General features: G+C 52.7%; 2 protein-coding genes across 2 annotated transcripts; both read left to right on the forward strand.

Moving 5' to 3' along the window:
* The first annotated feature begins 742 nt into the window (after window positions 1-742).
* Window positions 743-22,315, forward strand: Laptm5 (lysosomal protein transmembrane 5). The gene is made up of 8 exons (XM_075945723.1): window positions 743-944; window positions 13,722-13,815; window positions 14,222-14,298; window positions 16,203-16,331; window positions 17,030-17,152; window positions 18,266-18,361; window positions 19,238-19,330; window positions 20,973-22,315. Exons 1-8 carry the CDS (start codon window positions 858-860, stop codon window positions 21,060-21,062), a joined length of 789 nt encoding a protein of 262 aa, XP_075801838.1. The 5' UTR covers window positions 743-857; the 3' UTR covers window positions 21,063-22,315.
* A 7,451-nt stretch (window positions 22,316-29,766) lies between these two features.
* Matn1 (matrilin 1) lies at window positions 29,767-43,357 on the forward strand. The gene is made up of 10 exons (XM_075944619.1): window positions 29,767-29,874; window positions 30,091-30,328; window positions 31,646-31,992; window positions 33,994-34,216; window positions 35,411-35,536; window positions 35,985-36,401; window positions 37,218-37,370; window positions 38,604-38,714; window positions 42,352-42,410; window positions 43,175-43,357. The coding sequence occupies exons 1-10, from the start codon at window positions 29,767-29,769 to the stop codon at window positions 43,355-43,357; spliced, it is 1,965 nt and encodes a 654-aa protein (XP_075800734.1).
* Window positions 43,358-69,946: the final 26,589 nt, after the last annotated feature.

Here is a 69,946-nt window from a genome sequence, read left to right on the forward strand (position 1 = left end):
GAGAAGTCAGGGAAGAGCCCCGAGTTTATTAATTCCAACGTTTCCCAGGAAGAATATGCAATCCCAGTTTTCTGTTTCAGAGATCTCACAAAGCAGGTTCGGCCAGGGGTCTCCCAAATCACCTCCAGGGGTTACAGATTGCAAAAGGGGGATCCTATTACAGGGCCCAGCCCGTGCTCAAAACCATGTCTTTGCTTGGTGACAATTCTTCTCTCCTTCAGAGTCCAGGTTGAGGGGGAGGTGGAAATGAGCGAGGATCTCATCTCCAGGGGTGGCTTCTAGAGCCCCCCTGGCTTCTGTTCCAATCCTCATTCCTTTTTAGACTAGCTGGGCAACAGCAAGCGAGTAATGAGCTCACCCTGTGCCTCAGTTTTCCCTTCTGTAGAATGGGGATAAGACTAGCACCTCCCTGGAACAGCCCAGGTGAGGAGCAAAGACAGTTGCTGTTTTTGTAGCTAGGCAGATCTGGGTTTGAATTCTGCTATCAGAAATACTGTTTCATTGGGGGCAAAGTCTTGACTTCTCTGGTTGGCAGATACTTTTTCTAGAAATGCGCTTCTAAGGGTGGTGTTTAGCATCCAGGAAGCGGTGTGTATGAATGCTTAGCCCAGCCCCAGAACACTGGTGCCCCTGGGAGTGGTAGATGCCTCAGTCGGGCTCCCTGAGGTCGGATGTGACCCTCCCCGCTTCCCCCCCACTGCAGCTGTTTTACCCCAGACATACAGACTTGGCCCCCACTGTCTGAGGGCAAGGCGGAAGTGAGGCGGGCAGCCGGCAGCTTCCTCTTTTTTTTTTTGCCCTGCTGTGAGCCCAGGACTCCTTGTTGCTCAGAGTCTCAGAACAGGGAACCCTGCACCATGGCCTCCCGCACGGCACCGGTCCGGCAGACATGCTGTTGCTTCAACGTCCGAGTCACCACCACCGCCCTGGCCATCTACCACATAGTGAGTACTGGGGTGTCTGGGGTGTTGTATGTATGGGCATGTATGTGCATGTGTCAATGTGTGATGACCCACTGAGACCTTCCAACGGGTGGATTACTACTTATCAGTTGTCTGTGGGACTCTGGACAAGCCTTGTGCTGCCCTGGGCTCAGCAGCCCTTTGTCAGATGGAATGAGAACAGTGCCCTTAAGGCTGTTGGTGTGCAAAGAGATGGGCAGGCTGGGATGGTTCCAGGATGTGGGTCCCACGCAAGGCTGAATGCAGGGCTTTCTGGGCCCTATCCTAGGGCTGGGATCTGGGGTCACACCTACTGCGCTTCCAGTAGATTCAGGGGACCCTGTTCCTCTCAGCTCACAGCTCAGTCAAACCATTGGCTTCTCCCTTCCAGGGCAGCTCAAGTTCTAAGCTTTGGGGAACTGCTTGGTGCATCCAGCATGACTCAGTGACTCCAGGCTTGCCACATCATGACCCTGGGCAAGTCACAGTCCCCAGGGAAAAGTCTCTCTGGATTGGCCCAAGGTTGGGGTCTCTGTTCTGTTCTGCTTGGATCTACATCGTCCCCCAGCCCCTGGCCACACGCAGCTCCCAGAGGCCCAAAGTCAGGTCTCTGTTCTATTCTCCTCAGATCTACACCCCCTCACCCCCTACCCCTCTACCCCCAGCCCCTGGCCACAAGCAGCTCCCTGAGGCCCAGGCATCTTCCTGCTTCACTGACTCAGACTGAGCCTGTGGCTAGCAACTCTCCTGGGCCTGGAAGTGCTTCCTCAAAATCAACCTAAATCTGTAGGCTGCTGAGCCTGGTAACATCTGCTTCCGGCCACAGGCAGGGTGGCTGGGCAGTGGTAAGAGCCTGCTCTGTCCATAGGCTCTTGTGTATGTCTGTCTCCCTGCCCTCCCCCCTTCCCAGCCTTTGCTGTGCAACCCTGGGTGACTGGTGTAACCTCTCCGAGCCTGCTTCCTTAGATCAAAAGACGATAAGGATGATAAGAGCTGCGAGGGAGGCTGCTGTGTGGGTGAAGTGGGTATCTATAAAGCGTGAGAGCCACTGCCTTTTTATTTGTGCCCCAACCTGTCCATGTAGAGCAGCGGTTCCCAGCCTTCCTAACGCTGTGACCCTTTAATAAGTACAGTTCTTTGTGTCGCGGTGACCCCCAACCATAAAATGATTTTCATTGCTTCCTCATAACTGTAATTTTGCTACTGATATGAATCATATATATATATATATACACACACATATATATATATGAAATAGATGTTTGTCAAAGGGGTCACGACCCACAGGTTGAGAACCCCCGATCCAGCGGTTGGCATCAGGGGGAGCTCAGAGGGAGCTGACAGGGGCGGTGGCACTTTGTCTCCACATCAAGTCTTTCAGGCTGTCGTCTCGGGGATGGCACAGTGTTCTGGGAAGGATGTGGCGAGGTCCTTACGCCAGCTCTGCTCTAGCCAGTTGTTTGAGTTTCTGAGAAAATCTGACTTGGGGCTGCTTCCCTTTCTAAAGTGGGGACCAGGGGCTGTGGACTGGAGGTTTCTAACTCAGATGTTGGCAGAGTGCCGAGAGGTCTCTAAGTGGCTTCAGGGGGGTGGAGGGGCTTGCAGCAGCGGGGACCCTTGCTCCGCCTGCTCTGGTGGCTGTGTTCCTGCCTTTCTGAGAAGGACATTCCCGTCTGATCGTCTGGTATCTCAGAATATATTAAATATATTAAAAAACAACAAAAACACCCCAATGGGCTGTACTGAGTGACCACTGAGGTTTCTTCTTGTTCATGCCATCCAAGCTCCTTGACTATGGATGGGTGAGTTGATATCCTATTTCCATAGGAACCTGGAGACTGTGGGCCAAGTGGTCCAGGAAGGCTTCCTGGAAGGGGCACCATGGGTGGAAGGGCAGGTTTTGGCCGCAGTGTGGTTGGGGAAGTGTTCCTGAGAAGTTAGGGTGCAAAGATGAGGTGTGTCTACTACAAGGGCCTTACTGAGGCTGCCAGGGAGGCTGGGGAGGAGGAAGTGCCAACAGCTTTATGTGAGGTTGGGCCTTCGACCCTTTCTTCCTGTGTTCTGCTGCTATTTGGGGCTGGGTGGGTCTTTGCATTGCCTGCCAGGAGTCACCCCCTAGCCACCATTCGAGTCCCTAGATGGGGGTCATGATTGTGCCGGCTGTAGAACCGCTGCTTGGTATGTGAGACATGCAGAGCCATGGAATGTTCTAGAGCCACAGGGGGCAGAGGAGCAGGGGAGCAGCCTGGAAGACAGACACCCATCCCAGGGGCTGGGTTAGGGTACACAGTTTTTATTTTCCTGCCCCCCACCCCCCTCTCGAGACTCCTGTTTCTTCCCAGAAAAAAGGGGCTGGGGTCTTTCCTTTGGTGCAGCAGGTAGGTGGCAGGTGTGCCAGCAGGAGCTCACACATCTGGCTAGAAAAAGAGAAGCCACGGCCAGATGTACCAGTCACTCAAGGTGCTGTCATCTGGAGCCAGCCATGGGTGACGACTCTGTATGTTGCGAGCTATTTGTGGACTTGGGTGAGGGTTAAATTGGGCCATTGACGCCTGAGATAGGGCCACGCTTCAGGGAACCGTGGGGCACAATTACGGGAAGATCCTGCCTGGCAGCGTGGCTTGTGGTCTGGATGGAGGCTTCAGGTTCCCAGGCTTGCACACGGAAGTGAAAGTGCTCTTCACTGGTCTCGAGTCCTGCCCAGGGTGTCCTAAGTCGGAAGCAGGAGACAAGGAGAGAGGAGGAGACCCCAGCAGACCTTTTTGCTAGAGACATTCCTGGGTTCTCCCCTGCTGTATTCTGTATTCCTGATATGGGGTAGGGCACGGAGCTGGTACCTGTGGTGGGGCTGATATAATGAGCAGTGGGCTGCTATTAGCTCGTGGACTGTGAAACCTCTGTGTCCCTCCCCACATTTTTTTTTGTTTTTCAAGACAGGGTTTCTCTGTGGCTTTGGAGCCTGTCCTGGAACTAGCTCTGTAGACCAGGCTGGTCTCGAACTCACAGAGATCCACCTGCCTCTGCCTCCCGAGTGCTGGGATTAAAGGCGTGCGCCACCATCTCCCGGCCCTCCCCACCTTTTTCTGTATTTGCTTTATTTTATTTTATTTCTTTGCGACAAGGTCTTTCTATGAAGCCCGAGCTGGCCTGGAGCTCATTCTCCTGCTTCAGCTTCTCCACAGCTGTGTTTGCAGGTGTGCCCCACCAGACCCTGCTCCCAAGCTGTGCCACTGGGATGGGCTGGGACCCAGAGCCTCACACATGCCAGGGAAACTCGCTGGCAGGGATGGCATCCCCAGCCATCTCTTTATTTTGTCCCAGGGTCTTGCAAGTTGCTCAGGCTGGCCTGGAACTTGTGTGCTTTCTCCCTCAGCCTTCAGGGCATTTGGATGACGGGCCTGAACCACTAGACCCAGCACATAGACTACTTTCTAAAGCATGCATTTTGGTTTTGGAACAGTTTCTGACTTAGGGGAAATGGCAGAGTTAGTGCACAGAGAACTCCCAAGTGCCCCCTCCTGTCTTCCGTGCCGCCTGTGTCTCACATCAGTGCGACACACCTGTGACAACTGCACGTCAGTACCCACACGCTGTGCTTTCTCTTTCTGTCCTTATCCTTTTTCTGTTTCAGAGTCTCTCCGGGCCATCACAGTGGGTGCCATCCTTCTTGGGTTCTTCTGGGCAGCAGCAGGCTCTCAGGGCTCCCAGAGTCTCCTGGATTTGATGCTGGGATGGTTCTGAGCTCTCTGTCGGGCATTTTGTGGACTGTGCCTCATTGGGGGTTGCCTGGTGGGCTGTCACGAAGAGCCCAGGTTCCTGTGCACCGGGGAGGAGGATCAGTATGCTTAAGGCACTGTGTAGAGGGGTTGTACTACCCGTCTCTCAGTCGGGGACAGAGGTGACATTGACCCCCTGGCAGGCATCTTCTCTGCAGAGTTTTCTTTCTTCCCTTCCCCTTTGGGGAGTGGCTCATTGCCCAACTCATATGCGTGGAGTTGGAGTTGGGAGTGAGGTTCCGCCTTCTGGAGGGTAGACTAGACACACAGAGGATTGGGGCTTCTTTGTAGGACAGCCATCCATTCCCATGTCCACGCCTAGTGAGTGGCTTATAAGTATATAGGGCGGGGACTCACAGGTACTGTGTCTACCAGCAGAGGAGCTTTAATGTGTCAATAGAGCATTGCGCTGTACACAGAAGACCAGGTGGTACATCCTTCACTGTGTGCAGCGTGTAGACAGTGAGCAACGGGACTATTGCTAGGCCCTGGCTGGGGCAGCTGGTCTTTTTGGGAGGTCCCTTTCCTCCCTCAGTCTTCTGGAATTCATTTTTTTCTCTTATGATCTTCCAGGTAGCTTCCTCTTCCAGGAAGCCCCACTGGCTTGCCTGCCTCAGAACTCCAGGCTTCCTCCTCGAACTTCATGCTGTGGGTAGTGAGTTGATATGTGTCACGTTCCGACCAGAAACATGACCATCTTTGCCATCTGGGCCTCAGTGTTTCCAGCTGTTAGCCAAGGCCAATGGTCCCTGTGCCAAGGGTGATTCTTTGTAGGTTTTCAGCTTGGTAGTCCCAGGTGTCCATGGGGTTGACATGTGGGTGAGTGTCCGTGGCTGGCAATGGGGCTCAACCACAGAGGTCATTCCCTCTTTGAAAGCATATGTGCTCACCAGGGATCTAAAAATCAGGCCCGTTGTCTCAGTAGGGAAATTCTCAACTAAGGTCTGGAGCCTGGCGCCTCCTTGCCTGATACCTTGGACTGGACAGAGGCAAGATTCAGCCACCTCTGTGTTTCCTGTCTGCAGTGGAGAGGCCAGCAGGGTTACCCCAGGGGCCTGGCCCCTCCTCCTCATCATTTTGGGCATCTTATTTGAGGGTCTTCCTGTCCTGAGAAGAGTGTGGCTAGGGAGGCACTGAAACACCTCTCCACTAGCGGGGTGGGAGCTGCCCTGACTTAAGGCAGGTTGCTGGCAGGCCACAGTTCCTCTGCCATCACCTGGACACAGTGACCCAAGAATCAAGGTTTTTATTCTCAGCCTAGAGCAGTGACCCAGAAAAAGGGATTAGCTCTGAGCTTGAGTCTCCCAGGAAACCCACCTGCCTTAGAAGGGGGCTCAGAACCCCAAGAAAGCAGCCAGAGACACACGGCTTTGATCCTATCTGGAGGAACCTCAGGACAGACCCTCAGGATCCCCCAGTTGCCTGGGGAGCCAGTGTCCCCAGCGTGAGCCCCAGACAGCAGTCATCTCCACACAAGCCCTCAGTTCTTTAGAAGAGGAAACTGAGGCACAGGGAAGCCAAAAAGGGCTGCTGAGGGGACAGGCCAGCTGGCTCATCAGATAAAGAATAAAAGAGCCTGGGTTCCTGATGGAGGCAGGGGACACAGTGGTCTTCCCAGCAGCCATGGGCTGATGTTCCCAGCAGACATAATCTTAGACATGGAACCCACACATCAAGACTCAATTTCATCATTACCTGCACCATGGGGAAAGTGGGGATCCTGACAGAGCCTACCTCGGAGGGCCTAGGTCAGCATTCAGGGGAGGACCTGGGCATGCAGTAGGTGCCATAACACTCACTGCTGTTATTGGAGGTCTTTGCCCTGAGAAGGGCACACGTGTGTTTGGGTTACTCGGGCACCATGTTTTAATGCAGTAACAGGTTTGTGCTATATTTTATTTATAGAAGCAGAACAAGGAAAGTCATAAATCAACAGACTTCCCAAATGCAGTGGTGGAAGCCCTTTGTCACGGCCGAGCAGGGACGTCTGTGCCAAGGGCCTCTGAGGCTTATCTGGGACACTTTTAGCCTTTGGCTGGTGGAGGCTTGGGGTCCGTTAGCACATTCTGAAAGGGTTTATCCAACAATGGCAAAGTCATCAGGTTAAACACCGAGATGGGAAATACGTGGCCGTTTAGGGGCTAAAGAGAACCTCTACAAGCCGACTGGGGCCTGTAACGTTCCACCTCTCCACAGTCATTGGACCTGATCCTCCAGCCTTGTAGTTTAATGTGTTGTTGTGTTTAGTGTTTTGAGGAGGTGGGTTTTTTTTTGTTTGTTTGTTTTTGTTAACTTCAATTAACAAGATAAACAGGAAGTGGTGGTATAAGGAACTGCTTGGGGTGGGTATACAGGAAGTTAAAGAGGAGCAACCAGGTTGAGGGCTGAGCCTGGAGAACAGCAAGAACAGCTTCACAAGGCTGCCCTTGAAGGGAGATTAGTTGGGTGGACCCTCATCCCAGGGCATCTCCGGCGTTCTGTCCATTCCTGCCTCCTGTGTCTCTGGGCAGACCCACCTCCTGTCTTCTCTTCCGTTGGGTGGCCTTGCTGGGGAAGGGGATCTCCAGAGAGCTGGAACTGGCTGCCAGCGCTCTGGGTCCAGCATGTCCCGGGCCACCGGTGGTAAACTGTGTCAGACATCATCAACGTCATCAACGCCCCTCAGCTCTGCTGCTTGGGCCTCTGTGTGTGCCCTGACTTCTGGAGGATGGCTCCACGCCCATCATGTGTTCCCAGCTTGTCCCACACCGTCCCCAGCCACATTACTGCTGTCACTAATGGGGTGGGGGATTTCACCGTGTGATTGGACAGCTGCCAATCTTGATCACTAAGAGGGGTGCCTCTGTTCCTGGGTGGGGGCTCTGTCCTTCCCTTGTGCCATCTGCTATGACTGAGCCCTTTCCAGGGATATTCTCTTCCACTGAGAATCCTCCCCCGAGTGCCCAGAGTCTCCGAGCTCCCCTCGTGTCCCCAGGTCTGCACCTTATGTCTCTGTGCTCTGCCTCAGCAGCTGCTACAGCGCTTGGCTTGGCCTGAGTCATCTTTCGTAAGTGCTGAGGCCTGGCAGGCAGCAGGTGGCAGCCAGGCCCTAGTGACTTTCATTTCTATAATCCATTAACTGGTTACTTACCCCTAGAAACGTACAAACACATCCGTCCCAAATCGTGACCAACTCTCACCAAGCAACTGTCCCCTGAGGTGTCCCTCTGGTCACTGCTTTGCCCTGTGGCTGCCTGTGACTACCTCAGTGCTTGGAGTGCTCCAGGGTGGTGGCTTCACGGCCTTTGACTCCTGAGGTCACCTTAGCCCTCTGGCCCCTCCTTTGCTGCACAGGGTCTCACAGTGCGAGCCTCTCAGGTGTTTATTTGTCTGCCTCCCTGTGAAGGAAGACGGGGCCAGGATGGCTCGGGCTCTGAGGCTTCTAGTTGCCCCTACTCGTAGCTTGTGCTTCTTGTTCTTACACAGGTGCTCTTTGGGGATCAGCCTATCTTTTGGGGTCATCATCTTTTGTGGCAGATAGATGTGTCCTCATTTTCTCCTCACAATGACTCTCTGTGGTGGGAGGGTTCTGCTCTCCTATCTTGGGGAAGCTGAGGTATAGAGAAGTTTAAGTGGCCTGGTGAGGCCCACACAGGACTTGTGACTATACTGGGGTTCTTTTTTGTTTTTCCTTCTCTCTCTCTCTCTCTCTCTCTCTCTCTCTCTCTCTCTCTCTCTCTCTCTCTTATTTTTCGAGACAGGGTTTCTCTGTAGCTTTGGAGCCTGTCTTGAACTCTCTCTGTAGACCAGGCTGGCCTCAAACTCACTGAGATCCACCTGTCTCTGCCTCCCTAGTGCTGGAATTAAAGGAACGTGCCACTACCGCCCGTCTTCTCTCTCTTTGTTCTCTCTCTCTTCCTGCCTCCCTCAATCCCTCCTTTCTTTCCTTTTCCTGTCTTTCCTTCTCTTTTGGAGACAAGGTCTCCTGTTGTCCAGGCTGGCCTTGGACTCTGTATGTTCCCAAGGATAACCCAGAGCTCTTGATCCTCTTGCTTGCTCCTGGCAGGTGTTGGGATTATAGGCATGCACCACCACATCCGGGACCTCTAAGCCCCTAGAGAGAGTCCAGGCAGTGGGGAGGGATAGTTAATGACACTGGGGCAGGGGTGTGGAGGACCATCAAGGCTGGGAGGACCATCAGGGCTGGGGGAGCAGAGCCAGCTCTGGTGACTCTGGACAGAGGCGGTTGCGAGGGAGCCAGCAGGGCGCAGTGGAGTGTGCAAGCAGAGCGAGGGTATTGCGGTGGTGTCTGGAGGCTGGGGTGCGCAGAGGAGATAGTGTTTTGCGGGGAGTGACCCTACTCACGCACCCCGATAAGCTGGGACAGGAAGGAGGCAAGGGGAAGGGAACTTCCTCAGGCTGCTGACACTTCTGTCTCCTCTGTGTCCTCACAGATGCCTCGATCTGGGTTCCTCAGGGTGGGATAAACATTTAGGCCTCGTGTTCTGCAGCTTCTCAAGGCTCCAGGCCGAGCGGCAGGACACAGTCAGGGCTGATGTACCCATGGGTCAATGGTGGAAGGGTGTGGGTGGCACCAGGGACTCACTGTTGGTGAAGGGTGAGGACAGGCCTAGGCATGACTCTCCAGTTCATCTCCAAGCGTTGCTAGGAGACCTCCCCACTTCCCCTTTCTCCTTTAGATGAGTCGTTTATGCGGTGGCTCTTGAGGTGGTTGGGGTGGGATTAACATCTGCTAAGGAAGAACCAGGAGATACCACGGGGGTTTAGGATGTGGCTTTGCCTGTAAACGGGGCTCCCGGGAGAGCCCCAGAGAACTGTAGGTTTCCAGCTGGGAAGGGAGAGCGGCCTTAAGCAGCTGTTCTTAATTGTCTTGAAATTATTTTTTATTACCTCCACCCGTACAGATATTTCTTCTGTCTGTATATCTGCGCACCTGCAGAGGTCAGGAGAGGGTAGCCAGTCCCCCGGAACTGGAGTTACAGTGGTTGTAAGCACCCTGTGGATGCTGGGGAGCTGTCCTCTGGGGAGATGAAGGCATCTTTCCAGCCCCACCATTTGCGTACCTTCCCCTTCTCGTCCTGCCTTATTTGAACACAGAGCGAGAGGTCTGACGCCAGTAACCCCACCCACTACGCGCACCCTCCTCTTATCACCGTGGCATCTGAACACGGCCCTGTCATCCCCCATCCATGTCATCAGTGGCAGTGGCAATATTTTCATCACGGTGACCACAGCCGTTACTTACTTGCCTCCCAGCACGCCCACTGGTGTTTGCTCCATCACCGGTCCTGCCGCAGCCCCGTCACCTATGCCAGGGTGACGCCAGGAAAGTGGTGCCGCCCCTTCTCATCCGCGTAGCTGGCACTCTCACCCTGACGCCTTCTCTCATCACTATGCCCGGCCCTCGGTCCCTGGCCTGCCTTCTCCCTCATGCCCCTCCCATGTGGGTGCCCAGACCTGCTCAAGCTGTATACCCTGTGACCCTGCAGCAACCTTGGAAGGTGTCTGTCCTCATTTCAAAGCCCAGAGAGGTCAGTGGCTAACTCAGGATGCAGCGTTCATAGCCACAAAAGGTCACCTGTGTGGTGAGAGGCTCCTAGGGTGGCACAGCAGGTTCAATGATGCCTGGCTCGCCTCTGGAGAGAGGACAGCTCGGATCCCCAAGACACCGCCAGCCAGCTTCCCGAAGCCTGGGAGAGTCTCAGGCCTGTAGCCAGGTGGAGTCCAGGGTCAGTGAGGGAGAGGCTAAGCCTGGAAATCCCCCTCTCTGTCCTCTGTCCTCTCATGGCTGCCTTGAAAGAACCAATTGCTTCTTGGGAGCTTGGCTGCTCACTGAGGCGTTTGGCCATGGCGGAACAGTGTTCTCCGGGCTGGTGCAGCTGGAGGCTTTGTGGGTGGAAGGCCATTGATGTGGGGCCTTGCTCTGTGGCCCTCCTGTATCTTTTCAGTGGCCTCAGGTGCCCATGGAAGAGACCCTTCCCACGGTGAAAACTGAGGTGTGGGAGTGGCCAGGGAGAGGTCACCAGCATGGGTGTTACAGATGGGTAGAAAGTCTGTGAGATCCAGAGTCTGCAGATCTGAGAGCCGGGGGCCCAGTTCCCAGGGAGGAGGGAGGAGGCTGTGAACAGACCTACCAGCCCTGAGAAGAGCCCTGGTGGTGGAAACCAGGCCACAAGGTTCATTCCAATGTGTCCTGAGGAGTAGACCAGCCCCTCTTCTCTCGGTCCCCATTGCCCGGGCTGGTTCATTTTGTCTTGTTTATTGGGCCACGGGCAATTGTAGGCCAAACTTGTGTTCAAGTCTGAGTGTGCAGTGGGGTCAGTAAGTTCACGAGTTGCCATTTGCTCTCTCGGGGAGCACAAGGTGGTGGGCTCTGAGGATGACTCCTTGCTGCTGAGCGCACTCCTCGGTTGCCTTGCTGTGTGAACTTAGGCTGCTATCTGCCCTCTCTGAGCCCCAGACTCTCAAATGACAAATAAGGACAACCCCTCCCCCCCAGCTCTCAGCAACCTACTGAGTAGAGATCCAAGGTGACAGAGAGCTAGCAGAAACTTTTATTTTACACAGGGAGCCAAGTGGTGAAGACCAAGAGCCTGGTATAGGTTTTCAGAGGTTTCTGGAAGGCCTTGAGCAAGCTCCACGACCTCTGAGCCTGGTCTGTGGAGGGGCCAGAGTAGAAAGACTGACCCTGGCATGGCCCTTTCTTGCTGTTTTCCGGGTCACTGGCTACTCCCAAGGGTTGCTGCTGGGACCTGAGTGGCGGTGTCTCTCAGAGCACAGCTTCAGGCTGAGGAGTCCGTGGGGGTAGGGACAGTGAGGAGCCAAGTTCCCTGTAGTGGGGTTAAGGCAGTCCTCAGGGCCCTTCGATGCAGTGTTAGGGAGACTTATTTTATTCCTCTGAGTCAGGGTCTCATGCAGCCCAGGCTGGACTCAAACTGACTCCATAGCTTAGAGCAGATGATCCTGATCTTCCTGCCCCCACCTCTCAGAAAGTAGGATTACAAAACGCTGTAGCACGCGGGACTTGTGGGGTGTCCTGCATGCACACTGTACCCCAGCCCCAACGTGAGGGTTTCTGAAGTTCGTACCATCTCCTTTATTAATCTCTGGAAGGTCTCGGCATGTGTCTCTGATGTTTGCCGTACCCTGCACACAGCATAGAAATGCAGACATATTCTGAAGGTTTCCCGGATGTTGGTATGTGGCTATGGTGACAGCTCATTCTGGGGTCTGGGCCAACAGACCTGGCTCAGTGTGTTTGGAGACGGCTAGGTATGGGGACAGTACTGAAGACTTGAATGTTTATCTCCACCCTGCTCTTGCCTTGCTGTGTGGCCTCAGGCACAACCCCCCAGTCTCTCTGAACTTAGGACATAAACAGAGAGATCTTATAATACAAGAGAACCTAGGGCTCATCTGGCAATTGGAAGTTGGGATCATCTCACCTGGCAAAGTTCCTGGGCTCAGGCCTGGGGATGGGTCTGCATCCTTTTCTCAGCACCCCCCACCCCATTGATCCTGCTGCCTGTCAGGATGAAGAAGGGGATCCCTGGACATCAGGCGGAGGAACAGTTAGAAAGAGGCTGTGAGTGATTGCCCAGCCCAAGGCCGGCTCTGGCCTCTGCCCCTAACAGGTCCCCCTAGGGCTTTTCTAACACTGTGCAGTCTGTGCCTCCTGCATCCTGTGATTGCCTCTTTGCAGATGGGCAAAATCAGAGAGGTAAAGCGACTTTCTCAAGGACACACAGCAATCTGGACCCAAATCCTGGAGCCATCTCTCCATCCATTTCCTGTGCTGTCCTTTCTGTGTTCCTGAACTGGAGGTTCAGAATGATAGCTTGAGACTGGTAAAATGAGACATACTAAAGACAACAAACAAACACCCCCAAACCCCAACCAACCAAGCGACCAATCCCCCGGAGTTAGCAAGGGGAAGCAGATGGAGGGCGTCTGACTGCCTGCTGACTCAGTATGACCTGCCGTAGTGGTCAAATGCGATCTTAGGCTGGATTGATAGAGATAGGGCGCCCACACAAGGGAGGGGGATGCTGATCAGCGTGGGGAGATTGTTCCTGGAGAGCTGAGCGTGTTGTAGTAGGGAAGGGGCACAAACTCCATGGGCAGACACGTAGCAGGGTGTGAGGTCCGTGAGGTTGCGTGGTTTCGGGCTCTCTTCTGCCCGCTGGGTAGACAAAATGTGACCCCTGACATCCTTTCAAGCTGCAGTTTTGGCCACTGGGACACCCAATACTTAGGCCTGTCAGAATCACACCTCTGTCTGTCCCGGATGGTAAGGATCCCCAAGGGATGGGTTTCATTCATTCATTCATTCATTCATTCATTCATTCATTCATTCTCTAAATGCAACAGCCACGTCAGTAAATAAACAAGAGACCCAGGCCTCCCTTCTGGAGCCGGCAGTCTAGGCCACATCTGCTCCTTGTTGTGCAGACTGAACTTTCTTACCTGTCCTGTGCTTTGGTCAGCCATCCTGTCTGGCCCCCCACAGTCTAGGAGGCTGGTGTTATCAGCTTCTCCTGGAGCTGTGGTGACCTGCGACTGCTCACCGCGGGCCTGGCACTCCACAGTGCGTCTTAGGCCTCCACCGACAGCCCACGGCCTTGGAGCTCCATGATGCCTGGGTGTGATGACTAAGGTTCTGTGTCAGCCAGAGCCTGTTCTGGATTAGAGGGTGCAGGGAAGCGGTGCAGTTGGGCTGCCTGATCTTCAGCCCAGAAGCAGGGTGTCCACTCTGAGTCTGCCCTGTGGTACCTAAGGTAGCTTCTGAATGAACCCTAATTACAGACGTAGAAAACGAGGCCGTGGGAAGTCAGGTCACTTGTCCACAGTCACACAGCAAGGAAGAGAAAGGGCCAACATGATTCACTTAAACACCATATGTTTACCCAGGATGCTCACTGACCAGGCAAGCTGTCACTCCAGCCCCTGACAGTACCCCGCTTGGAGGGCAGCCCTGGCTGACTGGTGCTCCACTCTCCCCCAGGTCATGAGCGTCTTGCTGTTCATCGAGCACGTGGTGGAGGTGGCCCGCGGTAAGGTGTCCTGCCGATTCTCCAAGATGCCATACCTCAGGATTGGTATGTCTGGGGACAGCGGTGGTTGGGAGGGGACCTGTGGGCAGTGCATGGTTAGGGCACAGAGGCTGGGGGCTGTGGTCCTGTCTTCCTCACTGGACTCCTGTGCACCCCTGCTTGACTCTTTAGCCTGGGGTATTTAATCTACAAATGAGGCTCTCCCCTGTTTGTGCTAAAGCCTTCCTCAGATTCTGAGGCTTAGACCATATTGGCCACTTCATACATGTCCTGCCCACCAGCCTTCTTCTCTGCCTTTCCTAGCCCCCACGGTGTTGAGGAGAGCCAACCTCCTTCCCTGGTCTGATCCCAGGCTTTGCTGTTCACACTCCTAGCCCCACATTAGTGGTCCCCAAAGCCTGGTCCCCAGAACCCACCGAGACTTTGCCTCAGTCTCTGCCCTGCCTTACAGCCGACCTGCTGTCCAGCTTCCTGCTTATTGGAGTCCTGTTTGCCATCAGCGTCAGCCTGTTGTACGGAGTGGTCAAGGTGAGGCCCGTGCAGGGACGGAGGAGGGGCCAGGAGCGAACGCCTTCCTGCTGTCCTGAGTATCCCACAGATCTCCATATGTCCATCTGGGAGAGATTCTGTTCCCCGTGCGACTCCATAATCTGTCGGTGTTCAGTACCTTTTAGGATGTGACCTCCAAGGGGCTGGGCCTGGTAATCAGGGGGGCTTTGGGGTAGCGGGGTACTCTATGGACTATGAGTAGGGTTGGGAGCTTTGAGATAAAAGAGGAAGGGGACAACAGTGTAGAGGGGGATTGATAATTTCTCCTTAGGGACAAGAGCCTCTGTCCTCTCCCCCCCCGCCCCCCCTCCCCCGAATGCAGAAGGACACTTGCTCATGAAATCCCGGGAATGTGGTTATACAGATCCAGACAGAGTTGGGGTGACTTGGGGGAATCTGGGGGAGACTGAATCAGGCAAATTTACTTCCTGCAAAAGAGAAGTCATCGGCCCCATGGCCCCCGGCAGGTAGGAAGTGGACCTTGTCACTTGGGCCACCTGGAGAGAGTCCTGCCCTGCAGATGGTGGGGATGCAGGTTAGGCAGAAGTGTTGGCTTTAATGCTGACCGGGAGTGTCTCATTCCCTGGCCACCTCTGCTGTGACTGTGTCCTCACTCTGTGAGGTGCCTATAGGGGATACTGCAGGAGCTCACACTGCCCAGAGCAGGAGTCCCTGAAGACTCAGACAGGGTTTCTCCATCACCTCTGAGTAGCTTAGATAACTATGACACACACCCCGCCCCCCAGGATACTTCTGTTTCTGTGACTTTGCCCCACCCCCTCATGACAGACTACATGCATGGTTGCTGGGTTCCCACCAATGGATCGAGACGCTGACTGATCTCCTGGGCATTCTTTCCATGGTCTGTCACATCTGGCCTTGACCACCTGGAGGAAGGTGGCTACTACACAGGGCAGGCTCCTCCCGCTGGGCCTTTACCTGCTGGTACCCCTGCCTCTGGCCCTGCGCTCAGTCCCTCCATCTAACAAATTACAGATCTAGCTGGTGTCTCTTTCTAGGGTGCCCTGTCCGGTGCCCTTCTCTGTAGAATGGACACCTTGTGAGTCCTTAAGGAAGAACCAATGAGCCAGACTCTGCTCTCGGAGTCTGTCATCTAGCTCCCACGGCTGGGATGCAAATATCCAAGAGAATCTTGCAGAAGGAGGGTTCATTTTGGCTCGTGTTTCCAGCCCACGGTGTTCTGGCTCTCTCTTTGGGTGTGAGATGAGGCAGAACATCACAGTGGGGAGGAAGTGGCATTTGGCTGGCAAAGCTGCTCACTTCATGGTAGCCAGGAAGGAGAGAGAGGAGAAAAGGTGTCATGGCTAAGCCCAGAGAGCACCCCCAGTGACCTTCAACCTCTAATCAGGCCACACCCCCTAAGTACCATTTGCCCATGTCATCATCTCATGACCCCTTTGCTGGGCTCAGTTGGTAGAGTGCTTCCCCAGCATGAACAAGGCCCTGGGTTCAAGCCCCAGCACTGCACAGCCAGAGCATGATGGCGCTTGCCTACAGTCTAAACGTTCTGGAGGCAGAGTCAGGAGACTTAAGAGTTCAAAGTCATCCCTGTTACAGAGGGAGTTTGAGGCCAGCCTAGAGTATATGAGATCACATCTTAAAAAACCAAAAGACAGAAAAACAAAACCTATAACTGGCCCCTGTGTATGGAGCTGGTTCCTTGGTGTCCTCTGAGACACCACGATGCCCCTTTCCTGGTCCCCACAGTGTGACTCACAGGAAGGTGTGTGGGTCCAGGCAGGGCTAGTCACTGATCTGGTGGCATTAGTGAAAGCCAGGGAGGGAACAGACTGCCTGGGGACAGGACAGCACCGTGGAGTGTTGGCACGTCAGGGGCCTGACAGGATGAACCTGCCTTCTAGAACCGGGAGAAATACCTGATGCCCTTCCTGTCCCTTCAAATCATGGACTTCCTGCTGTGCCTGCTCACGCTGCTGGGCTCCTACATCGAGTTGCCAGCCTACCTGAAGTTTGCCACCGGGCCCCGCTCTGTGAGTACCCGTGTGCATGACCTCACCTGGGCAGCCTGGCCAGGTCATGGTCCCTTTCCTCCTCGATATCCTTCAGCAAGGCCCCTGGTCCCTGCAAACCACTGCCAGGCAGGATCCTTTTTCTGCAGGCTACACCTCCTGCTTTAGGACCACATAAGGGTGGCGTGAGGTTGGAATGTGGTGTGTAATGCCACCATAGGGCAGCAGCCCCAGCCCTAGACCAGAGAACTATGTCTCCAGACCCCCGAGCCTGGTGAGACGGCTGCTTCACACTGGCCGTGCATGGGTTACCCTGGAGAGAAAGGCATGGTGCCTTTTCGGGCTTCAGTCTTAGTCTAATTCCTCTTTCGGAATCCAGCCAGATGGATCGATGGATGGTCAAGACCAAGGAACGAGAAATGGAGGAGAGCTGTGGTGGCCCTAGCTAGACGCAATAGGCACAGCTCTGTCACACCTGCCTTTACAACCCCCAGCTCTGGTCCTCGAAAGGCTGGGCTGTTGGAAGGTGGGAGGGCTGGGGAGTTAGAAGACCCCTGTCATGGTCCTAGCTCTGTGCACACCCTGATGTGAGCACCACACGTCCCTTTCTCTAAGTACAGCTGACGAGGGCATGGCTAGTGGATGGTCTCCCAAGGGAGGCCTACTCTGTGTCTCGCTCCCGCTCACGAGGTATTGTGCTTCCTCTTGGTCCTCCTAAGGGTCCCTCTAAGGTCCCCCTGATGACCCTGCAGCTGCTCGACTTCTGCTTGAGCATTTTGACGCTGTGCAGCACCTACATGCAAGTGCCCACCTACCTCAACTTCAAGTCCATGAACCACATGGTGAGTGCTGGTGGAAGACCAGGCCACATCCTGGCTGTGCAGCTGGGGGCAAGGTGTCCCCCCCATGCTGGGAAGGGGTCATGGTTGGAGGCTGAGTTTCCAGGGGGGAAGACTCAGGTGTGAGTGAGGTACCAGGGGAGCAACTGTCAGACAGAACTTCTAGGGTGAAAGGAGGCCAGGCCACGATGAGCCCTATGACATCCTGCCTTGCCTTATAGGAATGATACTAAGTGTCCACTGCTGTCACTGTACCCAAGCATGGTGACTTAAAATAACACGTGTTATGTGACAGTTCTGAGGACCAGGAACTTTGTGGTGGCTTGCTAGGTGGTTCAGTTGGTGACAGCTAGCATGGTCGCTAGGCTGGAGGCGAGTGATCAGCTCCCCCAGGGATCCTTATATCAGCATTGATGCCCCTGCAGTTCCTCATAGTGTGGGCCTCACGTAGGGCAGCCTGAGCATCCTCAGGGCATGGCTGCTGGCTTTCCCAGCGGATGGGTTGGGAAGGAGAAAGGGAGGCATCAATAGGGATGTCTTTATCTGGCATCGGGCTGGCTGTCCCTGAAAGCTCACATTGCCCCCATGTGAATCTAGCCCACCCTCCAGGAAAGAGGCCAGTGTTCCTGAATTCAGGAAAAGGTGGGTCAAAGAATGTCTGGGGTGCCAGGCATAGTGGTGCTTGCCTAGAATCCCAGCACTTGGGAGGCTGAGACTAGTCTGGACTATGTTGCAAGATGTTTTAACAGACAGACAGGCAGACAGAATGTGCGGCATATCTCCTCCTTTCCCAGAGGTGGTGCCTCTCACACCTGGTGTCAAGCAAGTTGGTCCCAGCTGGAGCTACCCTGTAGGTGGTGGGTGTGACCTGCCGGGTGTTGGAGGACTAAGCAGCTCCCTAAAGCCATCTAGGGAAGACATGAGGTGGTTCCCAGCCTGGGAAGCACCAGCTACCCTCATTTCCCCTGGGACTCTTGAGCTGGGAGTTGCCAAGGTGGAGCGTGTGTGTGTGTGTGTGTGTGTGTGTGTGTGTGTGTGTGTGTACTTGCCATCCTGACTGGTAGGGGACTAGAGCCCCCAGGGCTGAGGTGTTGATGTGCCTCTATATTGTTGCAGAATTATCTCCCGAGCCAGGAGGGCATGCCGCACAGCCAGTTCGTCAACATGATGATCATCTTCTCAGTGGCCTTCATCACTGTGCTCATCCTGAAGGTGAGTGGCCCTGCGCCGCCATGGTTCTGTTTTAAGCATGGTTTCAGGCTGTGCAGTGGCTCAGGTTTCCCCATAATGGACTATGAGGAGGCAGAATGAGGTGTGCTGTGGTCCCCTCCTGGTTCTAACCTTTCCCTAGCCCACCTGCCTCAGCTCCTCTGACCTGGCTTGGAATCCTTCCGGACATTCTGCTTATAGTCTGTGGGTCTGTAAAGTCATCTGCACTCAGCCACCTGGGCCCAGCATGTAGCTCTTTGTGACACTCGCCCAATGTGCTGCCCTAGGTTAGACTTCAGTCCTATGGGTGGAGGCTACACACATTGTTTTGTGTTCTTAAAAAACAATGTATCAGGTGCCTTTGTTTTGTTTTTGAGACAGAGTCCAGGCTGGCCTCAAAGTCACTATGTATCCCAGGCTGACTTTGAACTCTTAATCCTCCTGCCTCCACTTTCCAAGTGCTGGGATCATAGTCTATGCCCTCAATCTCAGCTCAGAGGCAGTTTTGAAGAGGACTTTCCCATTATTGGGTTCTGTTTCAAGATGGGTGGGGTCCTTCAGATAGTGAGTTCCCCATCACTCGGATGGATGAGTAGGGTGTGTCAGTGTCCAGGGAGGCTGGAGGGCTGATCAGAAGCCTGGATATCTCTTGCTGCATGGTGGTTCTGGGCATTAGGATGGGCAGTCTCTGGGGCATGCCAGGCTGGCATGTGAGGAAGCCCAAAGCCAGAATAGGAGGGGTGTCTGAGCAGCTATTTGGATGCTGACTTCTGGGGTGAGGAAGCAGTGGCTCCCTGGAGGCGTTGAACATCTGTCTGGAGCCTCTCAGGTGAGAGTAGGAGGGCGGGCAAAGCCAAGCCAAAATGGGCTCTTTTCCAGGTCTACATGTTCAAGTGTGTGTTGAGATGCTACAGATTCATCAAGTACACGAATTCGGCCACAGAGAACAGCAGCTCCAAGATGTTCCTCAAGGTGAGCCTGATGAAGGGGCAAATACCAGGGCTACCACTTTCTTGCTGTGCCACTTGGGGCCAGTTCCGTTTCCTCTCCAGGCCTCAGTACTTGTAAGAAGATTGTTGGACCAGAAGAAATGTAAACAACATCACCTCTAATAGTCTAAGAGTCCATCCACTAACCCATCCATCCACCCACCTACCTATCCGTCTATCATCCATCTACCCATCTACCCATCCATCACCATCCATCTACCTACCTACCCATCTATAATCCATCCACCTACCTACCTACCTACCTACCTACCCGTCTATCATCATCCATCCACCTACCCATCCATCATCCAGCCATCTACCCACCTATCCACTCACCCATCCATCTATTCATTCATCCCTCTAGCCATCCATCCATCCATCCATCCATCCATCCATCCATCCATCCATTCATGCATGCATGCATACATCCACCCACCTACAACCTACCCATCTATTACCCATTATCCAACCATTATTTATCCATACATTTACTCATTCTACAATCCAACATCCATCCATCCATTCATCCATCCATCCATCTTTCTACCTACCCACTCACTTACCCATATACCCATCTATCAGGCCATCATCCATCCCATATATTTACTCATTCATCCATCCAACCACTCATCTACCCATCGTTCATCCATCCACCCATCCACCCATTCACTCACCACTCACCACCCAACTAACCATCATCCATCTGTCCACCATCCCTCAATCCTTCCTCCTTCCTTTACTGCCTCTTGTTCCTTTGGCCTTGTACCCAGTGTTGGAGGGTAGAGGACACTGAGATGTCACCTCTGTCTTATGGGTATGCATAGTCTAGAGTGATTCCAGTTGCTGAGATGTGTTCACACCTTGGTATGAAACACAGGGACCTAGAACACGGAGCTGGCACACCAGTGCACTAGGGAAGAGTTCCTGGAGGAGGTGACCTCTGGTAGGGGGATGGGAAAGAGAGAGGGTTCCTGGCAGCAGCTGACTGTAAAGTGATGGAAAATTGCAGCTGCGCTAAGTGTTGGGAGCTCACTTTCTTCCAACTGTGGAAATTGCTTTAATTAAGACACTCCTGGTTACAAGTAGCAGAGACCTAACTCCTGTTGATTTAAGTCCCAAGAGGGAGTTAGTAGCCTGTAGCACTTAGAAGCCCAATGCAGGTGTGGCTGAGCCCTGATCTTGGGGTTTGATCCCTATCTTTTGACTCTCCTCTCCTCAGTCTGTGCCCCAATTTCAGGCAGACCTTCCCTATTGTAGCAAAAGAGCTGTCAGAACCCATGGACTGACACCCTACCCTTTCAGTCGCCCCAGCAGGAAGGGTAGTATATCTGACTGGGCCAGCTTGGGTCACTTTACTTTCTCCAGTCAGAGGTTGATAGCCATGGATGGGGGGGGGGGAATGGGGATCAGTTCTTTGAGAGCATTTGGGCCAAGAATGTTTATCAAAGCCCTGGGATATTGAGGTCAATGGGCCAAGGCAGGTGCATCCCCTGTGGGAATAGGAAGCATACTCGGGTCTCATAGGCACACAAGCCACTGTCATCATCATTTTGATGGATGTGGGAGAGTCCCTGTACCCCAGTTTAGACCTCATGGTGCTCATCTGTCTTCTCTGTCTCTCCCAGGTGGCTCTGCCGTCCTATGAGGAAGCCTTGTGTCTACCCACTAAGAATCCAGAGGGAGACCCCGCACCACCCCCATACTCAGAAGTGTGATGCCACCAGGCCTCAGCCCTTGGGCTGGGAGAGGTGGAGCTTCCTCCTCCTGCTTCTTCTTCACTTTGGTGGCTGCTGTGACTTACTAGAGGACAATCTGCTTGTGCATCCCCTTACTGTCTTCTCCTCCTGGGGACCCCTCACTCACGACTGAGTCACCCCTGGGCTAAATGACCCATTGAGTCTCAGAATACTCAGCCTAGCAGCTCGTCTTGTCCCCATCGGCAATGGTACTTGTTCAGAGCACAGTCACGGCAAACTTGGTAGGGTGAGTTTGGTTAACAGCTACCAGATTGATCTGTTTAGCCAGGTGGCCAACACCGAAGGGGCAGCAGGAACAGAATTTGGACAAGCAACAGTTCTGGGTATCCGTTTACATGTAGCTTTCAGGCTACAGGGCAGTTCATGATCATGGAGCCCATTTACCAACCCCATACTCCCAAAGTATACACATAAAACAATCCCTTCAAACAGGTTGCTTAAATAGCAATTCAGCCAACTGTTGTCACTAGGATTTTTGATAAAAATCCAATAAAAAAACGGAGGTGTCAAACTGAAGGAAAAAAAATGGCGTTCCTCTTATTATCCACTTCCTTGTACCCCGTGGGTACCCAGCCTCTGCTTGAGTTCCTCTAGCAGCTGGAGGCTGCGAGTCCAACAAACATTCCCACCGCTGCCCTGTTCATTCTGTTCTGTGTGGGAAACAATGGTTGCTTCTGTTTTAAACATCTCTTCCCATGAGCCACCGCGCCGATGGCAAGCTGTCCTCACCTTCGTCAAGAGCTGGCTCTGTGTTCCCTATGGACATACAGTGGTGAGGTCCCTGCAAGAGTCACCTTAGCCACAGGCAGAATTAGGGTCTGGTTGTCATGCCATCTCAACAACCAGATTGGTCCAGCCTGTTTTGATCAAGGCTATGCTCTGGCGATGACAGGCTTGGAGTCAGGCTCACTGTGGGGAGCAGTCTGTCACCGTGGCTGCCCAACTGGAGCAGGCTAGCCGATGAAGGGTGAAGAGCCAGACAGAGGCTTGTGTTCCACGGTGGCAGCAGGGAGGGTCAGTCCATGCTACTCTGTTGGCTTTGCCATGGCTAGGGGTTATGTTGAGGATTAATCCTATTGCTAAGGGTCTACATCCTGCCTGTGGTGTAGACAGAGCTGCAGGGGCTGAGAGAGGTTCCCACTGCTCCTATGGCATTGCTTGTGTGTGACTTGGAATAGGGGCCAATAAAGCAGCTGCAAGCTTTGCTCTGACTCATGTGGTTCTTGACAGATGATGCAGGGACAGAGGACCTGCCTCTGGTCTCCAGCCTCCATTACTCCAGCACACACGTGCACAGCACATCTGCCCATCCCCTGGGGCCTGCTCAGCTTGCCAGTGGCACCTCTCCAAAGCTGTTTCTGGCCACAGGTCACTATGTGAACATCCCCACATCTCCGACTCCCTGGTCCAGGGGGAACTCTGCCCACAAGGAGAGAGATGGCCTCCAGTCATGGCCTGCTCTGAATGTTGGGAGCTCCCAGACTGGGGCTGGGAGATGAATCCATAAACCGTGGTCATCACCCGGTGCCACAGAGAGCATCCATGATCTCAGAGTCACGGAGAGTGTCCATGATCTCAGAGCCTCAGGGATGGAGTTTCTTCGGGGACATTTCACCAAATGGGTGCTAAGTAGAGTCTGGTCCAGGCCAAAGTTGCAGAATATGCATGGCCACCATGGTGTGGGAGGGGCTGGGCTCAGTGTTCTACCAGCTGAGTGGAGAGGAAGCAAGCATGGCCCCTTGCAGGGTAGGGCTCTCTGCTTGCTCGCCTTGGACAGTCCCATCCTGAAGAGCTTACTGTGGACATGGATGTGAGTAACAGAAGCATTAGCAACCCCTTCATGCCCAGGGTTCCCAAACGGGGCCCTAATGGGTCTTAGGTCTCACCACAGAGGGAAAAGCCCAGGGAATTTGGGCTTCAGGCATGGCTGGGTTCATGACAGACATTTTCCTCATCGTGTCTCTTTGTCTTTCTCTGTCTCCTGCTCCCCCAGTCTGGGGCCACTGAGCAGTGAAGGCCTGCCTGAAAAGGACTTCAGGAGACAGCTAAGATAGTTTGAATCAGGATCTGTCACCAAGAGAGAGACCAAATGCCTGACATAGTGGCACACCTGGGGACCAGAGCAAGAGGATCTCAAGTTATTTACGCTACATAGTGAGACCCTGTCTTGAAAAACCAGCTGCGGGGGGCATAACTCAGTGACAGAGTGCTTCCCAAGCATGCATGAGGTTCTGGGTTCAATCCCCAGCACCACATGGAAACAAAATCAAAGGCGAAAGACTCTAGCCTCAGGAGTGTCAGGGCTCCCTGGGGATGAAAGACTTCCCTGTATGTTCTATTTGCTTTTAATCAGAACCCCCAAGCAACCTATAGCACGCGACTCCAACATGGATGCAAAAGGAACTTCAGAGAGGCCAAGAGACACCAAGTGACTTTCCTAAGACCCCACAGCACTCGGGTTAGATGCAGGCCTTTAATTTCCAGTCCCAAGTGAGGGGCTGAGATGGACAGGGACCTCAGCCTGTGTGAGCTTGTGTCTTGCAAAGATCCATGCGAAGACCAGTTTACCATGACCCCAGGTTGCCCCCGCAAGCAGGGGATGGGGCAAGATCAGAGGCCGCAGGAAAAGACCACCTTGCATCCTGTCATTCTTTGGATCCAATGAGCCAAATTGTGGATCCCAAGGACCAGGCGTGTCTGGGTGTACATCTGCCTCCTCTCTCTCTGCCCCCAGCGCTGGCCGGGAGTCTTGGTGCTGAGCTGTGTGGTGGGATTGTGCCTTGTGGTCAGGCAGCGGGGAAGGGGCAGCCTAGGGACAGGAAATAGCTGGGTTTGGGGAAGTCCATGTGGCCAGCCAAGTCAAGCGAGCTGTGGTCGCCTGGGCAGCCCGTGTAGGGGCCTCTCAATGCTCTACTTGAGGCTCAGACAGGGCCTCTTTGATGGGGAATGCGGACCCCCGGGGGGCTGCCTGAGTGGGAGGCCGGGAGGAAGCCAGCTGGGAGAGGGGCTGTTGTAGGGCCGGCAAGATGGTGGTGGCTAGAACGTGCAGAATCTTGCCGGGTGATGGAGCAGGAAATCATAGGTTTCTTGGGGACTATGACGGTGGCAGAATGTTTCCCCAATTGCCTGGGCCCTTTGATGCTCCATCTCCACAAACATATGGGGGACCAGACACAGGCAGGCCCCAACCTTGCCCGTGACCCACATGTGACGTCAGGCTGGTGCTCACCCTACTCTGGATCCCAAGGGTGATTGCTGCACAGCGCCTGTATGCAGACCCAGGGGGCAGAGAAGTGTGTGCCCTCTGTGGGCATGTGGGTGGATGTTAGGAGAGAATGTCCCCAAGGTAGAAGGAGATCCCATACATTAGCGGAACATAGTGCTAGCTACTGGCTTCCCTGCATACCCCCTGACTCATCTGGCACTTGGCTTCCAGCTGGTGTGACCCCTTATACGACACAAGATCATGCGACATCACCTATGGCTCTTCATCCCACAGAGGCAGTGTTCTCGCTGCTGACATGGCAAGGTGTCTGTCACTTTTTTTTTAGGTCCTGGATGTCAAACAACTCTGCACGTGAGTGAGACTTGCTCTGTGATGGTTGACTAGTTGCCCCCCCTTTCCTGGCTTCTGCTTGACTTTGGGGTGACTGGGGCTTGCACTCGATCCTATCGCTTTTGGCAGCAACTCCAGTTTGTAATAGAATGGAGGCAGGCAAGCACAGGGAACAGCTTGGCACCTGGGATTTCGCTTGGCTTGGACTATGTGCTCAAGCCTTTTCTAAAGCATGTGCTTGGTAACCCAAGACCATACCTGCATTGAGCTGCACATTCATCCGGCTCCAAGCAGTAGAATGTATTTACCTCCTAACGATCATCAATAACTCCCCGTTTATGTCCCAGTGAGATGGCTCAGCAGCTGAAGTTGTTTGCCACCAAGGCTGACAACCTGAGTTTGATCCCAGGACCTACATAGTAGGAGAAAGCTGACTTCTGAAAGCTTCTCTCTGACTTCCATATGCACACTGGAATGTGTGTGCTCACACACACACACACACACACACACACACACACACACACACACACACCAAGAAAAACAACAACAACACACATACACAGAAAAATATTCCTTTTGTGAATAGTTTCTATTCAAATATACGCCTAGATATATCAGATACTAGACAGATGCAGACGTGATGGTCTTTGGGTCCATGCTTAGTATGACAAACTGCGTCCTCTGGTAAAAGACCCGATTACCATCTTCTGCTTGAGTGTAATTGGGCATGCATATGGTTAAAATCAGATGCATGATGGGGAGGGACAAGCATCAGGAAAAGGTTACAGAACCTAAACCTGTCAATCAACATGGAGAATCGCTCTTGATAAACCCCCTAGAAACCAGCTCGTCTTTCCCTTGGACCCCATAAAGAGCAGCCCTGAACAATAACCAGGGCCCTTCAACATTCTCTCACTGGGGCAGCCAGCAGCTCACTTGCAGCAAAGCTACCTATCCCGTCCCTTTGTCCTTGAAGAAAGGTTCTTCGCTGCTTTGCAATCGCTGTGCGTCTTTATTTCAGTTCCTGGAACAAGATGCCAAGAACCTAGAAACACCTGGTCTAGACACTGACATTTTACATGTCGGAACAGCAGGCTGAGAGCTTGGCTGGGGCCCTCCCTGGGCCTTCTGTGGAGTGGGGATCAGCAGCTGGGTGGGTCTCTGCAGCCACAGGCACGCGTGCCACCCTGGCAGTTTGGGCTCCTGAGGACCAGTGCCCATAGCCAGGTCCTTCCAAGGATCTTGGAGGATATCTGCCCAGTTAGTTGTCAGGTATATCCCAGCAGAGCAAAGATGCCAGCATGGGAGAGCCACAGTTGGATGTGAACGCCCACCCTGTCTGGGGAATAGTGACGTGGCCACCCCACTGGTCCAGATGGTCCAGCAGGGCGGTCAGCCCAGCATCCTCTGGCCCATGTGCTCTCCAACAGGATGGGTTGTGCAGCCACCGTCGGATGTTCTGGTCTAGATGACCTTTGGGTTTCTGCACAGCCCAAGGTGTGGGGTATTACATCACTTGGTTGACCAGGAAGCCTCAATTTTTTTTTCTATTTTTAAGACACGGTCTCACTTGGTTACCCAGGCTTGTATCAAGCTCCATGTTTAAGCAATCCTCTTCTCCCAAGGCCAGGATGACATGTGTCTGCTAGAGCTTCTGCCCACCTGATTTCTGATCTGGGGGTGACCTAGGCCCCCAGATATCTTTTCACCCAGAAGAATGTTTTGGCTATTTTTCCTGTTTCTGTGGCAAGATGTCCTAAGAAATTCAACTTAAGGAAGAGGTAGGGTGTATTGGTTCATAACTTGGGGCAGGGAAGCCATGGCAGCGGGAGTTCTGGGTGGCTGGTCATATTGCATCGACAGTCAGGAAACAGCAATAAAATGCTACTTTCCAGCTCTGTTCCTCTGTTTTATTCAGTCCTGGACCCCAGTCCAGGTGGCTGCCCACATTTAGGGTGAGTCTCCCCACCTCAATTACCCTAATCAAGGTAACCCCTCCAGGCATGCTCAGAGCTGACCTAACCTAGACAGTTCCTCACAGGTGTGCCGGGAGGCCTGCCTCCAAGTAGACTCCCCTCAAGTTGACCATCAGTGTTAGCCATGACAGAGAGTGGCTCAGCCTGTTGCCACTCCCCATGTGTCCATGCTGGGGCATCAGGCAGTCAGGGGACATGTGCTCCTTGTCTGAGACATGAGCCAGGTGTCTGGACGTAGAACTTGGACTCAGCAAGTCACCACAATGAGCAGCCCTGGGGCAGGCCCTTGCAGGGCCAAAACCTGTGCTAAGCCACCGCAACCCTAGGTGTGCTTGCCACTGTGTTCTCATCTCCCCTGACCAACACAGAAGGTACTGAGCAAACAAGCATCCACGTAGCCCTCACTGTGTTTCTTTCTCGTCTGTGACAGGAGCTTGAAGGCCTCAGCTTTACGGAGGGGCCTGGGAGACGGAGCCTCTGGAAGCCACCATAGTGGGCATGCAACAGGGCAGGACATCAAGCCCAGTTCCATTCAATTCTCAGATGTTTCCTTCTAACCAGGATCCCTGTGAGCCCGGCCCATGGCATAGTGTAAGATAGTTCTGGGCGATATGCAAATGAGGCAGCTGAGATGTAACTAGTCTGAATTTATATGAATAGAGTAAACATACAAACCGTGCCTCAAACCAGCTATTTCACGGCTGTTATTTTATTAGGAGGAGGGAGTTCTAAAATACAAGTTGTTTCAGAGTTATCGAGGTGGGAGGTGGAGGAAATAGAGAAGTTATATACGTTGGGAGGTGGCTCAGCGGGTAAAGCACTTGACATGCAGACATGAAGACCTGAGTCCGTATATGGACATATAAAAGCTGGACATAGTGATGGGTGCCTGTAACCCCAGGACTAGGTAGGTATGAAATGCAGAGATGGGCAGATCCCTTAGATGCATGGGTGAGCCAGCCTAGCTGCATTGGTGAGCTCCAGGTTCACTGGGAGACCCTGTGTCTTAATCACTAATCTATTGCTGTGACGAGACACTACGACCAAGGAAAATCCTAAGAGGAAAGTATTTAATTGGGGGATTGTTCACAGCTTCTGTTTTAGTCCACCGTCATCATGGTGGGGATGGGTTGAAGAAGTAGTTGAGAACTATATCCTGCTCTGCAGGCAGAGAAAGGAGAGAGAAGAGAGGAGAGAGGAGAGAGGAGAGAGGAGAGAGAGAGAGAGAGAGAGAGAGAGAGAGAGAGAGAGAGAGAGAGAGAGAGAGAGAGAGAGAGATTAGGACTTGTGGGCTTTTGAAACCTCAAAGTCCACCCTCAATAACACATTTCCCCCAACAAGGCCACACCTACTCCATCAAGGCCACACCTCCTAATCCTTCTAATCCTTTTACACAGTTCCACTCCCTGGAAGCATTCAAATAATCTATGGCGGCCATTCTTATTCAAACCACCACACACAATCTCAAAAACTAAGGTGGAGCATGATAGAGGAAGGGCACTCATGCTGAATTCAATCTTCCACACATACATGCATATATAATACACACAAACACATGTAAACATGCACACACAGAGTAGAGCTCACACTTCTGAGCTCAGCACCTGGAAAGCTGAGGCAGGGGGATTTGTGAGTTGGAGGTCATTCTGCACTAGAGGGTGAGACTCTGTCTCAAAACATTAGGAAAAAAGTAATGAAGTTTTATTTTGGGATTGAGTAATAATACAGTCAGTGATGGGCAGTGGGCGCAGGCAGGGCAGGCTTCCTGGGCTGAGACAGGAGTCAGTCGTCTGTTGGAGGAACGTGCTGGGCCTGCGTGTGAGCACTGGAGAAGGAGTCCTGAGTCGTACTTTGGCAGTGGCAAGCACTCTACTCCCTGAGCCACCCTGGGCACCTTAGATTTCTGGGAGGCTGTCGGGTATGGGAATGGAGCACACAGAGCTCCTGGTTTTGAGGCCAGGGAAAATGTTTCACATTTTCAAAACACAAATATTTCTTTTTCTGTCCTCAATGTATAGGTTGAACTTCCAGGTGCCCCCAGCTGTTGGCCCCACACTGGAATGTGAAAGCCGTCCTTCTCTCTGCGACCCTTGCCATTCCTGAAAGCCTACCTGGGGCATATTTTGGGACTCTGTTAACTAGCGGAGCGACACAGAGAAGGCGCTTGTGCTGCTTTTAGGGGCACAGACCGGCCATTCAGAAGAAGCTGAAAGGGCGGCTTCATGGGCCCAGCTGGGCCCAGCAACAGGCTCTGTCCCCTGAGCCGCAGGATGAGTGCTGGCTCAAACTCTCCCTGTCCACCCTGCCAAGAGCCCGAGCATGCACCTCTCACTGAGGCCACCATCGCTGTCACCATTGTGACCCAGATGGGACCCCACTATTACCACATTAGTTAACAAACTTCTTTGTTGATCATTGTCCCTGGGCCTCAGGGATGGGAAAGGGACTAAGCCAAAAAGGACCCCCATATCCGGGTGGCGAGGACAGCCACATAGCACAGTTTGGGAGACGGGGTATCTGCTGCAGTTTCTGGGGACTGTGCAGACCCCCCCCCAGGAATGGAAGGGAGGTGTCAGCAGTGCAGAGACCTCTGGTTGGCAGAGGTGCAGAGAGGGCTGAGAACTGGGGTCAGATGAAACCCAAATGGGAGGAGGCAAAGAGAACAAGTGTGGAAAAGCGTGGTTGTCATGACAGCGTGAGGGATGATGCCATGGTTGCTGAAGATGCAGCCGTGGACTAGGTCACCTGCGTCTGGGGATCTTCTTTGAAACCAGTGAAGTGCAACAGTGGTACTCCCCTGCCTCATCTTCCTTCTCCTGTCTTCTCATTGCCTCCCCATGTGATCCTGCATGGCTGGCTCAGATAATCCCTCAGTCTGTCTAGCTAGCTCTGGCATACGGCACTGGCACTGTCCCCATTCCCAGAAGAGGCATGAGGCACAGCGGGGTGCAGCGAGTTGCTGGAGGTCACACCAGCAGATGCTCTGGCTCCTCTATCTGCCTTTAGCCATTATCCCCTCCCCGCCACCCCGTGTGCTGCCTTGCACTCGCTAAGTATGGCCATGCTAGTCGCAGTCTGGGAGAACCATGCTGGGATGAAGTTAGTGAGATGAGAAGGAAGTGCGGGGAAGATGGCCCTGCTCCGTCCAGCCAGCAGCCTCTTGGGGAGAACTGGCACAGCTGGAGAAGAAGGTGTGCGCACTGAGGAGACTAGGGAGCAGGTTGAGCAAGGAAACCGGGTTTGGGATTGTGGGTGGGGAGGACTTAGGTAGGAATGAGGGGCAGTGCAGGGCAAGGGCTCGAGTGTCCCTGGGTGGTAGGTCCAAATCGCATGGGCTCGGGCCAAAGCGGCCTCCCCCACCCACCTGAGATTTCCTGAATTCCAGCTGTGGCTTGAGCTGCTTCTGTAGGCAAAGGGGCTCTTGTGGCCAACTGCTTCCACCCTCCCTTTCCAGGGACACACACCTCCATTCAGCCTGGCCCCGCCCCCGGGGGTTGGGGCAGGGGTGCTGTCCCCTGCCCAGTGGGTTGATAAGACCAGTCCCTCTGGCCCCTCCGGTGTGACACTGCTGTCCCTGTTGCTGCCAACCATGAAAGTCCCCACTGGCCCAGTCTTTGTGCTTTGTAGCCTGCTGCTGCTGCTGTTGCTGCTACAGGTCCCTGGTAGCCATGGCCTCGTCCCTCAGCCCAGAGGTAAGGAAACCATGGATAATGCGGATGCTGGCTCCATGGCTCCTGACAAATGATGTGAGAAGCAGGGCACAGATACAGATGGAGGCTAAATGGGAATCAGGGTTTGGGGGGTGTCAGTGTAGGAATGACGGTGGGGATATTGGTGTCAGTGAGGGCTGGGGCAGGTGACCCTCAGGGCCACACATGCTGCAGGGACCAGGGACCTCCAAAGAGCCAGCCAGAGTTGGGAGCAGTGCTGGGCTCAGGGCTCTGTGAGTGCAGATTTGGAGACCGGGTGTCTCTTCAGCTTCCATCCGTCCTTCTGGAGCTGTGCAGTGTGCTCTGGCAGCTCTCAGGTGCTCAGCCGTTCCAGTACAGATGGGGAAACTGAGGCTGTAGGAGGAGGACCTGCCTCAGGTTGGCCTGTGAGATAGCCCCAGAGCCACTAGGGATCAAGTCCACTAGGAGGCTGGGATATGGCTAACTCTGTGTCTCTGGACCCCTGTCCACCCATTTAGAGGCTGAGCTGGCAGGCAGCAGGCTGTCAATCGTGAAGAACCTTGGCACATCTTTCGTGTTCTGGTCCCTTGCGTCCTTAGGGAATGGATTTGTTTCTGTGCGGCAGGGGCTGGGCAGGGCAGTGTGTCACAGAGCCCATTTCGGCTGCAGAGCTAAGACATCTGGTCCTCAGCTTCGTCTCCCTCTGCACAGATGGGAAATGAGGTTCAAAAAGTGCTGCCCCTGCCTTGGGGTCACAGAGCAGCTGAAGCAGGGACTGAACACAGGCCCGCCTCCTTCCACCGCTGGCACTCGCGGTCACCTGTGCTGCCTTGAGGTTTGGAGGGAGAGTGTTCCTGGGGATGTCTTGGGGCCACCTGGCCAGGATGACAAGGTGCCCCTAGGAATCGCTGCTCCTTCCATGTCATGGGAGGGAAGTGGCTCTAATTTGTTGATGAAAATGGGCTGTGCTAATGGGTACCGTGTTGGCTCTTACGGCCGTGCCCACCCAGGAGGCCGCTCATTGTTTTCCTGCCTAACGTTCTGCCAGGAAGTCCCGCTGGCCTCCATGCATCTTTGCTTGTTTTCGGAGCATTCCACAAAGGGGTGTCATCAGCCCGCTGCTCAGATGAGGAAGGCTCAAGAGGGAATGCGTGGCCCAAGATGAGAGGGGTCTCCTGTCTTTCTCCCCACGGGCTGAGCTGCGTGCCCGAGACTACACACTGAGCTGAGGATTTAGCAGGACCACTGAGGCTCACCCTGACCTCTCTGGAGTCCGAGGCTACTCCTCTAATATCTGCTCTGTCTCTCTGCTTTCTCCCCCTCCCCTGCCCCTCCCAGGGCACCTCTGCCGGACACGCCCCACGGACCTGGTGTTTGTCGTTGATAGTTCCCGCAGCGTGAGACCCGTGGAGTTTGAGAAGGTGAAGGTGTTCCTGTCTCAGGTCATCGAGTCACTGGATGTGGGGCCCAATGCCACCCGAGTTGGCTTGATCAACTATGCTAGCACCGTCAAGCCTGAGTTCCCACTTCGGGCCCACGGCTCCAAGGCCTCGCTGCTGCAAGCTGTGCGCCGCATCCAGCCGCTGTCTACTGGCACCATGACTGGCCTGGCCCTGCAATACGCCATCACCAAGGCCTTGAGTGATGCCGAAGGTGGGCGTGCAAAATCCCCCGACATCAGCAAGGTACGGAGCATTGGCTGATTGGAGTAAGATTCAGGGTTGATGCCATAGAATTCTCCAGGCCTCTCTGTTCAGAGTGTTGCCTGGCGTCTTCCCACGGGGCAGCTGTTTCAGGGATGGAAGGCCATTACAAACACTACCCCATGTAAGTGGCAGAGCTTCTCCACCGAAGTGGCAGGGTTAGGAATCTTCTTTGAAGTGGAGAAAGGAAGGCCAGGTGGGGACAGTAAGGACTCAGCACCCTTGATGCCCCACGGCCACTTGGGATACGCTACTTTTAAGCACAGTTTCTCAGTTTCCCACCTATGGAACGGCGTACTGTTAACCTTTCTTGCAGCTTGGCTCAACAAGGTGCCTGGTACCCAGCATGCCCTACATGGCACCCGTGTACTTTGTCAGCCTGTGCTTGGGAAGGTGAGACAGTCCCTAGTCACCATCACAGAGGGCCCCAGGCGTGTGCTGAGCAACACACAGGCTTTCTGCCCACATTGCCCTTTCTCTGAGTTTGTTCCCATGCCCGCTTTTGTTGGCTTGAGAAGCCACCATTTCCCTGCCCTGGGCCCCTTCCTCACTCTCTGTAGCCCACCTTCTTGCTCACTGTAGACCAGTTCCTGATGTTGATAGCTCCATTGTATAGGCAGGAAAAACGGTACAGAAAGCTCCAGCAGTGTGTCCAAATTCTCGGCGGCAGGAGTGTTCAGGGACTGTGACACACAATCCCAGCCATCCCCAGTCCCCAGAGAAGTGACACCAGACGCTGGTGGGCTACTTTGTGATACTGCTCTAATGATTTATCATGAGGTACAGGAGCTGGGGCTGACCGCCGTGCTTAGAGGCTGGGGTAGCTCCAGCGGATGCTGATGGAGAGAGAGGTGACCCGTGCTATCTGCAGCCTGCAGATCTCTAGTTAACCGGTTCCCTAGACCAGACTGGTGGCCTCAGAGGGTCACAGGGGGGCTGCTGGGGGTGGACACCTGGTGGGACCTTTAGAAGTCTCAAGGTTGGGTAGAAGCTAGAAACCACAGGGGTTGGGTGGAGTGTGACACCTCAGAGTCACAGCTAGGTCCCTGAGAGGGGGAATGTGCAGAATCACTTCCCAGGGGACAGTGTGATGGTTCTGAAATAGCGGTTGATCCTTTGGGGCTTCTGCAGGTGACTCATCTCACTCCCTGTGGCCCTATGCCTTTCAGAGGCAGAGACCCCCGGTAAGCAAAGAGGGACTCAGGGAAGGAGCCCCATTTCTGACCCAGACCTGCCTTAACTACTTCACAGTCAGGCAGCAGGACACTGCCAGGCTTAGAGCCCCTCTTCTTAAGGCACCAAGCAAGGGCATGGGGGAGGGGAGCAGTCGGCAGGCTCTTATTCCTGTAAGGGGTAGGTGTCATCCTGGGTAGGATGGACAAAAGGGCATTTTTTTTTTAGTGGGTTGGTTCTCTGGATTTGGGAGGTTGATCTTCCTTTGGGCCCAAAGCAACACATATATCCTGGAGGGGCCCCATCTTCATTTATGAGACTCGGCTTCCCTCTGGTGGTCATTATGGAGAATTGCAAAGGGTTAGTTTCTTGCCTGGACATTTTCTCCCATGCTGACCACGGGGACCTCAGGGAGACCAGAAGCCACAGTCACCAGGGCGTGGTTCTCGGCATCTGGAGGCCCCAGAAGGCTTGAGTGTGAGGAAGACACACGGCCGTGTTTTCAAAGTTCCTATTTGTTCTCAGGAGGTGGGACCCCAGGACCCACAGCTTTCTGCCTGATGGAGGAAGCTCCATAGACTGGAGTCAGAAGGGAGACACCTCAGCCCTCATCTCCCACAGTCAGAAAAAGTCTGTAGCCTTCATGGCTAGTGGGATCTCTTTTCTGATGTGTGAGTGTGTGTGTGTGCGTGCGCGCGCGCACGCATGCTGGCTGCCACCGGTTCTGTGCCCCTGGGCGAATTCCGGTGCCTTTCAGACTCTTGTCTTGAGGGTTTGTTGGAACCGGTCCTCAAATTCCCCTGCGTGCAGGTTGTCATCGTGGTGACTGATGGGAGACCCCAGGACAGCGTGCGGGACGTGTCTGCACGCGCGCGGGCCAGCGGCATCGAGCTGTTCGCTATCGGCGTGGGCCGCGTGGACAAGGCCACGCTGCGACAGATCGCCAGCGAGCCGCAGGAAGAGCACGTGGATTACGTGGAGAGCTACAATGTCATCGAGAAGCTGTCTAAGAAGTTCCAGGAGGCCCTCTGTGGTGCGCGTCGAGGAGGGGCGGGGCCGAGCAGGTCTGGGGGCGGGGCCTGGACAGAGGTTGGTTTGAAGAAGGGTTAAGAGTCAACACGGGTTGACTAACTCTGGGGACCATGGGACAGAATGAAGTCGATCTCAGAGCCCGGCCTGGGATGGTGGAGATGGGGTGAAGCAAGCGTGGAGACAGAATAAACGCGGGAGGGCGGGTCTGGGGGCAGAGCACAGTAGCAGTGCAGAGTGGGCGTTGGGAGGGGCTAGTCCTAGGGGTGGGACCGGGACAGGGTGACAGGCTAGGGACTTGTGAGATCAAAGAGCCAGGCTGGGTAGTGTTAAGGACTGTTAGCATCAGTATCAGGGTGAGGCTTAGGGTAAGGCCTCCATGACTTAAGAGTGGAACCCAGAATAGATTGAGGCAGGGTAGTACATCCAGGCTTGACCAATAATGAGGGGAGGTGTCTAGATTTTAGAAATACCCCAGCCTGAAGTTCAAGACCCTTTTTATAGGATGACTTTACAGGGACCAAGGATGGGCTTGAACCCATTCGGGGAGAATTTTAAAAACAAAACAACAAAACCAAACCAAACCCAACCTACCAGGTAGATCTCAGCACCAAAGGTTTCCATGATGCAGGAGGGCCCAGGGGCCTGGGAAGGTTTGGAGTCCTTTGTGGAGGGGAATGAGGATTTCTTGGGGATGTGACTAGTCACAAGGTGCAGAGTTGGACCAGGGATGAGGCTGGGCCTCACTCTTTCCCATGTAGGTAATGGGGCTCAGAGCCTGTTCCTTACTGTGAGGATTGAGTGGGTCACGCAAGGCACAGCACTAGCTCCCAGCTTGCAACAGCCTTTTTATCGTGGGATTTGTGTGTTCTGTGCTTATTGCCATGTGAGTTGTAGAGACTCAGCCACAGGAGTGGGTAGAACATGCAAGAGGCCCTGCCCCCATGGCCTCTACCGTTGCAGGGGGCTTTGATTTCCACTAGCGGCATTATCCCTTTCTTTGGGGACCCTGGCTCTGGCTAAGCAATGCCACCCTGGGTTGATAGTGTGGGAACTGGGCTCTATCCAGTTTGGGTTGTGTGAGTCTCAGTTTCCTTGTATGTGCCGGGGTTGGGTCTTCATGGACAGGGAGCGGCATTTCGGCTGAGATGAGCAAGCATTTGTGAGTGTGATATCTGGCCTCCCCTTGTCTTCCCAGTGGTGTCAGACCTGTGTGCCACAGGGGACCATGACTGTGAGCAGGTGTGCGTCAGTTCTCCAGGCTCCTACACCTGTGCCTGCCACGAGGGCTTCACCCTGAACAGTGACGGCAAGACCTGCAATGGTCAGTGGATGGACCTGGGAAAACCCTGGGGAGGGAGGTAGGAGATGGTCCTGCATGCTTCCAAGGACACCCATCCGAGACATTGTGTTCTCTGCTTCTGGACCCATCTGCAAAGTAGGCAGATGCTTTCTAGAGCCTCTTAACAGTGGGAGGTTCCCTCCCGACTTCTGACTCCCTCCATTGCACTAGGTACGGTGTGTTGTTGAGGTAGGGCGAGGCAGAGATCCTGAGCTGATGTCTTGGTGCCACCAGTTTGAGCTGTGTGACTCCCCAGCTGTTTCCGATGCCGTAAAACGCGGCCAGGAATTCTGGCTTTGTAGAGGGAAGCCTGAGACACAAAGAGGGTGACCCGAGTCCAGAGCTTGCGCACAGTTGAGTGCCCAGGTGAAGGTGGCAATGGATCGCCGTGTCCTCAAGCGTCACCCTCCTGTCACTGTGCTCTCCTCAGTCTGCAGTGGCGGTGGGAGCAGCTCAGCCACCGACCTGGTCTTCCTCATTGATGGATCCAAGAGCGTGCGGCCTGAGAACTTTGAGCTGGTGAAGAAGTTCATCAACCAGATTGTGGACACCCTGGATGTGTCAGACAGACTGGCCCAGGTCGGGCTGGTGCAGTACTCGAGCTCAATACGCCAGGAGTTCCCGCTTGGCCGCTTCCACACCAAGAAGGACATCAAGGCAGCTGTGAGGAACATGTCCTACATGGAGAAGGGCACCATGACTGGCGCTGCCCTGAAGTATCTCATAGACAATTCCTTCACTGTGTCCAGTGGGGCAAGGCCTGGTGCCCAGAAGGTGGGCATTGTCTTTACTGACGGCCGGAGCCAGGACTATATTAATGACGCTGCCAGGAAGGCCAAGGAGCTCGGTAAGTGTTTCCTGCCTGGCTTCTGGACCCCACTGATGGCCAGGGACACCCATAGGCACAGTTCAACTGTAGCTTGCTCTATGACTTCCAATAAACGTTTAAACCTAGATTACTTCAAATAGGGAGGTGTTTGCTAGATCAATTCTCTCTTATACCAATGACAAAACTGAGGCTCTGGAGGACCAGGCGGCTTGTTCTAGGTCCTTTTGTTGCTGAGACTTTCAACCTTCCCAGCTGTAATAATATCAACAATAACCTGGAAAGGAGTATAACAAAGGTTTATTTATTTGGGGATAAACTCATAGTAAGGATAGCCATCCACAGTCCTCTGCATGAGCTGGGAACTGGAACCGAATCCAGCAGAAAAAGTGGTTGCACACGATTTTTATCTATTCGTATAGTACATGAGTCCACACCCAAAGTGGGCTGGTATCTTAAAGGCTATTGGCTGAAGGAGTTTCCACAACAACCAGCAGAATGTTGGTTCCCAAGAATGCACCAACTGTTGGGAAACAACCCCACTTTAAGACAGGTTATACCATTTTAACCAAATGAGGAAAATACAAACCATCAGACAGATGTTTTGAGGGTCAGATGACGCTCGCAGTACAAGCATCACCTAACACATAGCCGACCCTCAGCCAACATGGCAGATCTATTTGTTCTTGGTACAGGCACTGTGCCTGCAATTCCAGCAGCTGCCACCAGGAAGTGTCTTGAGCAGGCAGCCTAGGAATTCCCCAGGAGGCTCACCCATCTCTCTGCCCTGGAGGCCCGCCCTGGAGGTCAGCCTTCTGTGTTTGGTTCCTCTGACAGGCTTTAAGATGTTTGCGGTGGGCGTGGGCAACGCTGTGGAGGAGGAGCTGAGGGAGATTGCCTCTGAGCCGGTGGCCGACCACTACTTCTACACAGCCGACTTCAAGACCATCAATCAGATCGGCATGAAGTTGCAGAAGAAAATCTGTGTGGGTGAGCGAGCCCAGGGGCTGTCAAAGGGAGTGGCTCTGTGGGGAATAGAGCCACCCTGGGTCCGAGTGTGGCCTGGGCAAAGCAAAGTGGCCCAGTGGTGGCAGCACCAGCGCTGGGCTGGAAAACTCAGTACCAGCCAAGACATGCTAACCCCCCTCCCCCGCAGCTTTGACTGGCGCTATCCTCAGTGGTCTGCACGGTCTGTCATTTGCCCCATTTGGTAGGAAGATCATGGTCCTATTTTGTAGCCAGGAAAGCAAAGGCTGGAGGGCTGGGACCACTGTTGATTGTTGGAGCCAGGGGTGAACCCTGTTGCCTTCCTGACTACTGATGTCTTGGCCTATGGTCTGATCTTTGTGGTAAAAAGTCTGGGCTCCTGGGTAATAGAGAGACCTTAGTTGATAATGTTACAGCTTTGTGAGCATGAAGACCTGCGTTCTATCCCTCCAGCCCATCTCAGAAATCAAGAAAAAACAGCCAGAGGGCTGGAGACATGACTCAGTGCTTAAGAGCACTGGCTGCTCTTTCTGGAGGACCTGACTTTGACTCCCAGGCCCCATATGGTAGCGCACAACTGTCTGTCGCTACAGTTCCAGTGGGTCTGACACTCGCTTCTGGCCTCTGAGGACACTGCATGGACATAGTATGCATACACACATTCAGGCAAAACACCCACATACATAAAAAAACACATTAAAAAGGCAGGTGTGACATGCTTGTGATCCACATCTAAGGGGGCAGAGACAGGCAGAGCCCTGGGGCTTGCTGGCTAGGCAGCCTAACCTACTTGGTGAGCTTCAAGACTAGGTTTCAAAAACCTAGATAGATGGCAATACCTGTCACATGTACATGCATGTACACAGGAACACACACACACACACACACACACACACACACACACACACACACACACACACACGTGCACAAGCACAGACTCCAGATGTCAGACCCAAATGAACCTTCAGCTAAGACGACATGAGCATACCCACACAGCAGGTACTCAACCCAGTTCCAGTTCCCCATCAGGGCTCTGAGGACAACCAAACCCCCTCTTCATCACTCCTGGGGGTACCATCGAGAGCCCCTGATGTCCTCCTGCTATTCTTCCTTCTGTCCTCCCATATTCCACTCCCCCTCATCCCAAATCTCCCGTGTGTCAGCCCCAGCAGTGACGGACCCCTGTCCCTCCCACCACTAAGCAGTGGTTTTCCCTCCCTCTCTTCTCTGCCACAGAGGAAGACCCGTGTGCTTGTGAGTCCATAGTGAAATTTGAGACCAAGGTGGAGGATCTGCTGCAGGCCCTAACCAGGAAGCATATCCTTGCTCAGGCTGTGGAGGGCAGGGGTGAGGAGGGCAGGAGAAGCACAGAGGGCCAGGATACCTGGGCATGACCACAGAGGGTCTGGCTTTAGGTATAGGCTTGGGGCAGCCCCCTCCTGCTAAGGCCTGGAGGCTGGCTAGCAAAGCTGGCACATGCCTCGTAATGAACCTTGTCAAACTCAATAGTTCCTATATGGCAGGGAAGCTGAGGCAGAAGCCAACTTAAAGAGATGGGACACAGATGGAATCTGGACCTGCTCTCCAAATGTGGAGCTCATGGGCTCCTTTCTCAGGCACCTGGTGACATGGCAAACCTCAGAGGTGGACCCAGCCCTAACAGCTCACCAGTCTCAGGAATTCCCCAGGACTGAGCACTCCTGGGCTTTGGTGGAGGGGGAGGGAGTGAGAGAAAGTCCTGGATGTCGCTCCTAGGGGAATCCAGAAGTGGGGTCAGGTCATTACTCCCAGCTCTGACCACCTGCTCCTGCCCTTAACTCCAAGTCCACTGGAAGCTCTGAGCAAGCGGCTGGCTGTCCTGGAGAACAGAATCGTCTAATAGCTCCCGTGGCCTTGGCATCTTCCACCCAACGCGCGGCTCACAGAGTCCTGGGAAGGTCCTCTGTAGCTGGAGTTAGTCTGGCTTCAATGCAGTAGCGGGGTAGCCTGGGGAGAAGGACCGTAGGTCTCCCCAGCCTCTGGTGTCCTAGGGCTGAGAGCAGGAGGGGACGCGTGCTTGTGCCTACTGGGAGTGCGTGATGATGTCTGTGAGAGTGTGTGTGCCCCAGCATGCTCACGTGTATCTGGGAGCAGGGATGTGTGCCCAGGTGGAAATGCAGAAAATGGGTGTGTGAGAGACGGTGTGTGCACTTTTTTTTTCCCCGACCAAAAGCTTAATATATTTCTGTTTTCAGTTAATTCTTTAGCCTTTCTTGACTCCGTGATTCTTCCATTCCTTGAGGAGAAACAATTAAATGCGGTTCACTGTATACCCGGATGGAATTGGAAGTGGTGCCTGGGGCGAGGAGGAAGGATGATGGAGGTGCACATGTTGGGGTCGCTGGGATGAGGCGGTTGTGGGGACAACGGCATGGTTCTGAAGAAGCTGACAGAGGTCACACCACGACCAGATCAGCCTATGTCCCACCTGCTCACCTTCACATCTGTCCCCGAGGTCCCAGTCCCATTCCCAGGGACAACCAGAGAAGGCTAACCCATCATCCTCATCTTATGGAGGGGAAGGCTGAGGGACGACAAGGTTTCTATCTGTGTGCCGGCTCTTGCATCAGGACCACAGGACAGCAAAAGAACGTGGTGTCACAGGGGTGGGAAGTGATACGAGTTAGGAATTACTTATTCAGGCATTCATTTTTCAAGTATCGAATGTGTACCCAGTCTCCAGATCAGGCAGGAGGGAGAGGGTGGCCCTGAGAGGGACTCAGGGAGGCAGAATCTTTGCTTCATCTTGACACCTGGAGAAGGATGTGGCTTTAGGTGGTGCCAGTCTCTCCTGGGAAGCCTGGGTTGGGAGCATTTGAATGGGGTGATGGGGAGGTCTGCTGAGCCTGGGGTGATGGGCAAGTCCACTGAGCCTGGGTTGGCCTGGCCCCTCATGTTTTCTGCTACTTTGTGTCCCCTGTATGTTTTCTTCGTGTGTGTCCCTGATGCTCTGCCGTTACAGTGGAAACCCCTGCATAGATAGCCTCCCGGATCCTTGCTCCATGTTGGCTCTTCCTGAGCCCTGCCAGCTACACTCTGAGTTCCAGTCCCCTCCTCTCTGACCTGGAGGCTTTCTCCTTCAGTTCCCAGATTCTGGCTCCCATACCACTAAGCTACCTGGTGACTTGATAAGACCAGTCACTGCTTTGAGTCTCCAGCTGTGGAAAGGACACCTGAGCCCTGTAGCCTGGACTACCAAGAATGCGGAGGGACGTTCTCCAGTCTCAACAACTCTGATGAGCTTCCGTGGCTCACTGATCTGTACAGGCTTGGCTAGCTGGGCCTCTGGGATGGGCCAGGAGCCTACCCCAGCATGGACATTTGGCTTGCCCTATGTCTGTTCCTCATAAGGAACTTAGGCCACGGAGGGACTCTCTGAAAGAGTCCTGTACCCTCTCACATGATGCCTGTGCCCAGGGCTTCCAGACACCAAGGCACTCAACAGGCAGTTTCTCTGGGACAGCCTCATCTGCATTTTGGGAAGCACCACCCTGAAGGTCCCAGGGCTCAGCTAGCAGGGAGAGAGAGCATGGAGGCCTTTAGGACAGTGACTGCCTCTCAGTCTGTCATGCAACAAAGGCAGTGGATTTGGGCTGGGCCTTAGTCTAGGTGCTAGGGAAAGAGCAGAGCTGAAAACAAAAGCTGCCAGCCTTGCTTTGCCGATGTTGTGTGATCCCGGGCCAATATGGATCTTGGTTCCTCCTCAGTGCAATGGAGATTTGACCTAGGTCCTTTCCAAGGACCCCAAACAGATTCAAATGGCTAGAGAAGCACCCACGAGTACTGCTTGTGCCTGGCACAGAGTGGCTACCAGGCTCCGAGTGTCCACGAGCTGTCGCACAGGGAGGTGAGGGTGGAGGGTTTAGGATCCCAGGGTGTGAATCAATGCCCCTCCCCACCAGCTCCCTGGCTCAAAGAGACTCTAGCATCCTTGACTGTCCACTGGTGCCCCGTGCCATCTCACAAGATACCTGTGTCCAGGGCTTCCAGAGAGCCAAGGGCTGGGTACACACGGGGCAGGACCTGCTGGGCACATATGGGTTTGGTGGAAGAGCCTTGGAGGCCAGGCAAAGCCCTTTGAGGAGCCAGGATATGAGGCACACGAGAAGGTGGGTGGAGGAGAGCAAGAGTAGAGGACTTTGGGAGGAGGAGAACTGAGTGGCCAGGTTCAACGGCCTATTCTCTATTGCTTGGCTCACTCATGCACGTCTGAGTTCTTTTCACATTAACGAAGCCACGCGGAAGGCAAAGTACACACCAGGTGCTGGGAATAAAATGGAAAATGCCCCTTGGCCTTTGGTAGTTAGCGCTTACTGTGTAGGGGAGGACCACAGGCATTAGAAAGAACTCCATGGAGATTTGAGCCAGGGCTAGAGAGTGGGAGAGCAGGCTGTGGTAGGGGTCAGAAACTCCAGTGGCTGCTGAAGCCTGGGGCTGGGGAAGGCATCCTGGCAGAGGCCAGCCTCAGCATGGATATAGAGGGGCAAGGGAGGTGGGAAGAATGTGTTGAGGGGCAGAGAGAGGCATGGGGGAAGTCCTGGACTGGATTAAATGCCACAGGGCCAGGGAGTAGCCTGGGGCTGGGAAGAAGCCTGGGGCTGGGAAGAAGCCTGAGAGATTGTGAAGGGTCCATAAATTGGTCTTGAACTTTGGGTTTAAGCTGGAGGGTGGTGGGAAGGAAGTCAGGGAGACTTTCAGGGGAGGGGGCGGACATCTCCAGGTCCCTCTTGTATGACTTGTTATGCCTCCCGCAAACACTAGATGGGACAGGAGGTGGAAGGGACCGAGCATCCATGTCACACACATCTCTAGGGAAGGACAGGGACTTTGAAACTGACTCTGCTGGATCCCAGGCAAGATGGTTGGTAGAAGGCATTGAGACCCTTGGGCTGGTTTGGACCTTGGCCTGCAGGGAGAACTGCTGACAGGTCTCCCTCCACCCCAGGGGGCAATGTTTGTGTCCTCATTCTGGGGCACGTGGAACTCATCCTGGTGATTGCAACAGTTGGAAATTCCTTTCCAGTTTACCCAGTTTACCCGATGCCAGCACAGGAACTGGCTTTGCCCCACTACTCCCACCTCCCGACAATGAACGTCACCCCTCAGCCCACAGGACGCTCTCAGCAGACTTGGGGGCCACGGTTCATCTGCCATCCTTCTAAGAGGTAGGCTCACAGCTGGGCCAGGCAGTTCTTTGAGGAGCAGGGCCCCAAACCTGGGGGCCAGGGTGCTGGCCGTGGGTGAGGACCCCACCAAGCAGGCTGTGGGGTAGAGAAGATACAGTCAGGGAAATTAACAAGGCCCAGTGCCAGGAGGGTCCGCAGAGCAGAGGGCAGGAGAGGCAGGAGGCAGAGGCTTCCCCTGGTGTGAGGCCGCAGCTCCCCGACTCAGTCAGTTCTTGCTGGACCCACCCAGCAAATGGAGTGTGCACGAGTGCGTGCATGCGTGTGTGCATGTGTGTGTGTGTGTGCACGCACACGGGTGTGTGTGTGCTGGCGATAGGCTGCTCCACGAGGAAGAATTCTGCATCAGGAGAGTTCGGAATGCAGATGAGGGAAGCAGCTGGCCAGTTTCTCAGGAGATAGCCTCAGGCACCAGCGGTTGGGACAGATGACCAAGGTTCTGGATTGTTGACAAGGACTTCAGCTAAGAAAGTAACTGAAGGGTCCATGCCTGAAGGCCCTATGTTCAGCCATGTTATTGGGCCTCATTCCTCTTTGTTCTTGGCTCTGGTCTCCACTCTGACTGACCACCTTCTGCTCGATCAGCCCTCTCCCCGAGATGCCAACAGCTCTGCAGCTCACATCCTTCAAGCCCCAAGTTCACACACAGGCTTTGGCTTCACTGACTCTGACTGGACACTCTACCTGCCCACGATCTATTACCGTGGTCAGGAACTCCATGCCCTGACAGGCCAGGCAGGCCTGGGACTCCGTTCATTCATAGAGTAGGGAGAAGTTGGGTGTCGGGGGCATAAGGTCACGTAAGGACCGAGGAGCTAGGCAGTGGTCCCACCAAGAGGGGGACTGTCACCACTTGCCAAAGCTGAGGACTTGGAGGGCAGAAGCCACAGATGTCCCTGCTGGGTGGGAATGGGGACCCTGTATGACTCATTCTGCTTGCGTTTCTAGCACCCGCCTTTCCACCTCAGGTTCTGGGGAGAGCAGGGGTAGACTCTTGGGGTTTCCTTCTCTAAACCCTGGCCCTGATACATCTCTTATCTCCCCAAGTCTGCTACAGGTCTCCCCCAAAGCAATCACATTTTCCTATTCTCTCTCCAATCTAGATTTGATGAATCCAAGGCTATACACAAACCTCAGAAAAACAAAACCCAAGCAATGAGGGGTTTTTCTAAGGGAACCACATCCCCTCTATTTTTGCTTTTCTGAATTTCACATAGATGCACAGGACTAAAGTAATCAGTACTTTATTTATTTATTTTAATATTTTTTTATTTATTATATATACAACATTTCTTCCATGTATGCATGCTTGCATTCCAGAAGAGGGCACCAGATCTCACTATAGATGGCTGTGAGCCACCATGTGGTTGCTGGGAATTGAACTCAGAACCTCTGGAAGAGCAGTCAGTGCTCTTAATCTCTGAGCCATCTCTCCAGCCCCAGTACATTTTTTTCTTTTTAAGTTTTTCTTTCCTGGGGCTCCAGCTCTGGTGGGATCTCCTGGCCCTGGAGCACGTGGCTCACCCAGTTTCGGTGAAGAGTCCTGTTCTCACAAATGCAATTGGTCCCTGGATTTGGCAGGGGGAGGGTGGTGGGCCTTGAGCGGGATTCTTTTGTGTGTCTCCTCTTTTTAATTGCATGGTTTTCTCCTGGACAAATAGCTTTTGCAATGAAAGGGGTGAGTGCAGGGTTCCAGTCCCACATCTGTTGCAGATGCCCTGGAGATTAACACAAAAGAGGACAGGAATCTTGGGTCGGAGTGCAGTTGGTGAATGGCTTGCCTAGCTGCACTCAAAGCCCTGGGTTCATCTCTAGCACCACATACAATCCGACTGTGATACCAAGTGAGTGCCATTCTAGTACTTGGGAGCTGGAGGCAGGAGGATTTGGAGTTGAAGGTCACCCTTGGCTACGTGTAGCAACTTTGAGGCTGGGGGTAGAACTCGACCCACGGAGCAGAGACAGGAGTAAGACAGCCTTCTGGGTGTGGTGGGCACTGTGCTCTCTCTCACTGAGGTTCTTCCCACCCCAGGCTCAGAGAGGTCAAGCATTAACCTCCGAACTGCACAGCCGGAAGCCGCACAAAGGTGATCTTAAAATTTCAGGGCCCGGAATTGCTATGGAGGATGTGGCCACCAGATGGCACCATCAGCTCAGGAATGGGGCTGTCAGTCGTCCAGCAGCGGGAGAAACCCTTCAAGTGTGGTCTGAGTTGTGCTCCGTCCTGACAGAGGGAGGCAGGCACCTACCTGTAATGCCGCATCTTACCCTTTACTCCTGCTAGGGCTTCTGGGGGACAGTGTCATTTCTTCTCAAGGTATCATGGCTGTGAGTCTCCATCCAGCCGATGACTTCCCATCTCTCCCTGGCTCTAAGGGTTCCTGGGATGGGGGTATCTGGTACCCCATCTGGTATCTCTTTGTATCTGAGATCTTCCCACACCACTGCAAGTTTAAGGCTTACTCCCAAATGCTGAGGCGAGGTGAGGCCCAAGAAGCAGCACCCCAAAGGTGAACCTCATGTCTTTGTCTTCCTTTGTTCTTCCGGGTCAATGACTGTGTTATCAGGACACCTTTACTCTGAGGCAAACAGGGGTTTCTAAGGGACCCCACATTAGGTGGCATGGAGGAGCACTGACCTAAGTCCCAAGTCTTTGTGTGAGACATCACTGTACCTGAGGAGACCAAGAGACAGAGGAACCTGCCCACTTTCTTCCCTGTCCCTTCAGTAGCGGTAACAGGAAGTGGTTTGTAAACGGCTACCGACAGTAGATTATAACCCACACTATATGGTAAAATGCATCCTGTATTTATATAGCCAGATGCAATCACACATAGCATAAATGTAACAGAAACACACAGACAGATACACAACAGAAATAAATATAACGTTCGGTGTTACAGAACAGCCAGCTCATGCTGCCTTTCCATAAATAGTAATTAGTGAGTGTAAACTGACGAATCTCTTCATACTTCCGCCTGCTGAACCGTGCTCAAGGAAGCACCGATCTCATTGGTTCCCGAGACCCTCTGAGTGGGGTGTTCCTGTCTCGCAGGAGGGTCAGTGGGGCTCAAGGGGAAAAGGAACAACCGTAGAGGTGCTGAGATTTGAACCGTGCCTCTCAGCTTTCCTGTTTTGTTGCTGTTTCCCTATTGGCTCTGCCCCTGGGCCTGTCCCACTTGGCCACAACCAGAACGGGCGTCTCGCTGCTCACAGCCTCCCTCCTTCCTCCGGCCTCCCTGACTCCTTCTTCCCTGGCACCGCTGGAAGAGGGGCAGGTGGCCACCCCGGAGGGTTTTCTAACTCTTCAGTATTAGATCACTCGGCATGGTTTCCTGTGTTCATTCCAGGCAGGAGTCTCGGGAGAGCTGCTTCCTCTCCTTTCCCCTCCCTCCCCTGATGCAAACAGAGGCTCTGACCTCCAGGAACTGGAAGTATTGAGGTCCTTGCAGCCCATTATCAGGGGCCACCACGGTCATCCTTACTCCTTTCCCCATGAGGCCTTAATTCACGTGGCCTGTGTTCAGCTGGTCCAAACCAGGAGCAGCAGCCAAGGTGGAGCCCTCTCACGAGAAAGAGGAACCTGGCTGCCCTGGGGTGTGCTGGGCAGGAGAGGCTAGGCCTGCCCACCTGCCATGTGGTCCCACCTCCCTCCTCACCTTCCCTCTTTCTCTTCCTCTTCCCGTCTTCATTCTTTTCTCCCAGCTCCTCTCCCTCCCTTTCTCCTCCCGATTTCTTCTTCCCTCCCTCCACCACCTCCCTCCCCCTGAGCCTCCCAGACTGCTCACTGGGGATAGCAGAGGGACTCCTGGGTGTCAGGCATGGGCAAACATTTCCTACTTCCTATTTTACTAGCCATGTATTTATTTTAATGTGTATCAGAGAAAAACCCATTATGCAATTAGTACATCAAGGCTTTATTTCATAGACATTACTGCTCAGGGTGAGGTCAATTGGAAAATGAGCCCATTTCTGGTCTGTTCAAAGGGAACAGGAAGTGACATATGCAGAGGGTGTAGGGGAGGGGGAGGCAGGTCAGGAAAACTTGAGGGAATGCTGGCGATGTCTGTGTGTCCTAGAGACAAATGCTTGAATTCAGCCTGATTCTGCCCATGACTGGAGTCTTGGCCTCTTCTCCGAGACTCAGTTTCCTCCTCTGTCACATGGTATGGCAGCAGCAGCTTTGGATGTGGCAGGAGCTGCATGTGAATGTGGAATGCTGGCAGAGCGCGGCTCCAGGTGGCAGCAGGCGTTTGTCGGCCTGCCCCGGTGAGATCACCCTCTGAGGAAGGGATGTGCAACTCAACACTCATTCTCTGCAGGCTGTTCAAGAGCAGTTCCCACCAGGGTCCTCTCTGTACCTCATACTCTGGGTGCAGGGTCCACTTGTCACCTATTAGGTGGTGACATAGTAGTCGGAGGCCACAGGGCTCACTGCACAGGGACATGGCTGTGAGGAGCAATCAGAAAGAGCGGTCAGCTCTGCAGAGTGCAGGCTGTCTTTGGCTTATGGGAGGAGCTTGTCCTCTTGTAAAGATCTGTGGTGGGGGCTGGAGAGATGGCTCAGTGGTTAAGAGCACTGACTGCTCTTCCAAAGGTCCTGAGTTCAATTCCCAGCAACCACATGGTGGCTCACAACCATCTGAAATGAGGTCTGGTGCCCTCTTCTGGCCTGCAGGCATACACACAAACAGAATATTGTATACATAATAAGTAAATAAATAAATATTTAAAAAAAAAAAGATCTGTTGGTGGGTGGTGTGAGTGTGGCTGTAGGGATATGTCTGGGTCTGTGAACCAGCCCTGGGTATCCACCATCCATCAGCCATCTGTCCATCCATTCATCACCCATCCATCTGCCCGTCCATTTGCCCGTCTGTCCATCCATCCATCCATCCATCCATCCATCCATCCATCCATCCAAATCTATCCAACTACCATCCATCCACCGTTCAACATCCACCGTCTCTCTCCCTCTCCCCAATCACCCCTTCACACATTTTTACTCCATCCATCCATCCATCCATCCATCCATCCATCCATCCATCCATCCATCTGTCCTCCATCTTCTACCCTCCACCATTGTTAACCAGCAATCGACCTTGCTGTGTGCCAGGCATGAGCTGAACAATACACCTACGGTTGGTGGCTTTGTGGTGCTTTGGAGGTACAGAGAAGCCAGTGTGCATATGTACTGTAAAGTGTGCTCAGGCTGTGGATGGGAACATAGACACTTACCTGGCTGAAGAGATACCTGGGCCAGGGGCTGCAGGACCAGGAGTAGCCCAGAAATGAAGAGGCAGGAAGGGAGTGGGGACGGTTCAACCTCACTGTGGCTTCGTGGCAGGGGGTCTGGAAGATCAACACCATGGTCCCTGGATCTGCATTGTGCTGGAGGTGCTGGAGAATTCCAAGTTGCCTGGACTGTGCAGGGTGTGAGTTAAGGAGGGACGGGAACAGGCTTGTGCCAAAGGTCTCTTGGCTACCATGTGAGTGTTGACTTAGAGTGACGGGGGGGTTTGGAGGTCCCCGTGAACCTGGATCTCAGTCTTTGCGCGGTGAAGAGTGAGCTGAGGGGTGGGCAGGAGGGTCCTGGGCTGAGGCAGCCAGAATGCTGACTCATGTGATAACCAGGGTCCCCATCAGTGTTCCTGTGTAAAGAAGCATGTTCAAGAGGGTGTGGAGCTTGGTTGCAAAACTGAGAAATCTTGAGTATCTGGAGTTTTGGGTAGTGACCTGTTTAGAAGTTTAGACTCTGTCTGCATATGAGGAAATGAAGTTATCTTCTAGAAAGGATGATGGGGGACCTCAGGATGAGGAGAGAGTCAAAACTGTCTAATCACACTGGGCAGCTTCCTGGTCCTCAGAAAAACCCAAAGTCTTCATCCCCATTCAACATGCTGGCCTCTCTCTTATGGACTTAGCCACAATCATGGCTCTTCTCTTAGCCTACCCAGGGTCTGCGCTCTCCTGGAGCCTTCTCAGGACTCCACCAGAGGGGAAGAGAGAAGGTGACAGTTGTTAAGGTCTCAACCTTCAGTCATCCCCCTGCCTGGAGATGTTCTGGTTGTGTTGGAAAGGCCTTTTGGTCAGCGTCAGAGTCGCCCTCTCGGCTGGGCTCTGCTCAGTGCTGGGCACAGAGAAATCCTGGGTTTCAAAGGAAGACTAGATGGATGGGTGGATGGATGGATGGATGGGTGGATGGATGGATGGATGGATGGGTGGATGGATGGATGGATGGGTGGATGGATGGATGGGTGGGTGGATAGGTGGATGGATGGATGGATGGGTAGATGGATGGATGGATGGGTGGATGGATGGATGGATGGGTAGGTGGATGGAATGAGGGATGGGTAGGTGGATGGAATGAGGGATGGGAGGCATGGAAGGGAAGATGGAGGGAGGGGGAGATTGAAGAGCAGGGAAGGAATGGAGCGACTGAAGGAAGGAGGAAGTGATGGGGAAGGATGGATGGGGAAGGGATGGAGGGATAAATGGAGGGGTGGATGGGAGGAGGGATGAAGGGATAAAGACAGAGATGGTGGGGGAAAGATGTACACAAGAAGAGGGGGGTCAAGAGATTCCTAGTAGGCAGATGTCATGGTGGGAAGCCTGGCTTGGTCAGCCGCCACTCCAGACTCACCTGTCCCTGGATGGCGATCTGCCAGGCAGGCACACAGGTGTCACTTGAACTCTCATATTGCCTGGAGCCGGGGGGGGGGTGGCATTCTTCACGCCAAAGATGAGTAAGTGGAGGTGGATCGGCCACACCATCTCAGGAGTGCAATGCCATGGTTTGAGCTTCATTTCTCCATCCTCAGTCCTGCCCCATTCCTAGTGCTCTGCCTGATGGGGCTAGTAGCTGCTGGCCATTTCCTGCCTGTGGTTTCTAAGGCTCAAGGCCCATCAAGAGCTGGACAGGCCTGAGTAGAACCTGGGCCTTGCCACCAAACAGCTGGTGATGGGTGCACCACGTCCCTCAGACACTCAGTTTTCCCATCTGAAAAGTGGGATTGTGTTGTGAGGGTCAACATGACAACATACGGGTGCATGCCACGCCGCACCTAGTGACCAGTAGGGCTCATGGGGCAACCTCCCCCAGCTCCTCGATTTCCTGGATCCCCTCTCCCTCAGGCCTCCAAAGAACAAGTTTTTTCCAAGTTCTCTGGGATCCTACAAAGCTCAGGAGCCTGTGAGTTGCCCTCTTTGTTGCAACCAAGAGCTGCCTCTGTCTCCTCTGGTTGTGCCGTGACTGTACCAACCTTGGCATCCTGGGGCCTGGAGTGTAAAGAGGTTACAGGGCTCCAACCTGTTCTCTGGTGGCTCTGACTGAACATGGAGGCTGTGAGCTATTGTCTGGGTCCTGAGCTCAAGGCTGGTCCTGCCATGACCATGGCCATGCAAAGGGCCCTTGTGTCTGTCCCTGAGAAGGCAGTGACTTTGAGAGATGGGTGACTGGCTGGGCCTGGATGACCTGGTCACTTTTCTCCTGAGTAGACATAAATAGGCCCTCATTCTCTGGTCACTGACAGGGCTGCTCCGTGGGTGGGTGAGGATGTGTATGTGTCTTAAATGGGCATCTGGTGCTCCTTGCGACCTCCCCTCTGCTCTCAGCTGGGCTAACTCCTGGTGACTGTAGACTAGGTGTCCCCAGGCCCAGCTATGTCTGGGAGGGTCCACCTGGGGCTCAGGTTTGGGAAATCCCTCTTTGATCATCTTCTTTGCTGTCCTGCCCAAAGCATAGCAGACCCCCAATGTGTATGGTACCTCTCCAGCCTTCTAGTGGCAGGTAGCTAACAAGCCAACCACCTCGGGAACCGCTGATTAATCAAGAGGAATATCCCATGACAAATCCAGCAGGGTTCTGACTCTAGGCCTGGGTTTTGTCAGCTTAGGGGTAGGGTTTGGCGGGGAGGCCTAGTCTTCTGGGAGCCCGGGCCATGGCATTAGCCTAAGGCAGAGCTGGCAGTGGGACCACACAGACAGATGGTATAGTGCCAGCTCAGCCTCCGAGGAGCTGCGGGACTTAGCCTCATTCACTCAGATGCCATCTATTCAGTAATCTAAACGATCCCTTATTCACTGTGTCCACCCTTTCCTGCTCTCATTATTTCTTCCTGCGTTCATTCAATTGTCCGTCCATCCACACACACATGCACACATCCATCTAACCACACATCTGTCATCCACATACATATTCATCTATCCATGCATGCTTGCACACATCCATCCATGTATCCATCCTCCATGCGTGTTTGCACACACTATCCATCCGTGCATCCATCCTCCATGCATGCGTCTCTCAACACAGGCAACAATTGTTTGTCTCCTCCATGCCCGGTGAGTGGGTTTCTTGAGTCAATGCTTCCATCTTTCCTCCAGCTTGTGGGCAGGCTAAAAGGCCCCAGATGTGACTCTGGCCTAGGCTGGTAAAAAACACAAGGTCAAGGCTGAGGGTGCAGCTTGGGGGTACAGAATGTGCTTAGCATGTGTGAGATCCCGAGTTCCATCCCCACCCCTGAACAGAAACAGGGAAAAACCCCTGACAACCAACCACACGGCAACCACCCTCTCTGCTCTCCCCAATCTGTGCTTGCTCTCCTGTAGATCACTATGGGATGCTGGGAGCTGTGAAGCGCTGAGGTGTGTCCCTAGGGTTGTAAGCCTGAGTTCTGCTCCGCCTGTCCGTCACTCAGGGGTTGGGTGACTGGATCCTGGAGGAGGAGCCAGGGCTGTCTCCCAGGGGTTTTAGTTATCCTACTGCTGGGGAGGGTGTCTGTGTGGCCAGAGCTTAGCCAATACTCTTCATTCCACAGAGAAGGACTCCTCTGCCTACCTTCTCACTGGGGAGACCCTCCTTGTTCCTTCTTCCCGCCTCCTCCCTTCCCTTCTCTTCTCCCTCCCTTCTGTCCCTCTTTCCCTCCTCTTTTCTTCCTACTTCTTTCTCTCCTTCTCCCTCCCTCTCCCCTCCCTTCTCTTTCTCCTCCCTTCCCTTCTCTTCTCCCTCCCTTCTGTCCCTCTTTCCCTCTTTTCTTCCTACTTCTTTCTCTCCTTCTCCCTCCCTCTCCCTTCCCTTCTCTTTCTCCTTCCTTTCCTTCAAGGCCTAGAGTATACTGGCCTTATTAGAGGATCCAGGCTGGCTCCAGCCCATCCAGGGAACCCTAGTTCTTCCTCAAGCTCTCCCTGGCTCTTGGTATGGTACCCCCTTCCTCTGGAGACCCTGGTGAGCTGCCCCTAGGCTCTCACCTACTACAGATCCCAGGGAAGAATGTACCTGGGTCTCACATTCCGTTTTCCACAGAGCAGAGAAGAGGTAATGATGGTCAGTATCTTCTTGTCTTTGTCCTTCCCAGCCTGGTCTCTGGGCTCTGGGACAGAGGAATTGGTTCTGATTAAAGGAGGACCGTGGCATCATTCTGAGGCCTACCCCTCTGATCTCCCAGATTACAGGCATCAAGGTAAGACCAGGAAAAAGAGACAGAAAATGAAAAGAAGAAAAGAAAAAAAAAGAGCAAAGAGACCTCTATTGTCTGTGCTGGGAACAGACACCCACGGCTCTGAGAGCAGCAGCTGGTACTGGGGTAACCTTCCGCTGGGCGGTGGAGGACCCAGAGGGACCAGTGATCCCACAGAGTCAGAGGTCAGGTGTCAGAGCTTGGACATCTGTATATTCTCCCTCCATGCTGTTCTGCTCTGACAAAGCCACTCTGATTCATTAGAAGAAAAAGATGAAGTATGACCATCTCTGCGTGTCTAGGTACAGATCTGAGGTTCCCAGGGCAACAGCTCTACACATTGCCCTAGGCCTGCTCATGGCTTGAGGTTGCAAGTGGGATGGGGCTCCCGGGGCTGGAAGCAAGAGACCTCGGAATTCCAAACAGGCAGGATATCTTCCTGTAGATCTTGCCTCTGGGTTGTAGGGGCTGTAGGAGGGTGCAGGGAGCAGGGCACCCAGCTAGGCACCTGCAAAGACACGAGTCTTCCGTTTTCTCCTCTTTTGATCAGGATTCCATAGTGCTGGAGATTCCATTGGTCACATGACCTAACGAGTCAGCTCTAAGCATCCCCTCATAGTCCAGTGCATGTCTCAAGGAAACATCTCAAACTGAGCTGATGCCCACTGTCTCCACAATCCCCAAGCCTGGTTGTCCCACACTGTCCCATCTTTGTCCCTTCCTAACATGCAGGCTGCAATCTTGTCTTCTTAACTCCCTACCTTCCTTCACAGCCATGTGATGTGGGAGGTCCTTCTGTATATGTGTTGCTTTTATTGGTTGATGAATAAAGCTGTTTTGGCCGATGCCTTAACAGAGTAAAGCCAGGTAGAAAATCTGAACAGAGATATATAGACAAAACAGGTGGAGTCAAGCAGATGCCAGTCAGATGCCCAGGAAACAAGACATGTAGAAAATGAGGCAACACCATGGCCACATGACAATACATAGACTAATAGACATGGGTTAATTTAAGATGTAAGAGCTAGCTAGAAATATGCCTGAGCCATCAGCCAGACAGTGTTGTAATTAATATAGTTTCTGTGTGATAATTTGGGTCTGGATGGCCAGGAAACAAAAGTGTATTCTGCATTTACAGCCATGGCCAGACGATGCCCAGAGAGGTCAATGGTGGGCATAGACAAAGGGAGCCAGGATGAGGGGACAGAGTTGGTGAGAAGCATGGGTCGCCTGCAGAGCTGTCTTTTCTGCCGTGGTAGAAACCCGCCAGTGTAGTTTTGTCAAAGCCAGAAGCTGAGCTGGGGAGGAGACAGTAAAGGGAGCAGCAGAGCTTGGGGTGGGGGCAGCCTCTTCTCCCTGTCCCAGCTCTAGGCTTTCCCACTCTATCCATCTGGTCCAACCGTATCTCTGTGTTGTCCACATGGCAGGTAGGGACTAGGGTCAGGTGTTCTGTTCTGGTCCAGTAAGCTATCAGAAGTGGGTGTGGCCATTGCCTGCAGGTCGGATTCTCTCCCTAGACTCGGGGTCAAGTGATGGAGAAACTGAGAAAGACACTGGCCTGGCACAGGCCAGAGGACATGCTTCTCAGCTTGGAAGTGTCAGAAGCTTGTAGGAGTAGGGGGAGGGGAGCAAGCTGGGACAGGAGGGACAGATGCCAGATCTGTCTTATTGTGTCTTCTCAGGACTGATGAAGTCTTTCCCAGAGAGAGCGTCACTCTCTCCCAGAGCCTCCTTTGCCCATTTCTCCTTGCATCTCCCTGTCATAGCCTGAGGGTTTCAACCCCTTAGTGGGTTCACAGTCTGTGGTCACTCTGACCGCTGGACTTTTGGTCACAGAATATTGGCCAGAAGACCTGCCTCTCTGCTTTGTTGTTGCAGTCCTAGGGCTGAGTGTGGAAGGTGCTAGAAGTGCTTGTGGGAGGAAGGAGGGTGATGAGCAGAACCGGGAGCCGGCAGGTCTGATGCAGTCTGGTCCCCCCACATGCTGACCCTGGGCTGGCAGCACAGGGGTGGACTGTCCTATTCTGTGAGCCCCAGGCCCGGAGACTTCTCAGTGATGGAGGCAAGTACACCTGGGTGGGCTCTGTCTGGGTCTTGTGGTACAGATGGGGAAAATGAGGCCTTGACGTAACAGAGGCTGGTCTCTGGTGACAGCCTGGCTCCTCCGGAAGGAAGAAGCAAGCATGGGGAAACCAGAGGTGGCTGGAGTTTAGGGGTGCTTCTTCACCGAGGATACTGGATGAGGGATAAAGCAGGCCCAACACAGGCTTGGGGGAGAGCGCAGGGCGTGGTACTAAGAGGGTTGACAGGGCAGCCCTCTGTTGGCAGGTGGAGAGAGATGGAGGACCAGTTGCAGCCTGGAGTTCAAGCTGATTGATGTGCGGTCAGATCAGCTGGTTGGGAAGAAAAACAAAGTAAGCTACAGCCAAACCAGCAGCCCGACATTGCGTCACTCAGAGTGGGGTTTGGTCTGCATACCCGGGACTCTGCCAAGGTATCGTGACAATGCCACTCAGGGGGATCGAGGGAGCAGTGGCCCAGGGCTGGCAGGCTTGAGGTGACTTTCATGTATCACATCCTCTCTGGGAATCTACCTGCTGTCACGGAAGGGACCTTGGCAAAGGAATCCGGCAAACAAGGAGACCTCTGGCCCTGTTCAGGACAGCACTGTGTGCAATGGCTGCCATCGGGATCAACCCAGGTGCCCATCACTGCAAGAAGGAGAATGTGTCCTCATATTCAAAGGGACTGTCACTGAGCCACAAAGGAGAATGAAATCCAAACATTTGCAGCAAAATGGATGAGACTGGAGGACTTTATGCTAAGAGGAATAAGTACATGCAGAAAGGCCAGTGGGATGTGTTTGCTCTCATCCATAGGAAGAAAATGTGGACCCGAATGTGGAAGGGTGGTGATCACTAAAGGCTGGGAAGGCGGTGGGAGGGGGAGCGGGGAAAGTTGAGTTTGATCAGTGTGTGCTGTACGTGTGTATGGAACTGTCAGACTACCCTATGAGTATGTGAGGTTGATGCATGTTAATAAAACACAAACTAGGAAAAAACAGAAGCAAGCAAGCACAGGGCGGGGAGGTGGCTCCGGTGCGCAAGCGTGGGGACCTGAGTTTAATTTCCAATGTCCATGAGAAAAGAAAGGCTTGGTGGCAAGCGCTTGTCATCCCAGCACTGGGGAGAAGGGGACACGAGGATCCCTGGGAGTCACCGGCCAGCCAGCCCAGCGCACCAGGCAAACCCCATGTCCCTGGCAAACCCCACGTCCCCGGGGAGATGGAGACAGGGGGATCCCTGGGAGTCACTGGCCAGTCAGCCCAGCCCACCAGGCAAACCCCAGGTCCCAGTGAGAGATCCTGTCTCAATAAACAAGATTGATGGCTCCAGGGAGGGACATCTGAGGTTGACCACACCCACACAAAACCAAACAAAAGAAACCACACACACACACACACACACACACACACACACACACACACACACAAGACCCCCTCGAAAACCCTCCACCACCACCAAAACCACAACCAACCAACCAACCAACCAAAAACAAAAATACCAAAACAGTCCCCCTCCGGTTTTCTGTGTATGAATCCTGACGGACTACCCTGAGAGTAGGCACCTGCTCCGGCTGTCCTCAGCCAAACCCCCAGCTCAGCGCAAAGTTCTCAGTGGGCAGATTAACAGCGTCCCCACCTTTCCCAGTGTTGGCTCAAGGAAGCCCCAAGCAGGCTGGATCAGGCTAGTAGCAGGAGATTGAAGCACAGTCACACAGAGCTCAAGGGGGTCTTGGAGCTCAGGTTCCAGGAAAGAGTGAGGCTGTGTGGCTCAGAGCATGGGCTGTAGACAGACAGGAAGGTCTGGGTTCAAAGCTTTGTCTATTGCTGAGTGCCTCACAGTGGGAGCCTTCTTAGCTCCCAAGAGCCTCGCATTTTCCCCAAGATTATACTTCAGATATTCTTTTTTTATTTTAATTTTTTAAAAGTGTTTTTTCTTTTCTGTGTTAGCAGAAGTGTTTTTCTTCTTTTTTGTATTAAATTTCTTTTGTATAAAAAGTGTTTTTTCTCTTTTGTACTATAAAGTGTTTTTTTCCTGTTTTGTATTTACAAAAGCATTTTTTTGTTTTTCTTTTTTTTGTATTAAAAAGTGTCGTTTCTTTTTAGATTAAAAGTATATGTTTTGCTGGGTTGTGGTGGTAGACACCCAGCAATCAGGAGGCAGAGGCAGGTGGATCTCTGTGAGTTTGAGGCCATCCAGATCTACAGAGAGAGTTCCAGGACAGGCTTCAGAGTTACACAGAGAAACCCTGTCTCTAAAAAACCAAAAAATTTAAAAAAGTATATATGTGCATGGGTGTTTTGCCTTCATGTATGTGTACCATGTGTATGCAGTACTCATAGAGGCCAGAAGAGGGCATCAGATCTCCTGGAACTGGAGTTATAAATGGTTGTGAAGCTGCTATGTGGGTGCTGAGAATTGAACCTGGGTTCTCTGAGAGAGCAGCAAGTGCTCTTAACCATAGAACCATCTTTTCAGACCTTCAGAGGGTATTTTTTGAGTATGAAACTAAAAAAAAATATATTGAGAATTTAGGGCATCAATAGAAAAGCAAGCAGTGATGATTACATATTTATCATTATTTTACTACAAAATTTGTCTTTGGGATGGTTGAAGCTAATTGTCAACTTGCTAAAACCTAAAGCCACATGGGACATACCTATTAGGGATTATCTGGAGTGTGGTAACTGGGGTGGGAAAACCAGTCGGCTGCGGGCAGCACCGTTCCCTGGCTGGGATGGGTGCTGACTGCATAAATGGATAAAAGGAGCTGAGCGGTGGTGTGCATCCGCTGCACCCTTCTAAGTGGGGTGGACACCGCGTGGCCATCTGTGTCAGGGTCCTGCTGCCTTGATGTCCTCACCACGATGGACTGTGCCCCGAACTGTGAACTACAACAAACCCTTTCCTCTGTGAGTGATTTTGTAGGGGTGTTTTTGTCGTAGTAACAGCATAAGAGAGCTAAGACAATCGCGATGGTTATTGGTGTTTGGCGCCTCGCCTCTCTTGTTTGTGGTGGCATCCTGGCTGATGCTCAGCTCATGGGATGGTACCCCCAAACTCTCCCCTGCACAATTGCACATAAGCCCCCTGGTGGCCCTTCTCCCCGGGACTCTTGAGCAAAGAGCAATTTTGTGGGTTCTCAATCTCTTTCCACCTTCATCCCTGATCTATTTCGTTATTGACTTCGGCGGCTTAATGCGCCGGCTCTCCTCTGGGAGAGCTGGTGACAAAATGACAGGGAGCCAAGGTCTCAGCGCCCTCTGCTCTGGCTTTTATCTGCCTGATTTCATGCGACTGGAGCCCTGGCTGCCACTCAGCTGGAGAAATGTCAAAATGATATTAAATCACAGAGTGTAGGCAGGAGACAGGAGGGTGCTTGTCACCCACCTCCCTCTGGTGGGAGGGGGCGTGTGTTTGGAGGGAGCCTGTTTCATTTTATACATGCTTTTCCACAATCACAATGTTAGACTTGGAGGCAGTGTTGTCGGGGTGGAGCTGACAGCCGTCATGTGTGCGTAGCCATGGAAGTTCATGCCAAGACAGAGCCAGGGGGTGAGCCCAGCAGGATAGGGCTATCACAGGCACAGTGAGGTTGGTTGGTCTCTTTGTCGTATTCAGACTTAGTTTTACAGTGCTTGGGATGGAACTCAGGACCAAACACATTCCAGGCCAGTGCTGTACCATTGAGCTACAATCCCAGACCCTTTATTAGGGTTTTAAATGCGATAGTAGGAGGAGCCTGATGGCATGGGTCTCATCGAGTTGGAAGACTGAGGCAGGAGGGTTGTAAGTTCAAGAACAACCTGGGTAACTTTGTAGGACTCTGTCACCCAAAGGATTTGACAAGCACAAGTGAGGCCTGAGGTTCAATTTAAACCCCAGCATATCTCTCTCTCTCTCTCTCTCTCTCTCTCTCTCTCTCTCTCTCTCTCTCTCTCTCTCTCTCTCTCTAACACACACACACACACACACACACACACACACACACACACAAAGTGATCTTAGCTTACTGTTAAAATTCAAGCAAGAAGTATGTGAGAATTTTAAATGTCCCCTCCCCCAGAATGAGACAAAAGTCTCTTACTGAATCTGGAACCCAGTAAGCTCCAAGGGTTCTCTTGTCTCTGCCTCCCCAACAGGGCTGTTCTGCCATCCTTGGATTTTTACGTGGGTGCTGGGGATCTGAACTCAGGTCCTTTACCCTCTGAGCCGTGTCCCCAGATCCCTGCTGGTGTCCTTTTCAAGGCTAGGTAAAGAATCTGGAGTATTGGGGTGCTTCTCAAGGCCACTGGTTTCAGTGCTGGGCGGCTTTCCACAGAGGTTTGGAAGGTATTTTTTTTCCAGGTGTAAAATAACCTGTCTTTCTTTTAAAAAAAAAACACAGCTTGCACTCTGAGCATCATTTTGCAGCTTTTGAGAACATTTTCCCACTTGGATCTGTCCCATTTTTTCTGAGCAGCTGCCAGGAAGCCTTTTGTTGAAGGCACCAGCGCTTGTGGAGCGGGTCCCTTTTAGGTGGTCGGCTGGTTCTTGGGACGTCCTCCCACTATTCTTGGCAAGGCTGCCATGCACCCCACCCACCAATTATACAAGTGCTACGTGCATAGATTCTCTTTGTTTTCAGAGTGGAACAATTTAGAATAAAAAAGAAGTTCCCTGGCCTGGCTCCCCCACGTTTGAATCCCGTCCATCTAACTGCTGTTCTCAGGGCGGCAAGTGATCCTCACGGATCATTTCCATGCCTCTCCACACACACAGACGCATGCATTTTTAATGGTTGTTTTACGAAACATAAAGGTATCATGCAATATGCATGTTTGCGCATCTCCCTTTCCCCCGCCAGTAACAACCCAGACAACGCTCTGTGTCAGTACATACGGAGCATGGACCTCATTAAAAAACAAAACAGCCTTACATCATGTTTCGTGGCACAGCATATTTTTTTCTAAAATCAGTTCTGAAAGACCATTTAGATTCCCTCAGGTTTTCCTCTCTCTGTAGAAGTTCTAGGGCTGGGGATATGGCTCAGTGGATAAGAGTGCTCCTAAGAACCATGAGGACTGTGTTTGGATCCATAGCACCCACTTAAAAAAGATGGGTGTGGGCCAGCACTGTGGGGTGGGGTGCAGATAGGAGGATAATTAGGGTTTGGCTACAGCCAGCCTCACTCTAGGTTCCCCGACAGACTCAAAGGAATAAGGTAGGGAGTGAGGTATCTAGCAGGATGCTCGGTGTTCTCTTCTGGCCTCCGACTGCACATGGACCCGTGCGTACATCCACACATCCACACATCCATACACCTTTCCATGTGCAAACACACATGCTCACATACCAATACCTACACACTCACCTACACAAACATGTACACCTACAGACACCCTCACCCACATTCTCAAACACACCCCTCATATACACACCTGCACAACCCACCCACACTCACACACACCTATACACATTCTCATAGAGACACAGACACACACTTATATATTTACATGTACACACTACTCACATACCTTCATGCACACACTTATACACACACACACTTATACACACACGCTCACCTATACACACACACCTACCTACACTCAAATAAGTCACACATACTCACACCCACCCATAGTCACTCACGTCTATACACACAATGCACACTTACACACACAGATACACACTCATACATTCATACACAAACACCTACTCAATGCAGTTACACTCACACATGTTCATGCATAGATATGATCACATTCTTTTTTTTTATAAACACAAACACACGTCCTGGGTAAGTCTTCTGCATGCCTGTGTGTGTACTTGGAACTTTCCTCTTGCATCTACACCCAGATGACATTGCTGTATTGAAGGCTTTGCTATACCACATCTCCTTTGAGGCCACAAGAAGCTGAGGTCCCCAGGTGTGGTCCCCAGGTGACTGACAGCTTCTGGAGACCTTTGAATCTTTTCTGCATCCAAAGGTCCACTTTCTGTGGCCCTGTCCTTGGCCAGCTCCTGGAGATACTGCAACTCTGGGCACTGTTTCCTGACCGTGCACCCATTTTGACAGAATTGTCTACAGAACTTGAGGTCATCTCACTGTGCACCCTTCATCCCTTCCTTTCCTGTCACCTATTTTGATGGCATTGTCAGCAGAGCCTGAGGTTGCCCCACTGTGCACCCTTCACCCCTCCTTTTTTGTCTGTGCTGACTGGTGGTTTGCATTGGCCCAGCCTGGGGGGACAAAGTGGAAGAAATTGTCCAAAATCCTGCATGGTTTGGATCAGGAATATTCCCATAGCCCAAGCTTGTGGCACTATTTTGGAAGGCTGTGGGGACTTCAGGAGGCAGGATCTAGCTGGAGGAAGCAGGCCACAGGGACATGCTTTTGAAGGAAACACCTGGTCTCATGCTGTCTCTGCTTTCTCTCTGTTGTGAGGTGAACTGTCTTCTACTCAACTGCTGTCTCTGCATGCTGTATACCGTGGGAGCTGAAGGGCATGGGCCGAACCTTTCAGACTCCGCGTCCAGAGAAACCCTTCTTCCTTTAAGGTCTATCTGTCAAGGATGTGTTCACAGTAACGGCTACACCCAACACCAGGCCCGGTCTGTCCCTTGTGCCGGGGTTGAGAAGGTACCTGTCTGCAGGATTCTAAGTCTGGCAGGGGGCGTGCCTTGCCAGCTGTTCAGGGTTGTGACAAAGGTAAGCACATGATGTAACAGGAGCATGTAGTGGGAGTGGGGGTGGGGTGAGGGATTTTGGGGGGCTTCTGACGGTGTCTGGGGTGGTCGGAATGGGTAGGTAGGTGGGGTTTATGGATGAATACAGGTACTTTGGGGTGCCTGTTCAGCTCCCTGCAGCAGCTCTGTGATCAAGTGTTATGTTTTGCACCTGCTGGGCCAGCCACTTTCTCTGGTTGGTAAGACACAACCTTGCCTTTTATTCTGTTAAACACAGTTCCTCAATTCCTACTGCTAACCCTCTTAGAGAACAATGATGAACATGTGTGATGTGGGAGTGTCATATATCAATCTGTTTATTTCATTGGTTAAGCAATAAAGAAACTGCTTGGCCCTCATAGGTTAAAACATAGATAGGCGGAGTAAACAGAACAGAATGCTGGGAGAAAGAAGCTGAGTCAGGGAGTCGCTATGATTCTCTCACTCCAGACAGACGCAGGTTAAGATCATTCCTGGTAAGCCAGCTCGTGAGCTACACGGATATTAGAAATGGGCTAGTCCAGGTGTGAGAGTTAGCCGAGAAAAGGCTAGATGTAATGGGCCAAGCGGTGTTTAAAAGAATACAGTTTCTGTGTAATTATTTCGGGGCATAAGCTAGAGCTAGCCATGTGACCTGGATCTGGTCAATCACAGGATGACTTTCTCTTAGGACAGGCCAATCCGAGTCTTCCCTAGGGTTTTTGGCAGACCACAGGAGAAATACCCCTTGCTACTGGACTTGTGGAATAAATGAAGATGCTTGTCTTGGCCGTGTGTGTGTGTGTGTGTGTGTGTGTGTGTGTGTGTGTGTGTGTCTTGAGGTCCACGTTGGGAGCTGATCCATAGGCACCAACCATTTTAGTTTTGACACAGGCTTTCTTATTGGCCTAGGGCTTACCATTACCAAGTAGGCCAGGCTGGTGGGCCAATGAACCCCGGATCTTCTTGTCTCTGTTTTTCTGAGCAGGGGTTACAAGTGTGTGCCCTCGTGCCTGGCTTTGTTTTTAAAATCTGAGTTCTGGGAACGGAACCTAGGTTCTTGTTCTTGCACAGCAAGTGCAGCATGAACTTCCATTTAAAGTAGCACGTTGGAACTGTGCATGTCTGGATCCCAGCCCCCAGGAGGGGGAGACAGGAGGATGGTAGGTCAAGGCTGGCCTGGAACGCATATGGGGGCGCTGTTTCTTTTGATCAGTTTCGAATCCCCAAATCTCTGAGCTGCAGGGGAGTGGAGAAAAGTTACATTCACCTAGGCTATAATAACTTTAGTTCTGTATTAAGTATACTAATTTTTTCAGAGGTTTCTAGAAATTTTTAATTAGATTTATCATTTGGTATTTTATGTTTGCTTTCTGTAGTAAGTAGTATTTATCCCCCCTCCACATTTACTGGTGCAGAGAAACACAATCCAGTTGATTTTGTATCCAATAAACATGTGAGGCTTCCCCATTGACTCTCTCTGTGGATTTTGCTAGGTTTCTCTCTCTGTTCTGTTGGCCTCTCCCATCAGACTGTGGACTCCACAAGTGTATGAGCCCTTAGTGAGGGGGGCTGGACGATCTGACCCAGGTTTTCAGGGTCACTCTGTGGGCTGAGGCAAGAGCCCCACGAGGAGGCAGTGTCACTGACCTTGGGGTTGGGGTTGGTGGCTTGGGAGAGCAGGAGGGCGTTTGTGCACATTTGATGAGTCCCCTCCCTTCTCACTCCCCACAGTGGGCTCTTTCTCCCGCTCAGAATCCTGTGTGTCCTTTCACATCTATTGTTGACAACTGGTGTGTGTGTGTGTGTGTGTGTGTGTACATGTATGTGTGCCAGGGGTCTGCTTCTTGGGAGTCAGTAGTCTTTCTGTTTTTACTGGTTCCAGCTATAAGTTCTTTGAGTCAGTTCAGTCAGTGATGTAACTGGTCTGAACCAGGGTCATAGGGCCTGTGGGTGGGGCGTGGGAAGACTGAAAGAAGTATTGCCTGCTCTTTCAAACGTCTCATCCATCCATTCACAATTGAAAGTGCATGGTGAGGACCTCCATGGCCGGAGGCATCAGCGTCAGCACAGCCTTGACCTTTTGTAAGAGGTTGTCAGAGCCAGACTGCAGCTCAGCACCTAGGAGTCCCAGGCTTTCCTGGCTGGGGTGGCCTGGTCGGGCGTGTTGAGGACCCTTTGTCTGGAAGGACAACAGGTCCCTTCAGCAGGGATTGCAGGTCCATTCATCTTCTCTTGTCCCTCTCCATCCTTTTGTCTTAGGCCATATGGAGACTGAGAATGTGAAGCTGAACTTGACAGCGTGCCTAGGTGCCCTGGGCTTTGGGATCCTGGCAGGGCTGGGAGGAAGGAAGAAGATCACAGGTCCCCCTTCCTGCCTTCTTCCCAGGGGTTTCCCCGTGTCTGGTTGAGATGAAGAGGAACAGGTGTGTGGCTATCCAGGCTGGCCCTGCCCATGCCAGTGGGTAGACAGGATGAGCTCTGGAGTCCTTGTGCCTACAGGGTCCACAGAGCCAGGAATCCACAGAGCTGGGATGTCCCTGAGGAGAGCAGCAGGTGGGAGGCAGCCCGAGCAGGTGGGGAGGCAGAGCTGGGAGAGAATGCCGTCAGCTGTTTGTGTCTTCATCAGATGCAACCTGTTCCATGGACCAATTGCACATCTCTAGTTTGTATTGTTTAAACGAGGCACAGACTCATTAAAAGGTCCTGCAAGCTCCTTTTTAAAACTTTGAAAAAAAAAAGATATTTACCACTATGTTCTTAGAATAGCCCACACATGAGATAAAAATGAAATAAGAACAATCTAATTGGTGAACCATCCAGAATATTCTGCTGGCAGTGAAAACATTGTTTACACTTATCCTAGATGGGAAATACTTAATGCTATAATACGAAGTTTATAAAAGACCCCTGGGATGCTAAATTATACATTACAGATCAATAATGACGATGCCGCAAGAGCTGATAGAAAAATATGGAAGGAAATGGGGCCAAATGTTAAACACGCACCTCTGGGGCTGAGCGTGTGCACTAGAGACACAGGGCCGAAGACGGCAGCTCCTTGGTTGTTAGCGGGGTGAGCCGATTTCACTTCAGACTGGATGTCAGTGCTCTGTTTTTCTGTTCCATGGTCTCTGATGGGAATGTCCCATGCAGAGTCAGTAGCGGGGATTTTAGACACTGCGCTCTTTTCTTTTTGTAAGTATGTTGCCACACGAACACTGTCTCTCTGCTGTCTTTCTCCCTTCTAGCTATCTGGGCGATGTCTCTCTAGAGGTATGTGGCTTCCTGTTGTCTGTTGAGCTGGGTCTTATTAGCTTCAATGTCCTGACTTACTGCCACTCAAAAGTCAGAGCTTGAAGCCCATCCATTCAAATCTCCTTGCTGACGACAGACCGAGGCTCAGAGAGGTAAAGTACCTTTTAGGGCTGCACAGCCAGGAAGGAGTGGGGAGGCATTGAATCCAAGTCTGTGAGATTCCAAGTCCTGTCCCATGCTGCCGCTGCTTGGGGTCCTCTTCTCCTTCCAAGGTTTGCACCTTGTACCCACCTGTAGTGGGGCATTTTGGCTCCACCTAGAGACTGTGGCTCCCCGTGGTCCTGTATTTATGATAGGGACCACAGGCATGGGCAACTGCCATTTCTCCTCAGAACATCCTGGAAAGTACAGAGGTGAGCCTTGAATCATGCTATACACACCCGTGGGGCTCTACAGCCTTGTGAGACACTAGGGAGCAGGAAACAGGGAACACTGTGTCCCTCCCATCTGGCTTTGGGTCCCTAGGATCTCTTGATAGACATGCCCCTGTTTCCACCTCTCAGGAGCCTCCTCTCTCTGGGGACAGAAACTTGCTCTTGTCTTGTTCTGTCGTCTCCCCTGCCCCTGAGCCTAGAGCAGCCCCTGGAATACAGTAGGCTCTCAGTAAACGTGTGTGGGATGAAGAAGTGCGTGAATGAACGATGCCTGTCTGTAGTTACACCCCTTGTTACGTGTGCCCTTTGCACTCAGAGCTGTGTTCTTCCTGGAGGATGAACTTGGCCTGTGCTTAGCCAGGTGGGCCAGGAGCTTGCTGATTGCCTCCTAGGACAATGGGTCTACCTATCCTCCTCATCTGTGGGGCATTTTTCTCCCTCACCTTAGCTTCCTATCTGTGCACAGAGGGTCCTCTCTAGTGGTTTCCGAAGCACCGCTGCATCCTATAGGGTCATCTGATCAACTGGGGAACAATGCAGTGGTCCGGGGCCTCCCTGTAGGAGAAGGTTCTAGAAGGAGATGCGCAGCATTGGGAAGCCTGGCACGTCACTGTGTGTGCCTACTTACTCCAGTGACTGTGTAGTTTCCCGAATTCCCTTGGCAAATGTCCCCATCACCACGACTAATTTACTAGCATCTGCTTGGGCTCTGAGGCCTGGAGGCTGTCTGCACAGGCTCAGTCAGCGAGGCCTCTGAGAGAGGTGTAGAGCAGGGCAGATATCTACCTTCCCAGGGGTCAGGACTGGAGTTTTTCTGCAGCTCCTCTGAGCTCTAGGGGACCAGCCTCGGGCTCAGCAGTGTCCCAAGGGGCTTAGGGGACAGACTCTGTGGCATGACAGACTGGACTTGGTTCCCAGCTTTGGTTCACACAGTGTGATGTCAGGTAAATTCTATGTCTGCAGAACGCGGATGGCCATCTGTCCTCCCTCTTCTTGGCACGTGTCCCCTCCCTGTCCACACACAGCGGGACCAGCTAGCTCTCCAGGGTTCCGCCGTCTCTCCTCTGTTTACAGTAGATCTACTGTTCCTGGTCAAAGCTGCAATAGTCATGACTCCTTTTGCCTCTGGGTACAGTCAGGGACCTCTGACCCAGTGAGACTGAAGGGCTAAAATCTTAGCCCCTCTGGAAGGTGAAAGTGTGACCCTAGCAGTTGCCACAGAGGGCTTTTAGTCTGGGTGAGGGGCTAGTGAGAAGAGGAGTCTCTGGCTTGGGACCCCTGGTTCCTGTTGCCTCTGGATGGTTAGCTGTTGCTGAGAGCACCCCCTTTGGGTGGTGTCAGGTAGAGCGAGCCTGTTTTTTTTTTTTTTTTGGTCCCTTTCTCCCAAACTCAGGGTCCTTCTGCTTTGTGAGGTGATAACGTCATGCTGGGCCAGCTTGGGAGGCATCATGAAGCATGGGGGTGGGGTGGAAAGACTTCTCTTACCACACATTGGATTCCTGTGCAAGACCCTGCTAGCCTGGCCCCTCTCGGTGCAGATACCAGCCTCTGGGTCTCATTAGGACTGCCATGTCCTCTATATAAACATACATTTTTATTAACATCAGAGACAAAGGCTCAGAGGGAATGACTTTGGTCTGGAGAAGAAAGACTCTAACCTCAGAGCCGTACAGTGAGTCGAGATAGGGTATGGGCCAACAGATGGGAGTTTGAAATCTGATTTTGATTTGCCACAATGAGTAAAGAGCTGTTCTCCTTGACCTATGTCCCCATCTCCTTCGTAGGATGACAATATCACCTACTTTAGTTGAGGACAGGAGAAGGAATTGCCGGGGAAGTGTTACTGGGCAGCTGCTGTTGTGATCGTAGCTGTTGCTGTCATCTTGATGACATCATCCAGGGAATGCCTTAGTGAGTGGCTGTTTATAAGGGGCTGGCCTGTGAGCATGTCTATGGGAGGTTGTCTTAAGTTGATTGATGCGAAGACCCAACCCGCCGTGGGTGGAACCATTCCCTAGGCAGGGGGTCCTCAACTGTGTAAGAGTGCAGAAAGCTAGACATCAGCCAGTCAAGCAAGGATGCATGCCTTTATTTCTCTCTGCTCTTGACTGTGGATGGGATCTGAGCAACTAACTGTTTCAGGCTCCTGCCACTGGGACTTCCGTACCGTGATGGACTGTAATCTAAAGCGTCAGCTAAAATAAACCCCCTCTCTCCTAAGGTTGCTTCTTGTGGGGCTGTTTTATCACAGTAACAGAAATGAAACTAGGGCAATTGGGATGATGAGGCTGGCTGTTTAGAGCCAAGCTCATTCACAGGAGAGATGAGCTGCCACAGGGACAGAAGGCCTCTGCATCTCCTGGATAGCTTCCTCGTGTACTTGACCCCATGCTTAGTCATTGTTTGGTTCACTCTCTTATCCATTCATTCATTCATTCATTCATTGGATTGTTCGTACATTCGTCACTGGTCTGTTCATTCACTGGCTTACTTCCCTCATTCATTGGCTCACTCCCTCAGTTGCTCAATCATTTATTGGCTCATTTATTCATTTATGTGTCGACTTATTTATCCATTCATTGGTCCACTCACTCTTCTTCCATCTATCCATTCACTGGCTCACGCATTCATTCCTTGGCTCACTAATTCATTCACAAATATACACTGAATATCTGCGAGTGATCGAGGCATCTGGTGGGGCAAACCTGGTCACAGCCTCCCACAGTGACCATCCCACTGTAGAGTTCTGCTCAGGGTAGAGACAGAACTGGGAGAGGTGAGGAATCTGGTGTTATCAGTAGAGAATCTGCTGCTCCTTTGAAGGCTCAAGGTGACCTGATGCGAGGCTCTCTGAGGGAGAGGGTGGGACAGCATCGCTACCTGCACTGAACCCCACCACCTCGGTGCTGCAGGCAGGAGTCCTGGGAGTGCTCTCTGCTTCCTGTTCTCCAGACCCACAAGAACTTTCCTGAGTCCCCAGCTCAGGAAAGTCATGAACTTAGGGGCCAGTTACTGAGCAAGTGCAGCCCTGAGTGTCTCCGGATCCTGTGCTGGACAAGTGTGTCCTGGCTCTAGGTCATAAGGCCTCTCTTACCCCCAAGGCCTCCTTTCCTGGGTTTGGGTGACAAGTGTCTACCATGGGTGGCTGATGAGAGAGCCAAGGCATCAAAGACAGCAGCCACCTGCCTGTCCATGGCATCACTCTCTTGACGATTGCTTTCTGAGCTTACCCTGGTGTGCCCTTGTTGGTCCCCTGGTCCTGGGCAGGGTTTGGAACAATAGAGACTCCGGGACAGCATTTCTCTTGGGGTTCTAGTCAGTCCAGCATAAGCTTAAAGGGAACCTTGGTTTATGAACTCTGGGCCGAGGAAGGGTTCAGCAGCTGGTGTTCCCACTGATTGCAGGGAGAGAGCTGGATTCCCAGCTAAGACAGGTCTGTGGCTTGGCTGTGGCTCGGAGGAGGCTGTGGGTAGAACAGTAGCTATCAATACGACCTTGGGTCAGGGCAGGAGCAGTAATGAGGCTAAGAAGTATCCATCTTGGTAGGTTCTTAGGTTCTTCCTAAGGCCTGTGAAGAGCTAACCTCTACTTCTGGTGCAGGTACAAGGTTCTGCTGATGCCAAGGATGGCAAGGAATAAGATTCTCCCCTGCATGTCTACTCGGGTTCTAGGGAAGGAGGGGAATTGAAATCCTTACAAGGGCATGGAAACCCCCAAACCAGAACGTCCTAGTGTTCCTCCATGCAGGGCTTGCTGGCCCCTGCCCTGAAACTGTTCTTTCAGTAGACTGTCAGCTTTTTCTGACCAACGAGGAGCAGGAGGAGGTGCACATGCTCAGAGGCAGTGGGACTGAGGCAGGTGCCATGGGCCTGGCCCTGTGCGTAGGGCAGGGACTTCAGGTTCTTCACACTCATATGTCTCAGCCTATGCTATGGATACAGAGTCTGACTCCTTGCCTGACATCCCCACGTCTGATTCTGGCTTGACTGTGTCCCCGAGTCCCCTCTCCAAGCCTCAGTTTTCCCACCTTGCTGGATTCTGTGCATGGGAGCCTTGGTTTCCTGATGTGAAAAGGAGAGGCCATGCCTCCCAGCCCAGGCTGCAGCATCACCCACAATTGCTTTGCTAGCTAGCTAGCTTCAGTCACTAGGAAGCTGAATGCGCCCTCAGGCTCAGTGACGTCACTGCGTCACATTGCTCTTCAGAGCTCTGAGTTGGGAGATGTTGGGGCCTACACATTTGCATCTGGACCACAGATGACTGAGGTGCTGTACAGGGTCTCTGGCACTTAGTGAGTGCTTTGTAAAGGTAGCCAATAGCTCTTACTTTCTAATGGGGCCTGTTCTAGTCACTATGAAGAGACACCATGACCAAGGCAGTTCTTATGAGAGAAGGCATTTAATTAGGGGATGGCTTTCAGAGGTGTAAGCCCATTATCATCATGGTGGGGAGCATGGCGGCAGGCAGGTGCTGGCACAATGGCTGAGAGCTACATTCTGATCAGGAAGCAGAGAGATGGTCTAGGCCTGGCATGGTATTTGGAACCTCAAAGCCCACCCCAGTGACACACTTCCTCCAGCATAGCCACACCTCTTAATCCTTCTAATCTTTCCAAATGCCACCACTTCCTGGGGGACTAAAAACATTCAAATATATGAGCCTATGGGGGCCATTCTCATTCAAACCACCACAAGGATGCTGTTAGGGATGCTGTTCCCACCTCATCTGTGGGAAGTAGGCACATCTGGCTTTTGCCCATAAACCCAGGAGGTGAACCCAGGTTTCTGATTCCAGAGTCCAGGCTGTGACTGTACTAATACACTGTCCCTGTGTCTACCATGATTTGTTAACATGATGATGGGAACCCTGAAGTTCTGACTTGAGAGATAAGGAGACGGGATCAAAGCTGGGATGATGATGGGATCTGGGTGGTTAGACCTACTCCCCACAGGCACGTGTCATCTATGGGGCTAAAAGGATGGTACTTGGGATGGAGAGGGGCTGATCACTTCCGGACAAAGGATAGAGTAGAGGACTCTGGGCTGTCTCTGAGCAGAGACCAGGCACGACTTGATCATGAGTCTAGGCACAAGATTCTCTCCAGGGGAGAAATGGTAAGATAAGACAGCCCTCCCCAGCACCCAGCTCTGCCAGAACACTGACTTTGGTCATCTAACCTTGAGAACAGGGGGAAAGTCAACTTTGTTGAGCAAGCCCCTCAGTCCACAGTGTTCTGTTTTGACAGCCAGAGCAGACACGTGAAGGGAGGGCGGAGGTTTTTCTGTTTATTTGCTCAGTGCTGTTGGCTTGCCCTTCTTGAATATTCAGCTGGTAATGTTTTCTGCTTGTAATCAATGAGCTCCCATTGATTTCCAGATAGAAATATTTCTTGGGTGCACTTTTTAATGAGATGATGGTCTCGCATGAACTAACACCAGGTCAGAGAATCTCTATTTGGAT

Source organism: Microtus pennsylvanicus, chromosome 13 (genome assembly GCF_037038515.1).
Source record: "Microtus pennsylvanicus isolate mMicPen1 chromosome 13, mMicPen1.hap1, whole genome shotgun sequence".
NCBI classification, from domain to species: domain Eukaryota; kingdom Metazoa; phylum Chordata; class Mammalia; order Rodentia; family Cricetidae; genus Microtus; species Microtus pennsylvanicus.

What these genes read in the sequence shown, in the direction of transcription:
- Laptm5 (XM_075945723.1), top strand. Translation starts at nt 858, where the DNA reads ATGGCCTCCCGCACGGCACCGGTCCGGCAGACATGCTGTTGCTTCAAC. An exon ending in TTGCCACCGGGCCCCGCTCT is followed by an intron (nt 16,332 to 17,029) that starts GTGAGTACCCGT and finishes GGTCCTCCTAAG; the next exon opens with GGTCCCTCTAAGGTCCCCCT. An exon ending in TCAAGTCCATGAACCACATG is followed by an intron (nt 17,153 to 18,265) that starts GTGAGTGCTGGT and finishes ATATTGTTGCAG; the next exon opens with AATTATCTCCCGAGCCAGGA.
- Matn1 (XM_075944619.1), top strand. Translation starts at nt 29,767, where the DNA reads ATGGCCCTGCTCCGTCCAGCCAGCAGCCTCTTGGGGAGAACTGGCACA. An exon ending in CAGGAAGGCCAAGGAGCTCG is followed by an intron (nt 36,402 to 37,217) that starts GTAAGTGTTTCC and finishes TTCCTCTGACAG; the next exon opens with GCTTTAAGATGTTTGCGGTG. An exon ending in TCATCCTGGTGATTGCAACA is followed by an intron (nt 42,411 to 43,174) that starts GTTGGAAATTCC and finishes CTGCTCGATCAG; the next exon opens with CCCTCTCCCCGAGATGCCAA.